Source organism: Engystomops pustulosus, chromosome 5, assembly GCF_040894005.1.
Source record: "Engystomops pustulosus chromosome 5, aEngPut4.maternal, whole genome shotgun sequence".
Lineage (NCBI taxonomy): Eukaryota > Metazoa > Chordata > Amphibia > Anura > Leptodactylidae > Engystomops > Engystomops pustulosus.
In genome coordinates this window covers 208297584-208369672 of record NC_092415.1, presented here as the reverse complement: position 1 = coordinate 208369672, position 72089 = coordinate 208297584, and the positions used below count along the sequence as shown (strand labels likewise).

Here is a 72089-nt window from a genome sequence, read left to right as displayed (position 1 = left end):
TGAACCCCATCAATAACACATCTCAATAGTCCCCCTCCTCCAAATAACTAGACCCCCAGACACACTAATAAAAAAATCTTAACCTCCTACAGTTGGATTACACATCACCTAATAATAGACCCCCAGATATCCTACAAAAACACCCCAAAAACAGACAGAGATGTGTTATCAGAACATTGGGGCAGATTTACTTACCCGGTCCATTCGCGATCCAGAGGCGCGTTCTCTGCACTGGATTCGGGTCCAGCCGGGATTTATTAAGGCAATTCCTCCGACGTCCACCAGGTGGCGCTGCTCCGCTGAAGAGCATCGGAACGCACTGGAATACACCGAGCCGGGCTGAGTGAAGGTAAGTGCAATTTTCGCGAAAGCCTTTTTTTTTTTAAATGCGGCGGTTTTTCCGAATACGTTGGGTTTTCGTTCGGCCACGCCCCCCGATTTCCGTTGCGTGCATGCCGGCGCCGATGCGCCACAATCCGATCGTGTGCTCCAAAATCCCGGGGCAATTCAGGGGAAATCGGCGCAAATTGGAAATATTCGGGTAACAAGTCGGGAAAACGAGAATTGGGCCCTTAGTAAATGACCCCCATTGTGTGTGTTAATAACAGCAGGACTGTGATATATGGATTTATATTCCATAATTGTAATTGGACTCACACTACTGTGCTTTAATCTCTTTGCAATAAGGCGCTCCACAGCCCCTCCCCTGTGGTCCAAGTGGCTGCTGTAGTATCCAACTAGAAGCTACCATGAGGAAAGGCTGTGAAAAAGGTTAGTGCAGAGCTTCAAGCACAGCAGGGTGAGGAAAAACACCGCAGTGCACTTGGATAAGCCACAATCCTTGAATATGAATCCATGTATTAAAGTCCTGCTGCTACTAACAACACATACAAATGTACAATTACACATCTCTCCAGGGACAATACATAACACTGGCTGCAGAGAGCACAGAGCACAGCAGTGTGAGGTCTGATTACACATCTCTCCATGGACAATACATAACACTGGCTGCAGAGAGCACAGAGCACAGCAGTGTGAGGTCTGATTACACATCTCTCCAGGGACAATACATAACACTGGCTGCAGAGAGCACAGAGCACAGCAGTGTGAGGTCTGATTACACATCTCTCCAGGGATAATACATAACACTGACTGCAGAGAGCACAGAGCACAGCAGTGTGAGGTCTGATTACACATCTCTCCAGGGACAATACATAACACTGGCTGCAGAGCACACAGAGCACAGCAGTGTGAGGTCTGATTACACATCTCTCCAGGGACAGTACATAACACTGTCTGCAGAGAGCACAGAGCACAGCAGTGTGAGGTCTGACTACACATCTCTCCAGGGACAATACATAACACTGGCTGCAGAGAGCACAGAGCACAGCAGTGTGAGGTCTGATCACACATCTCTCCAGGGACAATACATAACACTGGCTGCAGACAGCACAGGGCACAGCAATGTGAGGTATGATTACACCTCTCTCCAGGGACAATACATAACACTGGCTGCAGAGAGCACAGAGCACAGCAGGGTGAGGTCTGATTACACATCTCTCCATGGACAATACATAACACTGACTGCAGACAGCACAGAGCACAGCAGTGTGAGGTCTGATTACACATCTCTCCAGGGATAATACATAACACTGGCTGCAGAGAGCACAGAGCACAGCAGTGTGAGGTCTGATTACACATCTCTCCAGGGATAATATATAACACTGACTGCAGAGAGCACAGAGCACAGCATTGTGAGGTCTGATTACACATCTCTCCAGGGACAATACATAACACTGGCTGCAGAGAGCACAGAGCACAGCAGTGTGAGGTCTGATTACACATCTCTCCAGGGACAGTACATAACACTGTCTGCAGAGAGCACAGAGCACAGCAGTGTGAGGTCTGACTACACATCTCTCCAGGGACAATACATAACACTGGCTGCAGAGAGCACAGAGCACAGCAGTGTGAGGTCTGATCACACATCTCTCCAGGGACAATACATAACACTGGCTGCAGACAGCACAGATCACAGCAGTGTGAGGTATGATTACACCTCTCTCCAGGGACAATACATAACACTGGCTGCAGAGAGCACAGAGCACAGCAGTGTGAGGTCTGATTACACATCTCTCCATGGACAATACATAACACTGGCTGCAGAGAGCACAGAGCACAGCAGTGTGAGGTCTGATTACACATCTCTCCAGGGATAATATATAACACTGGCTGCAGACAGCACAGGGCACAGCAGTGTGAGGTCTGATTACACATCTCTCCAGGGACAATACATAACACTGGCTGCAGAGAGCACAGAGCACAGCAGTGTGAGGTCTGATTACACATCTCTCCAGGGACAGTACATAACACTGTCTGCAGAGAGCACAGAGCACAGCAGTGTGAGGTCTGACTACACATCTCTCCAGGGACAATACATAACACTGGCTGCAGAGAGCACAGAGCACAGCAGTGTGAGGTCTGATCACACATCTCTCCAGGGACAATACATAACACTGGCTGCAGACAGCACAGGGCACAGCAGTGTGAGGTATGATTACACCTCTCTCCAGGGACAATACATAACACTGGCTGCAGAGAGCACAGAGCACAGCAGTGTGAGGTCTGATTACACATCTCTCCATGGACAATACATAACACTGACTGCAGACAGCACAGAGCACAGCAGTGTGAGGTCTGATTACACCTCTCTCCAGGGACAATACATAACACTGGCTGCAGAGAGCACAGAGCACAGCAGTGTGAGGTCTGATTACACATCTCTCCAGGGACAATACATAACACTGGCTGCAGACAGCACAGGGCACCGCAGTGTGAGGTATGATTACACCTCTCTCCAGGGATAATACATAACACTGGCTGCAGAGAGCACAGAGCACAGCAGTGTGAGGTCTGATTAAACATCTCTCCATGGACAATACATAACACTGACTGCAGACAGCACAGAGCACAGCAGTGTGAGGTCTGATTACACATCTCTCCAGGAACAATACACAACACTGGCTGCAGAGAGCACAGATCACAGCAGTGTGAGGTCTGATTACACATCTCTCCAGGAACAATACACAACACTGGCTGCAGAGAGCACAGATCACAGCAGTATGAGGTCTGATTACACATCTCTCCAGGGACAATACATAACACTGGCTGCAGAGAGCACAGAGCACAGCAGTGTGAGGTCTGATTACACATCTCTCCAGGGATAATACATAACACTGACTGCAGAGAGCACAGAGCACAGCAGTGTGAGGTCTGATTACACATCTCTCCAGGGACAATACATAACACTGGCTGCAGAGCACACAGAGCACAGCAGTGTGAGGTCTGATTACACATCTCTCCAGGGACAGTACATAACACTGTCTGCAGAGAGCACAGAGCACAGCAGTGTGAGGTCTGACTACACATCTCTCCAGGGACAATACATAACACTGGCTGCAGAGAGCACAGAGCACAGCAGTGTGAGGTCTGATCACACATCTCTCCAGGGACAATACATAACACTGGCTGCAGACAGCACAGGGCACAGCAATGTGAGGTATGATTACACCTCTCTCCAGGGACAATACATAACACTGGCTGCAGAGAGCACAGAGCACAGCAGGGTGAGGTCTGATTACACATCTCTCCATGGACAATACATAACACTGACTGCAGACAGCACAGAGCACAGCAGTGTGAGGTCTGATTACACATCTCTCCAGGGATAATACATAACACTGGCTGCAGAGAGCACAGAGCACAGCAGTGTGAGGTCTGATTACACATCTCTCCAGGGATAATATATAACACTGACTGCAGAGAGCACAGAGCACAGCATTGTGAGGTCTGATTACACATCTCTCCAGGGACAATACATAACACTGGCTGCAGAGAGCACAGAGCACAGCAGTGTGAGGTCTGATTACACATCTCTCCAGGGACAGTACATAACACTGTCTGCAGAGAGCACAGAGCACAGCAGTGTGAGGTCTGACTACACATCTCTCCAGGGACAATACATAACACTGGCTGCAGAGAGCACAGAGCACAGCAGTGTGAGGTCTGATCACACATCTCTCCAGGGACAATACATAACACTGGCTGCAGACAGCACAGGGCACAGCAGTGTGAGGTATGATTACACCTCTCTCCAGGGACAATACATAACACTGGCTGCAGAGAGCACAGAGCACAGCAGTGTGAGGTCTGATTACACATCTCTCCATGGACAATACATAACACTGGCTGCAGAGAGCACAGAGCACAGCAGTGTGAGGTCTGATTACACATCTCTCCAGGTATAATATATAACACTGGCTGCAGACAGCACAGGGCACAGCAGTGTGAGGTCTGATTACACATCTCTCCAGGGACAATACATAACACTGGCTGCAGAGAGCACAGAGCACAGCAGTGTGAGGTCTGATTACACATCTCTCCAGGGACAGTACATAACACTGTCTGCAGAGAGCACAGAGCACAGCAGTGTGAGGTCTGACTACACATCTCTCCAGGGACAATACATAACACTGGCTGCAGAGAGCACAGAGCACAGCAGTGTGAGGTCTGATCACACATCTCTCCAGGGACAATACATAACACTGGCTGCAGACAGCACAGGGCACAGCAGTGTGAGGTATGATTACACCTCTCTCCAGGGACAATACATAACACTGGCTGCAGAGAGCACAGAGCACAGCAGTGTGAGGTCTGATTACACATCTCTCCATGGACAATACATAACACTGACTGCAGACAGCACAGAGCACAGCAGTGTGAGGTCTGATTACACCTCTCTCCAGGGACAATACATAACACTGGCTGCAGAGAGCACAGAGCACAGCAGTGTGAGGTCTGATTACACATCTCTCCAGGGACAATACATAACACTGGCTGCAGACAGCACAGGGCACCGCAGTGTGAGGTATGATTACACCTCTCTCCAGGGATAATACATAACACTGGCTGCAGAGAGCACAGAGCACAGCAGTGTGAGGTCTGATTAAACATCTCTCCATGGACAATACATAACACTGACTGCAGACAGCACAGAGCACAGCAGTGTGAGGTCTGATTACACATCTCTCCAGGAACAATACACAACACTGGCTGCAGAGAGCACAGATCACAGCAGTGTGAGGTCTGATTACACATCTCTCCAGGAACAATACACAACACTGGCTGCAGAGAGCACAGATCACAGCAGTATGAGGTCTGATTACACATCTCTCCAGGGACAATACATAACACTGGCTGCAGAGAGCACAGAGCACAGCAGTGTGAGGTCTGATTACACATCTCTCCAGGGACAAAACATAACACTGCCTGCAGAGAGCACAGAGCACAGCAGTGTGAGGTCTGATTACACATCTCTCCAGGGACAGTACATAACACTGTCTGCAGAGAGCACAGAGCACAGCAGTGTGAGGTCTGACTACACATCTCTCCAGGGACAATACATAACACTGCCTACAGAGAGCACAGAGCACAGCAGCGTGAGGTCTGACTACACATCTCTCAAGGGATAATACATAACACTGACTGCAGAGAGCACAGAGCACAGCAGTGTGAGGTCTGATTACACATATCTCCAGGGACAGTACATAACACTGGCTGCAGAGAGCACAGAGCACAGCAGTGTGAGGTCTGACTACACATCTCTCCAGGGACAATACATAACACTGCCTGCAGAGAGCACAGAGCACAGCAGTGTGAGGTCTGACTACACATCTCTCCAGGGATAATACATAACACTGGCTGCAGAGAGCACAGAGCACAGCAGTGTGAGGTCTGATTACACATCTCTCCAGGGACAATACATAACACTGGCTGCAGAGAGCACAGAGCACAGCAGTGTGAGGTCTGATTACACATCTCTCCAGGGACAATACATAACACTGGCTGCAGAGTGCACAAAGCACAGCAGTGTGAGGTCTGATTACACATCTCTCCAGGGACAATACATAACACTGGCTGCAGAGAGCACAGAGCACAGCAGTGTGAGGTCTGATTACACATCTCTCCAGGGACATTACATAACACTGGCTGCAGAGAACACAGAGCACAGCAGTGTGAGGTCTGACTACACATCTCTCCAGGGATAATACATAACACTGGCTGCAGAGAGCACAGAGCACAGCAGTGTGAGGTCTGATTACACATATCTCCAGGGACAGTACATAACACTGGCTGCAGAGAGCACAGAGCACAGCAGTGTGAGGTCTGACTACACATCTCTCCAGGGACAATACATAACACTGCCTGCAGAGAGCACAGAGCACAGCAGTGTGAGGTCTGACTACACATCTCTCCAGGGATAATACATAACACTGGCTGCAGAGAGCACAGAGCACAGCAGTGTGAGGTCTGATTACACATCTCTCCAGGGACAATACATAACACTGGCTGCAGAGAGCACAGAGCACAGCAGTGTGAGGTCTGATTACACATCTCTCCAGGGACAGTACATAACACTGGCTGCAGAGAGCACAGAGCACAGCAGTGTGAGGTCTGATTACACATCTCTCCAGGGACAATACATAACACTGGCTGCAGAGTGCACAAAGCACAGCAGTGTGAGGTCTGATTACACATCTCTCCAGGGACAATACATAACACTGGCTGCAGAGAGCACAGAGCACAGCAGTGTGAGGTCTGATTACACATCTCTCCAGGGACAATACATAACACTGGCTGCAGAGAGCACAGAGCACAGCAGTGTGAGGTCTGACTACACATCTCTCCAGGGATAATACATAACACTGGCTGCAGAGAGCACAGAGCACAGCAGTGTGAGGTCTGATTACACATCTCTCCAGGGACAGTACATAACACTGGCTGCAGAGAGCACAGAGTACAGCAGTGTGAGGTCTGATTACACATCTCTCCAGGGATAATACATAACACTGGCTGCAGAGAGCACAGAGCACAGCAGTGTGAGGTCTGATTACACATCTCTTCAGGGACAATACATAACACTGGCTGCAGAGACCACAGAGCAAAGCAGTGTGAGGTCTGATTACACATCTCTCCAGGACAATACACAATACTGGCTGCAGAGAGCACAGAGCACAGCAGTGTGAGGTCTGATTACACATCTCTCCAGGGACAATACATAACACTGGCTGCAGTCTAGCTGGCTGCAAGCAAATGAAGCGCTATTCACACAAGATGTGCATAATGGGGGTCATTTACTAAGGGCCCGAATCTCTATTTGTTGTTGCGTTTCCCGAAAACTACCGTTTTGCGCTGAATTGCCCGCACATGATTGGATTGTGGCATGCACACGACGGAAATCGGGGGGCGTGGCCACCGGAAAACCCAATGGATTCGGAGAAAAACGCTGTATTTTTTTTAAAAAATGTGTCGCTTGACACGTGCTTACCTGCAAACAAGATAGGACGGTGAACTCCAGAGAACTCTGGCGGACTTCACCACAGCAGCGACACCTGGTGGACATCGGGCGCACTACCTTAGTGAAAGTGCCGCTGCATCGCGACTGGACCGGGTAAGTAAATCTGCCCCAATGTTTATTTATACAAATCCACATTAGAGAATACCGGCATTTTCAATGGCAAAACAGCCACAAATATTCACCAATTAAAAGTCCATTTCCTCTGATGCTCCATTGACGAGTCACGCAGACTAGAACACACAATGCGGCTACTCCATGGAGCAGAGCGGCGTCATGTAACTTTGCGGGGAGTGGCCCCTTCTTCAGCCAAACCCTCCACCATTATATATACTCAGGTCTATCTGTCAAATTCTAAAAGACATAAATAAAAACATATACAGTCAGTCCCCGGGTTACATACAGGATAGGTTCCATAGGTTTGTTCTTAAGTTGAATTTGTATGCAAGTCAAAACTGTATATTTTATAATTGTAGATCCAGACAAAAAAAAATTATGTCCCAGTGACAATTTGAGTTTCCAAAATTTTTGCTGTAACTGGACCCAGGATTATGAATAAAACTTCATTACAGACACCTTACAGCTCATCATTGCAGCCTGGGACTATGGTAACATCCAGAGAGGTCACCAGAGGTCACAGGCGGCAGAGGGGTCCGTCTGTAACTAGGGGTTATCTGTAAGTCCTTAAGTAGGGGACCGCCTGTATAAGTATATTGTATCTGGTGTATTATAGGGTAAACCTTCTACATTAACGTGTTTTGTTACATTCCTACAAATTTCATTTATTATTGAGCTTATTCAAAAAATGATGGAAGTAAAAAATATACCACAGAGCGTATTTTAACTTCCGTAGTATTTTTTAAATTAGTTAAATAATAAATGAATTGTCATAATAATAAATTCATAAAATGTACATGTAGTAAATGAGATGTTCTAATACCTGTTCCCCGGCCTCCTAGCACCACATACACTGGGGCAGATTGACTCTCAGACTTTTCAGTGTCATTTCCTTGCACATGTATATAAGAAGTTTCCGCACCACATTTGTGTCGTGGCTGCTCTATTCTTCATGTGTCACAAATTTCTGCACTATAGGGGGCGCTCCGGTGCCCAGTTGGACCTTGCGCCACATTTATCATGCCAAGTCCGACAGAATTGTGTCACACGCCCCATGTTAAAGGTGCACAAAAAAGAGGTAAATTTTCATGCAATTTTAGTCAAAAGCGACAATTTGAGGCAAAGTTGCATGAAGGTGCAAGTGTGGAATCGACTCTATACGGATTTATCAAGACTTGCAAGTCAGATTTCTGGCATAAAAACCTTGAAAAAGTCTATAAATAATCTTAGACTATTTACCCCCTTATGCCCGGTGATGATGGGGCCATGCCGGTGGTAAAAGGGGCCATGCCAGTGGTGTTCGGGGCCATGCCGGTGGTGAAGGGGGCCATGCCGGTGGTGATGGGGGCCATGCCGGTGGTAAAAGGGGCCATGCCAGTGGTGTTCGGGGCCATGCCGGTGGTGATGGGGGCCATGCCGTGGTGATGGGGGCCATGCCGGTGATGATGGGGGCCATGCCGGTGGTGATGGGGGCCATGCCGGTGATGATGGGGGCCATGCCGGTGGTGATGGGGGCCATGCCGGTTGTGATGGGGGCCATGCCGGTGATGATGGGGGCCATGCCGGTGATGATGGGGGCCATGCCGGTGGTGATGGGGGCCATGCTGGTGGTGATGAGGGCCATGCCGGTTATGATGGGGGCCATGCCGGTGATGATGGGGGCCATGCCGGTGATGATGGGGGCCATGCTGGTGGTGATGAGGGCCATGCCGGTTATGATGGGGGCCATGCCGGTGATGATGGGGGCCATGCCGGTGATGATGGGGGCCATGCCGGTGATGATGGGGGCCATACCGGTGGTGCTGGGGGCCATGCCGGTGGTGATGGGGGCCCTGCCGGTGGTGATGGGGGCCATGCCGGTGGTGTTGACGGCCATGCCAGTGGTGTTGACGGCCATGCCGGTGGTGATGAGGGCCATGCCGGTGATGATGTGGGCCATGCCGGTGATGATGTGGGCCATTCCGGGGGTGATGGGGGCCAGATCCTGGTGCAAGCTGTAGCACAATTCTAGCCGGTAAAGCATCCAGATAGACCTGCCACAATGGAGGGGGCGGGGCATAATGACTTGTGCAGAGGTCATAGTGCAGGGAGGAGGAGGAGATAAATTGATCCCCATTAACCTTTTGTGAATGGTTCATCCTGTGTTATCTGTAGGTAGGTGTCACTTGCTAATGGGTGGTGCCTGTAATATACTTACCTCATAGTGTCCTAGCCCTGCCTTCAATTATCCCAGAATTGTTTAATTTTAAGATGGATTTTCCTGATTGGTAGAGACAGATCACCTGATCAGCTGTAACGTCTTACACTACATGAAGGCTGAATACACAGGTGTCACTGGACGCCATAAGTAGGTCACACACAGGTCAGGTGGTGGGTGCTGCTCAGAGTCTACAGCAGCGTCTGGACCCACATACAGCGGATGAGTCACCACAGCGCAGCACATTGGGGTTACCACAGAGGTGCGGAAACGCATCAGACCCGGCGCAACCACAGCAGCAACTATTCTAGAACTCACCTTAAAGAACATCTCCGACCAGACAGGAGAACCATGAACACTCACAGTATTATGCAGCAGGGAATGGCGGTATTATGAAAGGGCTGTAGTTGCTGCATTTTCTATTAACTAAATGGCAGCATTATATAGGGATTTATCCATCAGAAAGTATCATTTATCAGAAGACTGCATGGAAATATAATGACTGTAAGCATGATCAAACACTGAAGAATGCAAAGCATCAATTATACTAGGAATAGGAGCAGTATAATACTAGTTATATACTTGTACATAGGGGGCAGTATTATAGTAGTTATATTCCTGTACATAGGGGGCGGTATTATAGTAGTTATATTCTTGTACATAGGGGGCAGTATTATAGTAGTTATATTCCTGTACATAGGGGGCAGTATTATAGTAGTTATATTCCTGTACATAGGAGGCAATATTATAGTAGTTATATTCCTGTACATAGGGGCAGTATTATAGTAGTTATATTCTTGTACATAGGGGGCAGTATTATAGTAGTTATATTCTTGTACATAGGGGACAGTATTATAGTAGTTATATTCTTGTACATAGGGGGCAGTATTATAGTAGTTATATTCCTGTACATAGGGGGCAGTATTATAGTAGTTATATTCCTGTACATAGGAGGCAATATTATAGTAGTTATATTCCTGTACATAGGGGCAGTATTATAGTAGTTATATTCTTGTACATAGGGGGCAGTATTATAGTAGTTATATTCTTGTACATAGGGGACAGTATTATAGTAGTTATATTCTTGTACATAGGGGGCAGTATTATAGTAGTTATATTCCTGTACATAGGGGGCAGTATTATAGTAGTTATATTCTTGTACATAGGGGGCAGTGTTATAGTAGTTATATTCCTGTACATAGGAGGCAGTATTATAGTAGTTATATTCCTGTACATAGGGGGCAGTATTATAGTAGTTATATTCATGTACATAGGGGGCAGTATTATAGTAGTTATATTCCTGTACATAGGGGGCAGTATTATAGTAGTTATATTCCTGTACATAGGGGGCAGTATTATAGTAGTTATATTCTTGTACATAGGGGGCAGTATTATAGTAGTTATATTCTTGTACATAGGGGGCAGTATTATAGTAGTTATATTCCTGTACATAGAGGGCAGTATTATAGTAGTTATATCCTTGTACATAGGGGGCAGTATTATAGTAGTTATATTCCTGTACATAGAGGGCAGTATTATAGTAGTTATATTCCTGTACATAGGGGACAGTATTATAGTAGTTATATTCCTGTACATAGGGGGCAGTATTATAGTAGTTATATTCTTGTACATAGGGGGCAGTATTATAGTAGTTATATTCTTGTACATAGGGGCAGTATTATAGTAGTTATATTCCTGTACATAGGGGACAGTATTATAGTAGTTATATTCCTGTACATAGGGGGCAGTATTATAGTAGTTATATTCCTATACATAGGGGGCAGTATTATAGTAGTTATATTCTTGTACATAGGGGTCAGTATTATAGTAGTTATATTCTTGTACATAGGGGCAGTATTATAGTAGTTATATTCCTGTACATAGGGGACAGTATTATAGTAGTTATATTCCTGTACATAGGGGACAGTATTATAGTAGTTATATTCCTGTACATAGGGGGCAGTATTATAGTAGTTATATTCCTATACATAGGGGGCAGTATTATAGTAGTTATATTCTTGTACATAGGGGTCAGTATTATAGTAGTTATATTCCTGTACATAGGGGGCAGTATTATAGTAGTTATATTCCTGTACATAGGGGGCAGTATTATAGTAGTTATATTCCTGTACATAGGGGGCAGTATTATAGTAGTTATATTCCTGTACATAGGGGGCAGTATTATAGTAGTTATATTCTTGTACATAGGGGGCAGTATTATAGTAGTTATATTCTTGTACATAGGGGGCAGTATTATAGTAGTTATATTCTTGTACATAGGGGGCAGTATTATAATAGTTATATTCCTGTACATAGGGGGCAGTATTATAGTATTTATATTCTTGTACATAGGGGGCAGTATTATAGTAGTTATATTCTTGTACATAGGGGGCAGTATTATAGTATTTATATTCTTGTACATAGGGGGCAGTATTATAGTAGTTATATTCTTGTACACAGGGGGCAGTATTATAGTATTTATATTCTTGTACATAGGGGGCAGTATTATAGTAGTTATATTCCTGTACATAGGGGGCAGTATTATAGTATTTATATTCTTGTACATAGGGGGCAGTATTATAGTAGTTATATTCTTGTACATAGGGGGCAGTATTATAGTAGTTATATTCTTGTACATAGGGGGCAGTATTATAGTATTTATATTCTTGTACATAGGGGGCAGTATTATAGTAGTTATATTCTTGTACATAGGGGGCAGTATTATAGTAGTTATATTCCTGTACATAGGGAGCAGTATTATAGTAGTTATATTCCTGTACATAGGGGGCAGTATTATAGTAGTTATATTCTTGTACATAGGGGGCAGTATTATAGTAGTTATATTCTTGTACATAGGGGGCAGTATTATAGTATTTATATTCTTGTACATAGGGGGCAGTATTATAGTAGTTATATTCTTGTACATAGGGGGCAGTATTATAGTAGTTATATTCTTGTACATAGGGGGCAGTATTATAGTAGTTATATTCCTTTACATAGGGGGCAGTATTATAGTAGTTATATTCTTGTACATAGGGGGCAGTATTATAGTAGTTATATTCCTTTACATAGGGGGCAGTATTATAGCAGTTATATTCCTGTACATAGGGGGCAGTATTATAGTAGATATATTCCTGTACATAGGGAGCAGTATTATAGTAGTTATATTCTTGTACATGGGGGGAAGTATTATAGTAGTTATATTACTGTACAAAGGGGGCAGTATTATAGTAGTTATAATCCTGTACATAGGGGGCAGTATTATAGTAGTTATATTATTGTACATAGGGGGCAGTATTATAGTATTTATATTCTTGTACATAGGGGGCAGTATTATAGTAGTTATATTCTTGTACATAGGGAGCAGTATTATAGTAGTTATATTCCCGTACATAGGGGACAGTATTATAGTAGTTATATTCCTGTACATAGGAGGCAGTATTATAGTAGTTATATTCTTGTACATAGGGAGCAGTATTATAGTAGTTATATTCCCGTACATAGGGGACAGTATTATAGTAGTTATATTCCTGTACATAGGAGGCAGTATTATAGTAGTTATATTATTGTACATAGGGGGCAGTATTATAGTATTTATATTCTTGTACATAGGGGGCAGTATTATAGTAGTTATATTCTTGTACATAGGGAGCAGTATTATAGTAGTTATATTCCCGTACATAGGGGACAGTATTATAGTAGTTATATTCCTGTACATAGGAGGCAGTATTATAGTAGTTATATTCCTGTACATAGAGGGCAGTATTATAGTAGTTATATTCCTGTACATAGGGGACAGTATTATAGTAGTTATATTCTTGTACATAGGGGGCAGTATTATAGTAGTTATATTCTTGTACATAGGAGGCAGTATTATAGTAGTTATATTCCTGTACATAGGGGGGGGGGTATTATAATAGTTGTATCCTGTACATAGGGGGCAGTATTATAGTAGTTATATACCTGTACATTGGGGCAGTATTATAGTAGTTATATTCCTGTACATAGGGGGCAGTATTATAGTAGTTATATTCTTGTACATAGGGGGCAGTATTATAGTAGTTATATTCCTGTGCATAGAGGGCAGTATTATAGTAGTTATATTCTTGTACATAGGGGGCAGTATTATAGTAGTTATATTCTTGTACATAGGGGGCAGTATTATAGTAGTTATATTCTTGTACATAGGAGGCAGTATTATAGTAGTTATATTCCTGTACATAAGGGGGAGTATTATAATAGTTGTATCCTGTACATAGGGGGCAGTATTATAGTAGTTATATACCTGTACATTGGGGGCAGTATTATAGTAGTTATATTCCTGTACATAGGGGGCAGTATTATAGTAGTTATATTCTTGTACATAGGGGGCAGTATTATAGTAGTTATATTCTTGTACATAGGGGGCAGTATTATAGTAGTTATATTCTTGTACATAGGGGGCAGTATTATAGTATTTATATTCTTGTACATAGGGGGCAGTATTATAGTATTTATATTCTTGTACATAGGGGGCAGTATTATAGTAGTTATATTCTTGTACATATGGGGCAGTATTATAGTAGTTATATTCCTGTACATAGGGGGCAGTATTATAGTAGTTATATTCCTGTACATAGGGAGCAGTATTATATTCTTGTACATAGGGGGCAGTATTATAGTAGTTATATTCCTGTACATAGGGGGCAGCATTATAGTAGTTATATTCCTGTACATAGGGGGCAGTATTATAGTAGTTATATTCTTGTACATAGGGGCAGTATTATAGTAGTTATATTCCTGTACATAGGGGGCAGTATTATAGTAGATATATTCTTGTACATAGGGAGCAGTATTATAGTAGTTATATTCTTGTACATAGGGGGCAGTATTATAGTAGTTATATTCTTGTACATAGGGGGCAGTATTATAGTATTTATATTCTTGTACATAGGGGGCAGTATTATAGTATTTATATACTTGTACATAGGGGGCAGTATTATAGTAGTTATATTCCTGTACATAGGGGGCAGTATTATAGTAGTTATATTCCTGTACATAGGGGGCAGTATTATAGTAGTTATATACTTGTACATAGGGGGCAGTATTATAGTAGTTATATTCTTGTACATATGGGGCAATTTTTATTGTAAAAAAACCCAACAAAAATACAATTAAGCAAAATACAAAATCATAAATACATTCTTCTGTACAATTAGTATTCAAACAAATATAAACTTAAAGTAAATGTAACTTAGAGTCTATAGCTGCTGCTGCTGGAAAGGAAAAAGAAAAATGTAAAATCACTATATACAAATTAAACACCAGATACATTCCTCCATAATTTTCTATTTCTCTGGTCTTTTCTGACTTCCAGTGATTTTATCCACCTTATCTCTGATAATATTTGGGATACCACAGCCGTGTAGTTATAGTCCTCACTATGCAGGGACACCCGGGTTCTGGCGTGCCATTGGTAATACTTTATCACTGTTATTATGAGATACATGGTTCCCGGATCTATAATACCATCTGGAGATGGGACGCCATAGATCAGTGATGGCTAACCTATGGCACTGGTGCCAGAGGTGGCACTCTGAGCCCTTTCTGTGGGCACTCAAGCCATCACCAGAGATGACTCCAGGTATCTTCCTGCAGTCCCAGACAGCCCAGGACTTGCTGTGCACAGAGGTATTTTAAGTGACAGTTCTACCTGGGGCTATTTTTTGCTTTATTGGTGTCCTCAGGGGCTGGAATCAATGAAAACTGTGACAGAGAAGGGAGTATAAATCACAAATTAAATTTCTGTGTTGGCACTTTGTGATAAATAAGCGGGTCTTTGTTGAAGTTTGGGCACTCTGTCTCTAAAAGGTTTGCCATCACTGCCATAGATGATGTCCGGGTACTGGAGGAATTGCAGCCTCGGGATGTTCAGCAGGTCAGATACTTCCTTCCAGATCTTCCTCCCTCCCCAGCACTCAGAGATGAAATGCTCCATCGTCTCCTCCTGCCGACACCCCAGGGGACACTTCCTATCTGCCACACTCACAAACTTTAGGTTCCCTCTCACAAATAACTTCCCATGTAGTGACAACCAAGAAATATCAAACAACTTGGGGGGAAGTCGCTTCGCATTGAGGAACCTGAGACTCTTCTGTAAGGTGGTGGTCACACAGTCTCTGAGAGCAAGTGGTGAGTGGTAGAAAGCCCGACATATCCTAGTATAGAGGTCTCTCCTGGTGTTACTGACAATGTAGGACTTCTCCAGCTTCCACATCCTGACACACTTCAGACCATATACCAGATACTGGGGGAGGAAGCCAGGAGTCCATCGGCCCCTCTTGAGACTGCCGCCTCGCACCCAAGACTCTGCAAAAGGCAATATCCAGTCCCTGACACTATTCACCCACAGGAGACCATCATTTGAGTCCAGGCAACCGAAATTGACTTTCAGAAACATGGAGTCAAAGAAAACCCTTGGATTTAACATATCCAGCCCACCCTCTCTCCTCTGCAGGTAGGTGACCCCTCTTTTTACTGGGTTCAACCTGTTCCCCCATAAAAGCTGGAAGAACAGGCTAAAGAGCCTAGCGGAGAAAGATTCTGGCAAAGGAAATACGACAGAGACGTAGAGGAAAACAGGGACCAGGTAAGTCTTCATCAGAGTAACCCTTTCTCTATAGGTCAGCCTCCAGTTCTTCCATCGTTGAACCTTTGCATTTCCGGTTTCCAACTTATCCTCCCAATTTAGTTTGGCATTATCTTCCCTCCCGAATTTAACCCCAAGGATCTTAATATGGGTGGAGGCCTTGGCGAACTGTGGCAGATCAAAGACAGGAGCAATATCCAATGTCCAGAAAGCCTGACTCTTCTCAAGGTTGACCAGAGACCCGGAGGCCTCTGAGTAACTTCTGATGGCTGTGGACAGCATCTCCACCTCATGAGGTTCAGATATCACCACAGTCACATCATCCGCGTAGGCGACTACCTTCAAAGGCAAGCAATGGGGGACCGGCACCCCCTGAAAATCACACCGCTGCAGTGATCGCAGAAACAAGTCTATGGCAAACACATACAGCAGTGGACTCAGAGGACAACCTTGTCGCACCCCGGCCTCTACTCCGAAAGTGTCCCCCTGCCAACCATTGATCAGAGGAAAGCTCTCAGCCTCTTTATACAAAGTTCTTAGCCAATCTATAAATTGTCCCGGAATACCGTACTTTGACAAAGTGGCCCATAGATAATCGTGATCAACCCTGTCAAAGGCTTTAGCCTGGTCCAGACCTACAACATATCTCCCACACCTCAGGGCTTTACATCTCTCAAACATCTCTCTTATCGAGATGACTGCTCCAGAAATGTTCCGCCCTCTTACTGTGCCGTACTGAGAGCCTGCCAACAGTGCCGGGGACAAACAGACTAATCTAGAGAAGAGAATTTTTGCCAGAATCTTCCTGTCGACATTCAAGAGGGCGATCGGCCTCCAGTTCTTGATGTCACTAGGCTCCTTACCTTTGGACAGCAGAATAAGGGAGGACACTCTCATGGATGGAGGCATCAGGTGATTTTCTAGACAATTAGTAAACACATCCACAAGGATCGGGGCTAAGAGGTCTCTGAACTTCTTATAGAATTCAGCTGTTATACCATCAGGACCTGGTGCCTTCTTCAGATGTAGCTTATCAATGGCCTCTTTAACCTCCTCCTCTGTTATTTCTGCTGTCAAAGGAGAAAAATCCAAATCTTTAGTGTCAGGGCCCGGAGTTGCCTCCAAGAATTGAGACATTTTCTCTCTATCCAAAACCTTCTTCTGAAATAACTCAGCATAGTAGGATCTCACCACCCCCAGGATACCCTCCCGAGATTCCTGTAAAATTCCCTGGGAGTCAGTGAGACCCGTGATTGATTTCTTGGCCACACGTTCCCGGCAACTCTCATATGGATCAGGCGTGACTAAGTTTCCATAGTCTCGCTCCACAACCAGGGACATGTAGCGGCTGTACTGATACTGCTTTATTTCAGATTTCAGTCGGTCGATTTTTTGTTTTTCATCCCCACCCGCCGAATACAGTGACTCCAATTCTTTCCGCAGCTTGAGATACTGGCTGTACTTACTCTTCCCCTTCTTCACTGACAGTCTCTTTAAAAGGGACCGGATCTCCTCCTTGACGTCCTCCCACCAGTCAGATATGTGGTTATAGAAATCCACTCTCTCCATTTCACCCTGTAGAAGAGAATGGACATGTTCCTGGACAAAACCTTCTTCCAAGAGACTAGAGTTAAGTCTCCATAAACCTCTTCCCATATCAGGCCGCTCACTAGCACCTAAGCAAAAATATAAGGCAAGGTGATCTGAATAGGGAACACACTTTTCGCTCCTCTCTCCTATGACCTCCATAGGACTCACCAGCGCCAAGTCTATCCGGCTAGTTCTTCCAGCACAGGAGTAGGTAAATTTGGGTTTCCTACCACCCTGCACAAACACATCAGATAGACCCGACTGTGTGATTATAGCATTCAATACCTTGGAGTCCCTGGTGAGAGGTCTACCACTGGATCGATCAGTAGATGCTCTGGTGGCATTAAAGTCACCCGTCATGATTACGGGCACAGATGTAAAGAGATAGGGTTTTACCTCATGAAACAGATTTACCCTTTCAGTCACTGTCTGCGGACCATAGATATTAATAAGTCGGAGCCTCCTACCTCGGATGGTAACCTCCAGCACCAGACATCTTCCCATCAATACCTCGGTAAGTCTATGTATGGTGACATCGTGTGTATTAAATAGTATAGAGACCCCGGCACAAGGCTCCACAGACAGTGACCAGAAGGATGGACCTGAGCGCCATTCCTTCTCTGCTTCTCGTAAGAGACTAAGACTATTGAGATGAGTCTCCTGTAGGAAAAAGACATCAGCGTCCAGATATTGGAGATGTTCATACACCGCGTGTCTTTTCTTCCTTGCCCTAATGCTGTTTACATTAGTCGAGATGACTTTAAGGTGAAAATCCGCCATTAGAGCCATAAGAAGGAGCAGAGAGAGTAACCCCATCATCATAAGTCTGAGTCCGAGCCCTCCTGCTGACCACCTGTCTCCATATCGGATTCAGATTCTGGCCCTACTGCCTGAGGTCTCCGTTTGGAAGGGGGATCTGGCTCATCCTCATATTCTGCCACCATTTTCTCAAGTTCCCTCTCTAGTTCTTCCTCTACATCTGACTCTGACAACACACTAAACCTGTTAACAGTCATTGTCACATCTGCCGTTCTGTCCACCTTCATCCTGGATGATTTTTGGACAGTGGTCCACTCACCCTCTGGCTTACGGGTGGATGTATCTTTCTTCCTTCTCTTTGTAGAAGTTGGTGCTGGAGAAGGAATGGGCACTGAGGGTGGTACAACCTGAGGGACAACCTGCTTGTTCCCCTCAATGCTTTGTGTTCGGGACTGGTCTTGTACTGGTATGGTTTTAATCTGAGGCTGGTCTGGTACCGGCGTTGTGTTTATTTGAGGCTGCTCTAGTACTAGTATGGTGTCACTTTCCATCCGCTGAGGTTCTGGCCCAACCTGAGCTGACCCTGACACCAAAGCCTCCTCCTCCCCCAGGTCATCTGCCCCTGCCAGTACATCTTCATCAGGGAAGGTCTTACAGATGTTATGCCACGCATTAGGACAATCCCTGTGGGCATGCCCCATCTCTCCACACAGATTACAACGGATGTTCTGGCAGTCCGCACTCACATGACCGATGTCCCCACACAGGCTGCACTTTATCATGGTGCAATTACTGGCCACGTGACCGACTCTACCACACTTGAAACATCTGCGGGGCTGACCTGGATAGAAACATACCCCCTTCTCATGGCCTATGAAGAAAGAATTGGGCAGATGTTGGGTTATGTTATGAAACTGGCGTAACCTCACCAGGACCTTCCACCCTCCTGTCCAGATCCCGTCTTCATCCCGGGTCTTAGTGAGCTCTGACATAAGGTCACAGTGCCTCCTGAGCCAGAGCGCAATATCCTGCGAGGGCACAGCTTCATTCCAGAAGATAATGGTGACAGTAACCTGGCCAAGTTTAGAGATGGGGATGAAGCTGAATTTATTCCACCCCTCAGCATCCCTATACCTGGAGAAATTTGCCCAAAACCGGTCCAGGTTGCACATCAACTTAAAACTGACATCATATCCCTGGCGATCGGGGAGGTTTATCACTGCCAGGATGTCACTTGGCGAGAAACCCATCTGGTCACATAGCAGAGATCTCACAACAAATCTACGGTCAGGTAGGTCTTCCTTGGCCCCTCTGTGCTTAAATCTTACCACATTCCTCCTCTTAAACGCCTGACCGGTGTAATGTGAGCCGGACGTAAAGGATGGTGCACCCCGGCTCCAGGCATTGCCAGAGGAGGTCTGGTCAGAACCTGTACCACGGTGTGACTGGGGGCGCTGTGGAGGCTGCTGAGCACCTGAACTAGGAGGGTCCACACTAACATCAGGGACTAAAGGGGGGAAGTCCTGAGCATTGGACTGCGCTAAGTCCTCCTCACCATTAGCCTCTATGACTCCAGGCTCCATACACTGCTCTGACTGCTCTACAACAGCATCCCAGACAGATGGTGAAGCCCCTTCTACTGGAAAATTATTACACACTGAAATATCAACATTAGAATCAGCAATAACCACAGACATAGCAGTATCAGAGACAGATATATCAGCAGTATCAGTCACAGAGATATCAGCAGAGTCAGTAACTGGCACAGCAGAGTCCTGATTGTTCTGCTCAGGGGTCACCTGGGAGCTCTGCTGTGCTGCTGCAGTGTTACCTCCTGGATTGTGTCCACAGTCCTTCTGCAAGGAGATGTCATCTGCACCACTAACATCAGGCAAGTGTCCTTGTCCTTGTTGCATGCTGTATGCTGGGACTTGTGGTGCTTGCACTGCACCATTACCATCAAGGAGATGTTCCTGTCCTTGCTGCATGCTGGGTGCTGGAACTTGTGGTGTCACGGATTCACCATTTACATCAACGGGATGGCTGCAATCGTTCTGCAGTTTGCAGGATGCTGGGACTTGTGGTACTTCTGTAAGTGGCTGCTGATTCCTGGCAATGTCTTTCCTGTAGAGATCTCCTTCCTGATAGGGGAAAGTCGCCGGCTGCAGTACCGGTTTTGCATGCTGGACGCCATTAGCGCAGGTCTCCGGTACAGGATATGATGATCCTCTATCATGTCTTTGAGCCTGGAATCGCTCCTGGTTCCTGTACGTCTCAGCGAGGGGTCCCATCTGCTCCAGTACGGCCTCCGTCTTGGTGATGTTGTCAGCAAGTTCTTTGGCCAATGAAGCCAGTTTTTTGTCAAGCAGCTCGTGTCTTTCGGGGTTCGCGGTTTTCATTTTATATGCGCAGTCTATTTTTTTCTGTAGCAGCAGTTTCTGGTCTTTTAGCTTTTCCAGTGTTTTTACGAGTGCTGGGATCTTATCAGCCAACTGGAGCTCAGGTGCACGCTCAGCCACAGGACTGGGAGAGACTGCAGGTGCATGCTCAGCCACAGGACTGGGAGAGACTGCAGGTGCATGCTCAGCCACAGGACTGGGAGAGACTGCAGGTGCATGCTCAGCCACAGGACTGGGAGAGACTGCAGGTGCATGCTCAGCCACAGGACTGGGAGAGACTGCAGGTGCATGCTCAGCCGCAGGACTGGGAGAGGCTGCATGTTGTACTCTGCTGGGTCCGGGCCTCTGTGCCGCTGGCGGGCTCTGGCGCGCTGCGGCTGTCACTACTGGGGGGTGACAATGTCCATCATGGGGACTGGGTCCCACTTTCCTGCCAGTGACAGAGCTGGTAGCAGCTTGAGGCCTCCCTGCTGGTCTCACCTCGGCCTCCACAGATCTTACAGTCCTGTTTCCTCCACTCCCAGACCTGGTTCTCTCAGTCCGGATCAGGACAGGCTTCTGCAGGTTCTCCAGGATGGTCTGGCGCTCCAGGGATGTCCTCCTGTGCCTGGATGATGGAGGTGTAGAGGGCACAGCTGAGGCCTGTAATGGAGGCTGCCTCTGCTCCTGCACACCTTTCCCCAGCGGATTTCCCAACACTCTGCTCTCACTCACAGGTTCCTGCTTCACATTCACACTGGCAGATGGATTCACCATAGAGGTACTTACTGCTGCTACTGCTGCTTTCTTCACCGCATTCATGTTCTTCTCTTCACAAACTCTGACAACACCGGTACTGCTGACACTCTGCACAGAACTCACTGCACTGCTCACTTTAGGATTTTCATCCATGGGATTTGGTGGCTGAGAATTATTTCCCAGAGAAGGCCTGGAAGCCTGGGCCTTGCATGGGAAACTTCCCCGCCCAGGGTGGCCCCGCCCTGGGCTAGCTCCAGACATGAGGAGACCTCAGGAGCTCACACTGCACACAACCTCTCAGCAAGGGGGCAGTATTATAGTAGTTATATTCCTGTACATAGGGAGCAGTATTATAGTAGTTATATTCTTGTACATAGGGGGCAGTATTATAGTAGTTATATTCCAGTACATAGGGAGCAGTATTATAGTAGTTATATTCTTGTACATAGGGGGCAGTATTATAGTAGTTATATTCCTGTACATAGAGGGCAGTATTATAGTAGTTATATTCCTGTACATAGGGGCAGTATTATAGTAGTTATATTCCTGTACATAGGGAGCAGTATTATAGTAGTTATATTCTTGTACATAGGGGGCAGTATTATAGTAGTTATATCCCTGTACATAGGGGGCAGTATTATAGTAGTTATATTCCTGTACATAGGGGGCAGTATTATAGTAGTTATATCCCTGTACATAGGGGGCAGTATTATAGTAGTTATATTCCTGTACATAGGGAGCAGTATTATAGTAGTTATATTCCTGTACATAGGGGGCAGTATTATAGTAGTTATATTCTTGTACATAGGGAGCAGTATTATAGTAGTTATATTCCTGTATATAGGGGGCAGTATTATAGTAATTATATTCCTGTACATAGGGGGCAGTATTATAGTAGTTATATTCCTGTACATAGGGGGCAGTATTATAGTAGTTATATTCTTGTACATAGGGGGCAGTATTATAGTATTTATATTCTTGTACATAGGGGGCAGTATTATAGTAGTTATATTCTTGTACATAGGGGGCAGTATTATAGTATTTATATTCTTGTACATAGGGGGCAGTATTATAGTAGTTATATTCTTGTACATAGGGAGCAGTATTATAGTAGTTATATTCCTGTACATAGGAGGCAGTATTATAGTAGTTATATTCTTGTACATAGGGGGCAGTATTATAGTGGTTATATTCCTGTACATAGGGGACAGTATTATAGTAGTTATATTCTTGTACATAGGGGGAAGTATTATAGTAGTTATATTCCTGTACATAGGGGGCAGTATTATAGTAGTTATATTCCTGTACATAGGGGGCAGTATTATAGTAGTTATATTCCTGTACATAGGGGGCAGTATTATAGTAGTTATATTCCTGTACATAGGGGGCAGTATTATAGTAGTTATATTCTTGTACATAGGGGGTAGTATTATAGTAGTTATATTCTTGTACATAGGGGGGGCAGTATTATAGTAGTTATATTCTTGTACATAGGGGGCAGTATTATAGTAGTTATATTCTTGTACATAGGGGGCAATATTATAGTAGTTATATTCCTGTACATAGGGGGCAGTATTATAGTAGATATATTCCTGTACATAGGGAGCAGTATTATAGTAGTTATATTCTTGTACATAGGGGGCAGTATTATAGTAGATATATTCCTGTACATAGGGAGCAGTATTATAGTAGTTATATTCTTGTACATAGGGGGAAGTATTATAGTAGTTATATTACTGTACAAAGGGGGCAGTATTATAGTAGTTATATTCCTGTACATAGGGGGCAGTATTATAGTAGTTATATTCTTGTACATAGGGGGAAGTATTATAGTAGTTATATTCCTGTACATAGGGGGCAGTATTATAGTAGTTATATTCCTGTACATAGGGGGCAGTATTATAGTAGTTATATTCCTGTACATAGGGGGCAGTATTATAGTAGTTATATTCTTGTACATAGGGGGTAGTATTATAGTAGTTATATTCTTGTACATAGGGGGGGCAGTATTATAGTAGTTATATTCTTGTACATAGGGGGCAGTATTATAGTAGTTATATTCTTGTACATAGGGGGCAATATTATAGTAGTTATATTCCTGTACATAGGGGGCAGTATTATAGTAGATATATTCCTGTACATAGGGAGCAGTATTATAGTAGTTATATTCTTGTACATAGGGGGCAGTATTATAGTAGATATATTCCTGTACATAGGGAGCAGTATTATAGTAGTTATATTCTTGTACATAGGGGGAAGTATTATAGTAGTTATATTACTGTACAAAGGGGGCAGTATTATAGTAGTTATAATCCTGTACAAAGGGGGCAGTATTATAGTAGTTATATTCTTGTACATAGGGGGCAGTATTATAGTATTTATATTCTTGTACATAGGGGGCAGTATTATAGTATTTATATTCTTGTACATAGGGGGCAGTATTATAGTAGTTATATTCTTGTACATGGGGGCAGTATTATAGTAGTTATATTTTTGTACATAGGGAGCAGTATTATAGTAGTTATATTCCTGTACATAGGGGACAGTATTATAGTAGTTATATTCCTGTACATAGGAGGCAGTATTATAGTAGTTATATTCTTGTACATAGGGGGCAGTATTATAGTGGTTATATTCCTGTACATAGGGGACAGTATTATAGTAGTTATATTCTTGTACATAGGGGGCAGTATTATAGAAGTTATATTCCTGTACATAGGGGGCAGTATTATAGCAGTTATATTCCTGTACATAGGGGGCAGTATTATAGTAGATATATTCCTGTACATAGGGAGCAGTATTATAGTAGTTATATTCTTGTACATAGGGGGAAGTATTATAGTAGTTATATTACTGTACATAGGGGGCAGTATTATAGTGGTTATATTCCTGTACATAGAGGGCAGTATTATAGTAGTTATATTCTTGTACATAGGGGGCAGTATTATAGTAGTTATATTCCTGTACATAGGGGGAGTATTATAGTAGTTATTTTCCTGTACATATGGGGCAGTATTATAGTAGTTATATTCCTGTACATAGGGGGCAGTATTATAGTAGTTATATTCTTGTACATAGGGGGCAGTATTATAGTAGTTATATTCTTGTACATAGGGGGAAGTATTATAGTAGTTATATTCTTGTACATAGGGGGCAGTATTATAGTAGTTATATTCTTGTACATAGGGGGCAGCATTATAGTAGTTATATTCCTGTACATAGGGGGCAGTATTATAGTAGTTATATTCCTGTACATAGGGGGCAGTATTATAGTAGTTATATTCCTGTACATAGGGGGCAGTATTATAGTAGTTATATTCCTGTACATAGGGGGCAGTATTATAGTAGTTATATTCCTGTACATAGGGGGCAGTATTATAGTAGTTATATTCCTGTACATAGGGGGCAGTATTATAGTAGTTATATTCTTGTACATAGGGGGCAGTATTATAGTAGTTATATTCTTGTACATAGTGGGCAGTATTATAGTAGTTATATTCTTGTACATAGGGAGCAGTATTATAGTAGTTATATTCCTGTACATAGGGGGCAGTATTATAGTAGTTATATTCCTGTACATAGGGGGCAGTATTATAGTAGTTATATTCTTGTACATAGGGGGCAGTATTATAGTAGTTATATTCTTGTACATAGTGGGCAGTATTATAATAGTTATATTCCTGTACATAGGGTGCAGTATTATAGTAGTTATATTCCTGTACATAGGGTGCAGTATTATAGTAGTTATATTCTTGTACATAGGGGGAAGTATTATGGTAGTTATATTACTGTACAAAGGGGGCAGTATTATAGTAGTTATATTCCTGTACATAGGGGACAGTATTATAGTAGTTATATTACTGTACAAAGGGGGCAGTATTATAGTAGTTATATTCCTGTACATAGGGGGCAGTATTATAGTAGTTATATTCCTGTACATAGAGAGCAGTATTATAGTAGTTATATTCCTGTACATAAGGGGCAGTATTATAGTGGTTATATTCCTGTACATAGGGGGCAGTATTATAGTAGTTATATTCCTGTACATAGGGGGCAGTATTATAGTGGTTATATTCCTGTACATAGAGAGCAGTATTATAGTAGTTATATTCCTGTACATAAGGGGCAGTATTATAGTGGTTATATTCCTGTACATAGAGAGCAGTATTATAGTAGTTATATTCCTGTACATAGGGGGCAGTATTATAGTAGTTATATTCCTGTACATAGGGGGCAGTATTATAGTAGTTATATTCTTGTACATAGGGGCAGTATTATAGTAGTTATATTCTTGTACATAGGGGGCAGTATTATAGTAGTTATATTCCTGTACATAGGGGAGAGTATTATAGTAGTTATATTCTTGTACATAGGGGCAGTATTATAGTAGTTATATTCCTGTACATAGGGGGCAGTATTATAGTAGTTATATTCCTGTACATAGGGGGCAGTATTATAGTAGTTATATTCCTGTACATAGGGGGCAGTATTATAGTAGTTATATTCCTGTACATAGGGGGCAGTATTATAGTAGTTATATTCCTGTACATAGGGGGCAGTATTATAGTAGTTATATTCCTGTACATAGGGGGCAGTATTATAGTAGTTATATTCTTGTACATAGGGGGCAGTATTATAGTAGTTATATTCCTGTACATAGGGTGCAGTATTATAGTAGTTATATTCTTGTACATAGGGGGAAGTATTATGGTAGTTATATTACTGTACAAAGGGGGCAGTATTATAGTAGTTATATTCCTGTACATAGGGGACAGTATTATAGTAGTTATATTACTGTACAAAGGGGGCAGTATTATAGTAGTTATATTCCTGTACATAGGGGGCAGTATTATAGTAGTTATATTCCTGTACATAGAGAGCAGTATTATAGTAGTTATATTCCTGTACATAAGGGGCAGTATTATAGTGGTTATATTCCTGTACATAGGGGGCAGTATTATAGTAGTTATATTCCTGTACATAGGGGGCAGTATTATAGTGGTTATATTCCTGTACATAGAGAGCAGTATTATAGTAGTTATATTCCTGTACATAAGGGGCAGTATTATAGTGGTTATATTCCTGTACATAGAGAGCAGTATTATAGTAGTTATATTCCTGTACATAGGGGGCAGTATTATAGTAGTTATATTCCTGTACATAGGGGGCAGTATTATAGTAGTTATATTCTTGTACATAGGGGCAGTATTATAGTAGTTATATTCTTGTACATAGGGGGCAGTATTATAGTAGTTATATTCCTGTACATAGGGGAGAGTATTATAGTAGTTATATTCTTGTACATAGGGGCAGTATTATAGTAGTTATATCCCTGTACATAGGGGGCAGTATTATAGTAGTTATATTCCTGTACATAGGGGGCAGTATTATAGTAGTTATATTCCTGTACATAGGGGGCAGTATTATAGTAGTTATATTCCTGTACATAGGGGGCAGTATTATAGTAGTTATATTCCTGTACATAGGGGGCAGTATTATAGTAGTTATATTCCTGTACATAGGGGGCAGTATTATAGTAGTTATATTCTTGTACATAGGGGGCAGTATTATAGTAGTTATATTCTTGTACATAGTGGGCAGTATTATAATAGTTATATTCCTGTACATAGGGTGCAGTATTATAGTAGTTATATTCTTGTACATAGGGGGAAGTATTATGGTAGTTATATTACTGTACAAAGGGGGCAGTATTATAGTAGTTATATTCCTGTACATAGGGGACAGTATTATAGTAGTTATATTACTGTACAAAGGGGGCAGTATTATAGTAGTTATATTCCTGTACATAGGGGGCAGTATTATAGTAGTTATATTCCTGTACATAGAGAGCAGTATTATAGTAGTTATATTCCTGTACATAAGGGGCAGTATTATAGTGGTTATATTCCTGTACATAGGGGGCAGTATTATAGTAGTTATATTCCTGTACATAGGGGGCAGTATTATAGTGGTTATATTCCTGTACATAGAGAGCAGTATTATAGTAGTTATATTCCTGTACATAAGGGGCAGTATTATAGTGGTTATATTCCTGTACATAGAGAGCAGTATTATAGTAGTTATATTCCTGTACATAGGGGGCAGTATTATAGTAGTTATATTCCTGTACATAGGGGGCAGTATTATAGTAGTTATATTCTTGTACATAGGGGCAGTATTATAGTAGTTATATTCTTGTACATAGGGGGCAGTATTATAGTAGTTATATTCCTGTACATAGGGGAGAGTATTATAGTAGTTATATTCTTGTACATAGGGGCAGTATTATAGTAGTTATATTCCTGTACATAGGGGGCAGTATTATAGTAGTTATATTCCTGTACATAGGGGGCAGTATTATAGTAGTTATATTCCTGTACATAGGGGGCAGTATTATAGTAGTTATATTCCTGTACATAGGGGGCAGTATTATAGTAGTTATATTCCTGTACATAGGGGGCAGTATTATAGTAGTTATATTCCTGTACATAGGGGGCAGTATTATAGTAGTTATATTCCTGTACATAAGGGGCAGTATTATAGTAGTTATAAACAAAAGGGATAAATGGTAAAAAACAGCTCACCCCACAGCAGACCTGCAGAACCTCAAGGCGACAGTGTGCATGGAGTCCAAGGGTCCGATCCGGTATCAGTCCCGCCAAGAAAGGCTATGATCCAAGAACAAGAGAAAGCGGTAGTAGGGCTCCAGCAGGGAAAAAAATGATGCAGTGTATTCCAGGTGGCTTAAAAAGTATATCAAAAAGCATTTATTGGTTCCACGTTAAAAAATTCTTGTGCAAAAGGAATAAGCATGGATACATTCAAGACATGACACAAAGACAGACGACAGAGCTTGCGGTAACGCGTTTCGGACTATCAGATCCTAGTCCTTACTCATACCTGGCTCAAATGGCCTGAGACAGGGTTTTAAGTATAACCAAATGGTAACCCCGGTCAGGTTTCCGGTGAGGTCATGGGTCCCACCCCCTAAACCAGCTGGACAAAGATAATTACATACAGAGAAAAAGGCCAAATGGGAAAATACATGCAAAGAAATATGCAAGAAAAAATAATATAATGCATGGACATGAATAACCTAGTAGACTAATAAAAATACATGAGATCCTGTTTGAAGTTTAACCCTTTTGGCGAGCGTGTTTCTAGGTTAAGTATCCAGAAGGCTTCCCTGGAGAACATTGCCTTCTTCCAATCACCGCCTCTCTCAGGTCTAGGAACCTGTTCAATGGTTATTACTCGCATACCTGTCATGGATCCAGAATGGACCTCTTTATAATGTTTAGAAATACCGGACAGGTTTCGGGTGCTAGCTATGGTGCGGGGATTGGCCCCTGTAATATGCTCGCTAATACGTTCTTTGAGTTTGCGGGCAGTACAGCCCACATATTGTAGTGAGCAGGTAGTACAATGTATAAGATAAATTACATGGGTAGTTTCACAGTTTATGTATGAGTGTATATTGTAACTTAACCCTGTACTGACCGCAGAGAAAGATGTAGTTTTTAACATGAACTTGCATAAGTTACATCGGCTGCCCCCGCAACAATAGCTACCTTTGGTTTGGAGCCAGTGTTTTTTGGGGGGTATATCTACAAAAGTATTGGGGGATAGTAGATTGCCCAAAGTGGGAGCTTTGGTAGATACATACGATATTCCCTCACTGAGAATTTGTTTTAAAATGGGTTCGTGTTCCAATATCGGGAGATGTTTTTTAATAATGCCAATTATTTTGGGGAATTGTTCACTGAATTGTGTGCTGAACGTAACACGGGAATGTGTGGATACAGTAGTCTTGTGTTTTGGTTCTAAGTACGTTAGGCGATGTTTCCTGTCTACAATATTTTTGGCTCTTTTGCAAAGTTTGCGAGTGTAACCTCTCTGAGTGAGTCTTCGCTCAATATTGTAGCTTTCATTGGCGTAGTCAATGTCAGTTGTACAGGAGCGTTTTGCTCTGATGTATTCACCTATGGGGAGGTTTTTTACCGTATGTGGGGGATGGCAGCTAGCAGCGTGTAGCAAGGTGTTACCTGCGGTGGGTTTTCAGAATAGCTTAGTGTTAACCATTGAGGTTTGAGTGTTGACAGATAACATGATATCTAAAAAGGGCATTTCGTGTGGATGGTGGGAAAAAGTGAAGCTGAGATTGAGAGAATTGGAATTGAGGTTAGTGAGAAAGTCGGCGACTGCCTCCTGGTCCGAATTCCAGACCAGGAGACAGTCGTCTATGTACCGTCCATACCAAGCAATGCAGGTCAAGAAGGGGTTGTCGAAAGTAAATAGATAATGTTCTTCCCAGTATGCCATGTATAAATTGGCTAGTGATGGTGAAAAGATGGCACCCATTGGACAACCAAGTTTTTGGATGTAAAAGGTGTTATTGAAAATGAAAAAGTTGTTGGATAGTAAAAAAGGAAGCACTGAGATAATGTAATCCTGTAGTGTGATATTGTAATTACTATATTTCTGTAAGTGATATCTGAGTGCTATTATTGCTTTGTTGTGAGGAATTGATGTATACAGTGCACTCACGTCACATGTAAGCCAACTATATGTTGTTTCCCAGGGAAAATTATCCATGATATTGAGAACACTTTTGGAGTCTTGTAAAAAGCCTGGAAGACGAGACACCAAGGGTTGGAGTAGTTTATCTAACCAAGCACTTAATCTCTCGGTGAGAGAATTAATGCTGGACACGATAGGTCTGAATGGTGGGGGAAAAATTTGTTTATGTGTTTTGGGCAATGCATAAAACGATGGTATGACTGGATTTTGTGGAAGTAAATAGTCAGCCATGTGTTTGTCAAAGATCCCCAAAAAAGGTTCCTTCTTGAAGTAAAGATTTGAGATTATCAGTGATGGAAGCTGAGGGATCTTGTGAAAGTTTAATATATACATTGGGATCGTGTAACATGGTTTCAATTTCACGTTTATATAAAGCCTTATCAAGTATAACGATGGACCCCCCTTTATCTGAGGGTCGGATATAGATATTGGGGTTATTCTTAAGTGTGGTAATGGCCCTATGTTCCCTACTGGTAAGATTAGAAGGGCATGATGTTATACAAGAGGAGTCCCGTAAAAGTTTAAGTTCTGATTCAACCATTTCTTGGAACATGTCCATTTCTGTGGATCTAGCGTTGATGGGGTAGAACATGGGATTCTTGGTTGATATAAATTTAGAAGTGTCCAGAATTTCAGTGGATGGAACTCTTTCAGTCTCTTCAGATATAAGGTTAAGTAACAGGACCTGTTCTCCAAAACTGGATTTTTGTTCAAAGTTTTCCCTTCCAATGTTGTTGGTCATGTGTAGTGGTTCCTTGATAGAGAGACGTTGTAAGTCTTGGGAGTCTTGATGGTTGTAAAAATGTTTCTTGACAGTGAGTAATCTGATAAATTTATTGACATCCTTTATGGTGTGATAGAGGTCCATATTTTTAGTCGGAGCGAAACTGAGACCTTTTTTGAGGACCTTGACTTGGTCTTGAGATAGAATAGTCGCAGATAAATTCAAAATGCTGGTATTATCCGTAATATTCTGGGTGGAGTTGTGTTGGGACTCCATGAGAGGCGTTTGACATGATACGTTTGTATTTATTTCTTGGTCTGTCTCGTGGTGTAGATACGTTTTGTTGTATCGTCTCTTATGTTTCCTGCCCCCTCTACGGTATTTTTTGTGACCCTTTTGGCCACAATTTTGTCGTTTTTTGAATATTGTGTCTGGGGGATAGATTGGCTTTCAGCATCTGATACGTCAGTATTCACATCTGAGTCACACTCCGAGGATGAAAAAGTTACTTTGCTTTTTGTTTTGTTGCGTCTATGTCTTTTGCGTAATATAGATTTGTATTGAGACTGAGATGACTTAAAATAAACATTATTAGTGGTATAGTCATCTAAATCTCTTTTAAATTTCTCCTTCTTGACCTGCATGATGTTAGTTTCAAGCACATTAAGACGCTCCTGCGTTTTATTCAGTAGTTCGGAATATCCACTTGTGGACTCGAATTCTTGGAACTGTGTTTGTACAGTGGTAATTTCTTTTTCAAGTGTTATTAGCCGCTGTTGTTCATCTTTAATGATCAGTGTCATAAGTTGGAGAGAACAATTGGATAGTATTTCGTTCCATTTTGATTCGATATCCGAGCTTTGCTCAGTCGAGGGGAACTTTTTTATTCGCAGACCTCTGGGGATCATCTGTTTGTCATAATAAGTTTGGAGTGTGGTGGAATCCCACCAGAGTTTCATTTGGTTGATTAACAGATCCTCCAGTTTGTGGGATAAATCCCATGACCTCACCGGAAACCTGACCGGGGTTACCATTTGGTTATACTTAAAACCCTGTCTCAGGCCATTTGAGCCAGGTATGAGTAAGGACTAGGATCTGATAGTCCGAAACGCGTTACCGCAAGCTCTGTCGTCTGTCTTTGTGTCATGTCTTGAATGTATCCATGCTTATTCCTTTTGCACAAGAATTTTTTAACGTGGAACCAATAAATGCTTTTTGATATACTTTTTAAGCTACCTGGAATACACTGCATCACTTTTTTCCCTGCTGGAGCCCTACTACCGCTTTCTCTTGTTCTTGGATTATAGTGGTTATATTCCTGTACATAGGGGGCAGTATTATAGTAGTTATATTCCTGTACATAGGGGGCAGTATTATAGTAGTTATATTCCTGTACATAGGGGGCAGTATTATAGTAGTTATATTCCTGTACATAGGGGGCAATATTATAGTAGTTATATTCTTGTACATAGGGGGCAGTATTATAGTAGTTATATTCTTGTACATAGGGGGCAGTATTATAGTAGTTATATTCCTGTACATAGGGGACAGTATTATAGTAGTTATATTCCTGTACATAGGGGACAGTATTATAGTAGTTATATTCTTGTACATAGGGGGCAGTATTATAGTAGTTATATTCTTGTACATAGGGTGCAGTATTATAGTAGTTATATTCCTGTACATAGGGGACAGTATTATAGTAGTTATATTCCTGTACATAGGGGACAGTATTATAGAAGTTATATTCCTGTACGTAGGGGCAGTATTATAGTAGTTATATTCTTGTACATAGGGGGCAGTATTATAGTAGTTATATTCCTGTACATAGGGGGCAGTATTATAGTAGTTATATTCTTGTACATAGGGGGCAGTATTATAGTAGTTATATTCTTGTACATAGGGGGCAGTATTATAGTAGTTATATTCTTGTACATAGGGGGCAGTATTATAGTAGTTATATTCCTGTACATAGGGGGCAGTATTATAGTAGTTATATTCTTGTACATAGGAGGCAGTATTATAGTAGTTATATTCCTGTACATAGGGGGCAGTATTATAGTAGTTATATTCCTGTACATAGGGGGCAGTATTATAGTAGTTATATTCTTGTACATAGGGGGCAGTATTATAGTAGTTATATTCCTGTACATAGGGGGCAGTATTATAGTAGTTATATTCCTGTACATAGGGGACAGTATTATAGTAGTTATATTCCTGTACATAGGGGACAGTATTATAGTAGTTATATTCTTGTACATAGGGGGCAGTATTATAGTAGTTATATTCTTGTACATAGGGTGCAGTATTATAGTAGTTATATTCCTGTACATAGGGGACAGTATTATAGTAGTTATATTCCTGTACATAGGGGACAGTATTATAGTAGTTATATTCCTGTACATAGGGGCAGTATTATAGTAGTTATATTCTTGTACATAGGGGGCAGTATTATAGTAGTTATATTCCTGTACATAGGGGGCAGTATTATAGTAGTTATATTCTTGTACATAGGGGGCAGTATTATAGTAGTTATATTCTTGTACATAGGGGGCAGTATTATAGTAGTTATATTCTTGTACATAGGGGGCAGTATTATAGTAGTTATATTCCTGTACATAGGGGGCAGTATTATAGTAGTTATATTCTTGTACATAGGAGGCAGTATTATAGTAGTTATATTCCTGTACATAGGGGGCAGTATTATAGTAGTTATATTCCTGTACATAGGGGGCAGTATTATAGTAGTTATATTCTTGTACATAGGGGGCAGTATTATAGTAGTTATATTCCTGTACATAGGGGGCAGTATTATAGTAGTTATATTCTTGTACATAGGGGGCAGTATTATAGTAGTTATATTCTTGTACATAGGGGGCAGTATTATAGTAGTTATATTCCTGTACATAGGGGGAGTATTATAGTAGTTATTTTCCTGTACATATGGGGCAGTATTATAGTAGTTATATTCCTGTACATAGGGGGCAGTATTATAGTAGTTATATTCTTGTACATAGGGGGCAGTATTATAGTAGTTATATTCTTGTACATAGGGGGAAGTATTATAGTAGTTATATTCTTGTACATAGGGGGCAGTATTATAGTAGTTATATTCTTGTACATAGGGGGCAGTATTATAGTAGTTATATTCCTGTACATAGGGGGCAGTATTATAGTAGTTATATTCCTGTACATAGGGGGCAGTATTATAGTAGTTATATTCCTGTACATAGGGGCAGTATTATAGTAGTTATATTCCTGTACATAGGGGGCAGTATTATAGTAGTTATATTCTTGTACATAGGGGGCAGTATTATAGTAGTTATATTCCTGTACACAGGGGGCAGTATTATAGTAGTTATATTCTTGTATATAGGGGGCAGTGTTATAGTAGTTATATTCCTGTACATAGGGGGCAGTATTATAGTAGTTATATTCCTGTACATAGGGGGCAGTATTATAGTAGTTATATCCTTGTACATAGGGGGCAGTATTATAGTAGTTATATTCTTGTACATAGGGAGCAGTATTATAGTAGTTATATTCCTGTACACAGGGAGCAGTATTATAGTAGTTATATTCTTGTACATAGGGGGCAGTATTATAGTAGTTATATTCCTGTACATAGGAGACAGTATTATAGTAGTTATATTCCTGTACATAGGGGGCAGTATTATAGTAGTTATATTCCTGTACATAGGGAGCAGTATTATAGTAGTTATATTCCTGTACATAGGGAGCAGTATTATAGTAGTTATATTCCTGTACATAGGGGGCAGTATTATAGTAGTTATATTCCTGTACATAGGGGGCAGTATTATAGTAGTTATATTCTTGTACATAGGGAGCAGTATTATAGTAGTTATATTCCTGTACATAGGGGGCAGTATTATAGTAGTTATAGTCTTGTACATAGGAGGCAGTATTATAGTAGTTATATTCTTGTACATAGGGGGCAGTATTATAGTAGTTATATTCTTGTACATAGGGGCAGTATTATAGTAGTTATATTCTTGTACATAGGGGGCAGTATTATAGTAGTTATATTCCTGTACATAGGGGGCAGTATTATAGTAGTTATATTCCTGTACATAGGGGGCAGTATTATAGTAGTTATATTCCTGTACATAGGGGGCAGTATTATAGTAGTTATATTCTTGTACATAGGGGTACAGTATTATAGTAGTTATATTCCTGTACATAGGGGGCAGTATTATAGTAGTTATATTCCTGTACATAGGGGGCAGTATTATAGTAGTTATATTCTTGTACATAGGGGGCAGTATTATAGTAGTTATATTCTTGTACATAGGGGGCAGTATTATAGTAGTTATATTCTTGTACATAGGGGGCAGTATTATAGTAGTTATATTCCTGTACATAGGGGGCAGTATTATAGTAGTTATATCCCTGTACATAGGGGGCAGTATTATAGTAGTTATATTCCTGTACATAGGGGGCAGTATTATAGTAGTTATATACCTGTACATAGGGGGCAGTATTATAGTAGTTATATTCTTGTACATAGGGGGCAGTATTATAGTAGTTATATTCTTGAACATAGGGGGCAATTTTTATTAGTATAAAACAAACAAATACAGAAATACTTTTTCCATCAAAATAAATCATATATCATTCAGTATAAATCATTCATGTTCATACAAATAAAATGTATATTAAATGTAACTTAAGAGTCAATTTTGGCTGAAAGGGAAAGAAACAAAAACATAAGAAAACAAATGCATCATACCTGTATTACACATAGCAAAATTGAACAGCCAAATAGAGAACTGCCTGTAATAGGGAACATTAAAATATCTCTTTATTAGTTATCATTAAAAGTACGGCTCATAACCAAAAGGAGCCTATAGACAAATACAGGCTTAGGTACCTCCTAATAATCCAGCAATGTATCAGCCCCCCTAGAAATATATAATGGGGTGGGATGATATGAGGGGGTAAGGTTCTATAGCCCCGCTGGTTAGGATTGTTTAGGATACCCCCCCCCCCCCCAAATTAGGAGGAGCTACTGAAGGTGCAGACAAAATGGAACTATAAATGAGGGTATGAACCTCTGAGAATTTCCATTGGTGTGTGTTTACTCTTATTTTCAGTGCCGTATGTAGTAACAACCAACAATACGGCATATAGGTACACCTGCAAAGCACCTGACGCGTTTCACTGCTATTAATCAGTGTAGCAGATCATCAGAGGTGCATGGTGACTCAAATTAGAGTATAGCACAATAGGAGCGAGCTAAATGGTGTCAACATACATTGGTACTAAAGACACTACTGTTCCTAGGTTCCATGTGCTAATATGTCAGAGTCAGCGACATATATAAAACTCTGTGCTCAGATTTCAAGTCAGGACATTTGCTGTATTATCCTATCTAGCTGACTACTGCATACATGGCACAATAATATCGCTGACTAGCTTGACAAGACGCCGGCACTAGTTTGGCCGCGCGTCCCACGTGCACGCGCGGCTATATGAAGCCTAAGCGCCGCCCCCTGTGCAGTGGCCTTAGCCAATAGGGTTACACCTGCTCCACCCTTCAAGCTCTGTCATTCATGACGGATCCAGCACGTCACCAAAAGAGGTGCGCCCCGATCCACCAATCCGGTGAGCCGTGGAGGCGTGGCCACCCACCTCAATCCAGGCTATTGCCACAAGATAGTACAGTCAGGCGGAAAGATCAAATATAATCTGGGATGTTAAATTGCGGATCTGCAAGGTAAGTATACTTCATACACCAACGAATATTTGAGGCTATTATATTAGAGAGGTAAACATAAGATGGGAGCCCGTCCAAGTCCCAAGGAACAACACATCAGCATAAAAACAAATACAGAGAGACGAGCCCAAAGAGACTAGCGACACTGAGAGAGATCAGCATCAATAATGTTTCAGAGGAGCCCGGTTGGGAGAGTCAGGGGAGAGCTATGCATCTGGTCTTGTGAGGAAGTATCTGCACGGCCAGTGCACAGTACAGAAACCATGGATCAAATGAACGGATTTTAGTGATGAATGCAGTTTTTGTATCTATGGAGGATGACCAATCCGGTGAGACAAAGTATTCACATCAGAGAAAACAGGTATATGTAATATACTCATTTAAGCCCTCCGGCTGTACCGTTCTCATATTAAAAATCCACCTGGATTCCCGCTGCAAGATTTTACGTCTATAGTCACCTCCCCTCGGGGAGGGCGCCACTAATTCAATGACTTGGAAATGTAGCACTTTTCTTGCAGCGGGAATCCAGGTGGATTATATATTATTACACCTCTGCAGTATTATATATTATTACACATGCAACACCCTCGCCGATGCAAGGCGAAGGAGTGCTTGCGAATACGTCCCACAGCATGTCATTGCATTACACAGGGGACATTGCAGTGGTAGATCCTGCCTGGTAAGGCAGGAGTTAAGTGTGTTATGTGATGTCATATGTGTTAGCCAATCACATGTATTACACTCTATCTCTGTGAGCTGAGAGGTAATTGGAGGAGCAGCCACCACCTGACCAGTGGGAGTAATAAAAACCCCTGGCCAGGAATGTTCTAGAGAACACTCTGAGTAGTAGTCAGTCAGACCAGGGAGTCTGAACAAGTTAGACAGAGAGAGAGAGGAAAGGGGTATCATCCTACCTTCAAGGGTGATACCTGAAGCAATCCAGGATAAAGCTGAAGCATCCTTCCAGGACACAGCTGCCTCCCAGCCTGCCCTCTGCATCCAGGCTGGTGATCTACATCCTGTGGCTCCCTCCAAATACCTCTCCAGCATCCCCACCAGTCTGTTAAAGGCACGTTGCTGATGTTCCTGTCGGTTCCAATAAAGAACTGTAAGTTGTTTTTGTTCAACCTCTGCCTCCGTCTGGTCCCTGCTACTACAGCTGTCACCACCACGGCACCCTGTCCACCACACAGGGACTCATACTCTAGACACCAAAGGGGTTGCCCCAGGGAGATCCGCTATAGCAGCCTCATCCTCCACCCTGCTGGAGACCTGCCAGGCTGTAGGACAGCCCTCCGGTCCCCATACCAAGCACCGTGACACTAGCGTGCCTAGGCCGCAACCACCAGCCACTCAGGTACTGCGGGCCCCGGCTGACTCCAGGCCCCGAGAAAAGGCTAGGCCCCGGTGGGGGATGTTGCACACATCTGCGGTATTATATATTATTATACACATCTGCAGTATTATACCTGTATTAAACCTCTGCAGTATTATATATTATTACACCTCTGCAGTATTATACATGTATTACACCTCTGCAGTATTATATATTATTACACATCTGCAGTATTATATATTATTATACCTCTGCAGTATTATATATTATACCTCTGCAGTATTATATATTATTACACATCTGCAGTATTATATATTATTATACCTCTGCAGTATTATATATTATTACACCTCTGCAGTATTATATATTATTACACATCTGCAGTATTATATATTATTACACCTCTGCAGTATTATATATTATACACATCTGCAGTATTATATATTATTACACCTCTGCAGTATTATATATTATACACATCTGCAGTATTATATATTATTATACCTCTGCAGTATTATATATTATTACACCTCTGCAGTATTATATATTATTATACACATCTGCAGTATTATATATTATTATACCTCTGCAGTATTATATATTATTACACCTCTGCAGTATTATATATTATTACACCTCTGCAGTATTATATATTATTATACACATCTGCAGTATTATATATTATTATACCTCTGCAGTATTATATATTATTACACCTCTGCAGTATTATATATTATTATACACATCTGCAGTATTATATATTATTATACCTCTGCAGTATTATATATTATTACACCTCTGCAGTATTATATATTATTATACACATCTGCAGTATTATATATTATTATACCTCTGCAGTATTATATATTATTACACCTCTGCAGTATTATATATTATTATACACATCTGCAGTATTATATATTATTATACCTCTGCAGTATTATATATTATACACATCTGCAGTATTATATATTATTACACCTCTGCAGTATTATATATTATACACATCTGCAGTATTATATATTATTACACCTCTGCAGTATTATATATTATACACATCTGCAGTATTATATATTATTATACCTCTGCAGTATTATATATTATTACACCTCTGCAGTATTATATATTATTATACACATCTGCAGTATTATATATTATTATACACATCTGCAGTATTATATATTATTACACCTCTGCAGTATTATATATTATACACATCTGCAGTATTATATATTATTATACCTCTGCAGTATTATATATTATTACACCTCTGCAGTATTATATATTATTATACACATCTGCAGTATTATATATTATTATACCTCTGCAGTATTATATATTATTACACCTCTGCAGTATTATATATTATTATACACATCTGCAGTATTATATATTATTATACCTCTGCAGTATTATATATTATTACACCTCTGCAGTATTATATATTATTATACACATCTGCAGTATTATATATTATTATACCTCTGCAGTATTATATATTATACCTCTGCAGTATTATACCTGTATTACACCTCTGCAGTATTATATATTATTATACACATCTGCAGTATTATATATTATTACACCTCTGCAGTATTATTCCTGTGTTATATAGTATTACACCTCTGTAGTATTATATATTGTACATTTCTCTTGTTTGTGATGTGTCACGTGATGAGGATCGCATGACAAAGCATACGGGGATTTCTAGTCATTTCGTCGGCTCCTCCCATTGTTTATTGTGATTATAGACTCCGCCCTTGTTTCCGTCCAATCCCACGCGTCCTGCCCTTCCCCCCGTTTTTCACACTGCCCGCCTTTTCCTGTGGAAACATTGTGACTCCGCCTCTTAGCCACAGCCAATCGCTAGGGACCTCACGCTTCTCCGATTTGTCCACACCCTCTGACTCCGCCTTCCATGTTCACCCAATCCCGTGAATTCATCTATTCTACCGCCTCAATCTAGCCCCGCCTTTCTCCTAAAGCCAATCATATTCTGTCCGTTTTCTCCTCCCCGTGTTTGCTCCGCCTCCTCGTGGCTCCGCCCCCGGCACGATTCGCCCCTCCTCCGGTTCTCGCCCAGGTTTCGGGCTGTAGTCGGTGACCGGGAGCCGCGGAGCATGGAGCGGCCGCTGCTGTCCGAGAGCCTGGCGCAGGTAGGAGGCTGCCGGGAGCGCTGCGCGTCGCCGCTTTGTCCTGTGTGCGGGGCGCCGGCACTGACCCCCACATCTATAGGCGCCCCGGATCCTATAGGTGCTGTCACTGCCTGGGAGAGAGTGATGTATGGCAGCCGCCTATAGGAGCATCCTCTATGTTCTATGGAATCTGTAGGGTCCCCACACTCCTATATATTATCCATAGGTGCCTGGTCTATATCCCGGCTCTATCCTGTAATATATGGTGTGTGATATAGGGTCCTCTCACTATTCTGTGTGATCTATAGGTGCAGACTCCATAGTGTTACCATAATCCTATGTATAGGTGCCTGATCTATATCCTGTGTGGGAGCTCCAGCTCTTGTCATGTATAGGGGCATCATTAATATATGATGTGTAATATACAGTATTCTATGTGATCTATAGGTTTGGACTATATAGGTTATTGTTTAGGTCCCTCATCTATATCCTGTGTGTGATGTATGGGAGTCCGGAGCTCTGGCTCTTTCATGTATAGGAGCATCATCTATATATGTTTAGTAACATGGGGCCTTCACACTATTCTATATAATATATAGGTGCAGACTCTGTAGGGTCCCCATACTCCTGGATCCTATATCCCCCTGGATTGTGGATTGTGCTGAATAAATAACATGAATACTGATCTGTACGAGACCAGAATGGACTTTGATCAGTTATTAATATTCTTAATGATGGAACGAGCTGCACCTGGACCGTATGGAAAAACCAATGAGCTAATTATTAAATAGAGCGTTGCTATGAAATGATACAATGTTTCCATGACGCTGTCCAATGGCTGTAAGGGAGGGGTCACACGTGGTGTTTTGAACCCGTTTTTAGTCCGTCAGTTTTTGTCCAGTTTTCCCAATTATCTTAATTAAAAGAAACCTACCACCACCGATCTGCCTATAAAGATAGATGGGGGAGGGGGGAGGTAGGTGCCTCTATAGGACGTGAGGATAGGCCTTTTACTGGCTAATCCTCACGTCCCCACAATCTTTCTATAACTTTTCATTCCCTAATATGTAAATTTTCTAACGAGGCTACTGGGGCGTGGAGTAGGCGGAGCTGAGGCTACTGGGGCGTGGAGTAGGCGGAGCTGAGGCTACTGGGGCGTGGAGTAGGCGGAGCTGAGGCTACTGGGGCGTGGAGTAGGCGGAGCTGAGGCTACACGGTGCGGCTACTCCACGCCCCAGTAGCCCTCCTTGTAGCTGCGCGCCCTTGTCTGCGAAGCCTGCGCATGCGCTGAACAGAAGGCCCGTGTCTGCACGGTCACTGCTCCAAAGCCCGCTGATCTGCGCTGACTGCAGGCCTTGTGGATGAGGTCGGGCACCTACGAGGAGATGCGCACCGAGGATCAAAGAGGCTACTGGGGGGTGGTCTGGTTGAATACTTAATAAAGTTTGAGTTTTTATCCTGAGAACAGCCCCGTGCTCCGGTATAATTACCCTCCGGCTCGTTATCATCCTCCGGCTCGTTATCATCCTCCGGCTCGTTATCATCCTCCGGCTCGTTATCATCCTCCGGCTCGTTATCATCCTCCGGCTCGTTATCATCCTCCGGCTCGTTATCATCCTGAATTTGTCTCCTCCCCAATGTACTGACTGGTCCCCTTAGAGGACGAACCTAACACTATAGATCTCCTATATATGTTATAGTTCCAACCACTATGTGCAGATTGTGATGTATAAGTGTGATATGTATACGGGGGTGTACAGGTGTATACGGGGGTGTGCGGGTGTATATGGGTGTGTGGTACAGGAGCTTCTCACGCCTCTATATAATCTATTATTTTAGTATCTCTGTACTTTGTGTTCTATAGGGGCCTCACAATCTCCACTTTGATCTATAGGTCCATGTACTGCGTGTCGTATCATCTTTAGGTCTCCATACTGTGCATTATATGGGGGAGCACAATTACCTTTGTAGTGTATATTTCAAGTCTTACAAAACTATTTTTATAGGTAATTTTTTTAAAATCTTTTCTTTCTCTTTTTTTTTCAATTTTGTACCTGGATGACCAAGGGGGTGTGGCTTAAAATGACCCCTGGTTCATACATTTATTTATTTAATTTTTTTTGTCCCCACAATTCTATAGTTCAGGTGAATAAGATGTTTGCAGTTTTATTAGAGAAGACAATTGATTTTCCAGGGGAGGCTCCGCCCCTTCCTCAGGTGATTACACGTTGGAGGGGGAGGAGCTCAGCGAGAGATCCAGGTCCTGATAACGTTCTCTCTCATTAGAACTGTATTCACATGGGTTCTGCTTAGAACTGTCTAGAAACGCAATGTAAGTGGGCGGGGCTGAGCCGCAATGAATTTGCATTTCCATCTTAGCGCATGCGATCGGTGTTTACGTGTCCACATGCGTTTCTATTGAACACATCCCATGGGGCCGCGCTGCTCCCCGTTCCGTCTGTTGTGCAGCAGATGTGTCCCCCCATAGATCTGAAGCCCTGGTGGTCTTGTGGTTTCTAATCTTCTGACATTACAGGAATATAATTATGTGTCTTTATTTCCTGCTGAGTGGGCGCTTCCTCCAGTGTGAGCAGGACCAGCGCTGCAGTGTAAATCATGGGGGATGGGAGGGGGCGCGCTGTTATCATTGTTATCTATTAGAGGAGTCGTTTTCCTGACGTGTAACCAGATCGCTGCAGATTGTGTGACTGATACATTGTAACCTGCCGCTGCAACATGTGACTGAAAGGAACTGAAACTCCAAATGTTTCAATGGTCCGAAGATTTCTTCTCCAGTTACACCCAGTGCTGTAGTCACAATTCTGCTGGATTTCTGTTCCCTCTCACCAAATACCCGAAATATATACCCTAAATACCCCAGACCCATCCCCCTCCCCCACACCCCCCAGACTGGTAGAGACACTTCAGACACTGCTTGGTGGACAATCACCGCTCCACCTCTCTGTAACACATCTTGCTGCTAGTTCTGGTTCTGTTGGCTGACCACGCGCCTGTAATAGAGAACTTTGTGTTGGTTATTGTCATTTTTGTGCTCCATCTGTTTGATCTTGTTTGCATCTGTAGATGCCATAATACTGTGGGATGGTAAAAGTTGGGGAACTTTGATGAATGGATTGGACTTTGGAGATGAGACTTCATGCATTGATGATAATGTAAGTCAGAAGCAGTGGCTATAAACCGTATACAGCGAGAGGTTCTGGCCCATTAATTACAAGACTTATAGAGCTCATGTCTCCAGCATCTCCCTCATTCCCCCTCCCCTCGGCTCACATCATTTTGTCCTCTGCTGAAGGGAGGGGGGAATGAAGGAGATGCAGTTTCTGGCATGACTAATACAGGCCACTTGTCACTCGCTGCTCCTTCTGGCAGGGTGCCCGGCAGACTTACAAAGTTCATTTTCTAGGGATAGCAAGTTTGCATTTTTGGTTAAAAATTATGTCGCCAATAGTTAGCATAGTGCTGTGGGAACTGGTCATTAGGGAAAAAAGTGACAGGTTCCCTTTCGACTTTATACAATGAGCGTTCCTGGCCCCGTAACTCCAGCACTTAAAGGCCTCACGCACCAGAAAATGGGATTTCCTTCCTGATTATTCTGGGAGGATGTGGCCATGAACAAGGTTTCCTCTAGAGCAGGAAATGTCAAGTAATGGGATTTTTGGGATGAGCTATGCAAACAGGATATCCAATCACGGTTATAGGCAACCCTTGTTATTGGTAAAGCCCTAAGAGAACCGTAACAACCTGCGAGCCGAGAAGAACATAACAGCCAAACCTTCCACTTGGGGTCTGCGTCACTAGACCAAATTTATTTGGCACAAATTACAGGACCCTAACTCACCTCTATGGAGACTGGAAGGGAGCAGAACCGGCGCAAAATGCAAGAAGACACAACTCCAGGGAAAACTACTAAGGTGAAAAGACTCGAAAAACAAAAAGAACACAAAAAGACAAAACTTTGTGAAGTCGCCCATAATGACCACAAGACTAGATGGGAGAAATGAGGACATTGTAGAGTCTCATTGCCCACCACAAGTTACCGACTTTGAGTCCAAATCTTGTTTGACCAAACTCTGTGGTGACGACCATTATGGTCACCAGACGTAAAAGTAAGACCAGAACAGTCATAAAGCTTGTTGACCGCAGCAAATAATGAGAAGACAAACATGATGATAATATTACTAGGGACAAGATCAACGCCATAATCAATAAAGACAACTTCAGAAATCATGAAGACCCATCAGAATGCGAGATATGTACAAATACTACGGAACGGAAAACCATTCATTGCCATCTATAACCTGGGAGAAGACTCAAGAAGTTCATGGACCTCACCAAGCTGAGCCTCCTACTTTGGGTCCACGTGTCTCTACCAAATCTTGATTGGCACAATTCACAGGACCGGATAAATAGCTAAGCTCTTGGACCACTCGGTCACAAGAAGATCCTATCCTGAGGAGAGCATTGTGGTCATGGGACTGTAACAGAAAATACTCACAAGTCTGATGGACCACTTAAAACCGAAACGTAGAATAAAGGAAGATACAAAAAGGAGCTCATGGATGACACTGAAATGCAAAAGCACACAACTCTAGAAAAACCATTATGATCCGAAGACTAGAATGGACAAGTCCATCCCCATAATCCACAGACACCCGTGGATCTCCACCAAACAGGGAATTTGGGAGGAATAGAATTCTCGGAGCGAAAACAACTTGGTGCCATGGATAAATGTTACACTTGGTTATTTTTCTTTTATTCTTTGATACTGATATGTTTCTTACTCAAAATGGGACCTGCCACCCCAGATCTCCCCCACAAACCCCTTCGTGGAGGTGAATAGTGCTCCATTGATGCCTTAGTGAGAGTCATGGTAAGAACTTGTATTTGAGGTGTATGTTCATATATATTTGAAGTATTCGGACCCCTATACACATATTATAGAAATGTATTTGCATCTGTTCCACTCTTACATACAAGGTTCCCTCACGCGTTGGCTCTAGGACGCGTTCCGAAGGTCATCTGTAATTGTGTGGAAAGAAGCGTGCTAGGCCAGGACTCAGAATCCCATATTGATGTCGGGTGAAATGGAGAGCGAGCTGACGAGAACCAATGCTTATAGGGTTTCTAGGAGATGTCTGAAATCTCCAGATCTGTATTTCTATCCAATTTGGGTCCAGTTCTCGCCAAATTTCCAGATTTCTGAACCACAAGATATCACATACAATTGTGTTCCACCCATTAACACTCAGAATTCCTTTTTGTTTCTACCCAGTTCCAACCCGTATTTCTGAACCTATAAAATGGATATTTGGGTGACGTCTTTAAGATCTTCGTGGATCCTACAAACGACGTCTGTGTCTTTATCGGTCGTTACATAACGGTGGCAGCAATAATGGAAAAACCATCAATGCGAGAATATTACACTGCGCTAAGAGGTCGTATTTGGGGTTTGTGGGAGAGATTTGGGGTGACCGGTTCCCTTTACAAAGACCAACCAGGACCCTAATTAGACCTTCTCATGTATAAATGAAGATACAACCCAGGGTTTATGTAAGAGTTGATACATTGGACTGTAGAGGTGATTTATGTTGTATACGGATGTTCAGAACTACCACCACATAGAAGTGCCCCTATGTATTGACCCCACCACCGGGCACCAGAAGATGAGGTCATGCTCTGCAGCAGCTCCTGGAGTGGAATATGCTGCAGCCTTGGCCCTTTATATGGAGATGGTTAGTGACTGCCTCGGCATTGGGTGTGACTGCACTGATGTCATCCGTCTGATAAAGTCATTAAGTTTCACACGTTGCCGACCCTGGTGCTCCGCCCTTCCCATAAACCAAATGTTTTACATTAAGGATGGCCCGAATCCTCGGATACTGAGGCCTAATGCAAGTTTCTGTTAAACTTTGTTATCCCTTACATCACAGTTTGGTGGCCAAAAAAATTATCAACCAAATACCCAATAGAAGAGAAGCTGCTAATACAGGCAGTCCCCGGGTCACATACAAGAATAGGTTACATAGGTCAGAACTGTATTTTTTTTAATCTCTGTGACAATTGGAATTTAAAAATGTTGGATTGTCATGAGAATCAGAATTAACACTAAATCTTAAATGCAGACGTCTGTGATAACTGTTACAGCTGATTATTGTAGCCTGGAGCTATAGTAACTTGCCAACATCCAGAAGTCCTTTTATAACTAGGGGGCGTCTGTAAGTCGGGTGTTCTTAAGTAGGGGACCGCCTGTAGGATCTGGGATAAGAGATATTTGGATAGATTTTATCATGGCTCTCATTGACGCTGCGATCATTAACTACGACTCTTTGGATCTTTGTGTAGGTTATGGTCACTGATTGGGAAGTATTTCCTTATTTTACCATTCCCATGAATGGCTTTAGTTTTGGCACCCAGTTTACTCATTGGGGCGGATTTACTTATCCAGCGGCGCGTTCTGTGTGGAGGATTCGGGTCTTCCGGCGATTCACTAAGGCAGTTCCTCCGACGTCCACCAGGTGGAGCTGAGGTCCGCCGGAGTGCATGATCCTACTCCTGGTGCAGGTAAGCGCGAGTCCAGCAACACTTTTTTTTTCTTTTTTTTTATGCAAGGGTTTCTCCGAATCCTTCGGGTTTTTGTTAGGCCACACCCCGATTTCCATTGCATGCATGCCGGCGCCGATGCGCCACAATCCATTCGCGTGCGCCAAAATACAATACAGGGAAAATCGGCGCAAATCGGAAATATTCGGGTAACACGTCAGGAAACCGCGAATCGGGCCCTTAGTAAATGACCCCCATTGGGTCAGGTAGGTCCTCCTTGGTGTGAGACGACGGGCTGAGATGGGAACACTGCATGCACATTATTTATATGCAGGATGTTCTAAGCGCATGCGCTGTGTGACTCCATACACCTGTATGTTATCATTTAGACCGGGACTAAGAACGTCCTATGGAAGATCGAAATGTGGAATTCTCTACCGGGCATCAGTTTAATGGAGATGGAATAAATATGAAGTTTGTACCTAGTCCACAACTCCAGACAAGTTTTCTGTAGATTGTGTTCTCGCTGCTCGGAGCAGAATTCCTCTATGGATGAGGAGGAACCTCGTGATCTGCTCGGCAGCTCCCACCACTTACCTCTGCTACATTGTCCGCCTTCCAGAAGGTGGGGAATCCTGGAGATGTATCTTCTAGTGTGTGATTAACGCTCTTTATACATTGGATACGATATTTTTAAATGGACTAAAATACCAAAAAAATGTAAAAGATGCAAAAATCTCTTATAGATGTAATGTTAGGGGTTACAGGCGTCTGGATAAGGCAGGAGCGCCATTACACAGATAAGACCCTGCATACGGCTCCTTAGTTCCTGGGATCTTGTCCTCGAGCCCTCAAGGCTACACATGCCGATTACAGTCTATTCTCATAAACATTGGCAGCAATCGGGGAAAGTCCTGCAGATCTGACTGAAGAATAATGAAGTTCTGCTGAACCTCCCACCGGATGCCATGGCTGTAGATCATTTATGGTTTATGTTCATATTTGCAGGTATAATGGCACCAGAGCGCAGGTGTAATGTGATGGACACCAGGAGAATGTGGAATAGACTGATATCTTGTGTGACTGTTGCGATCAATTCGTTTTGCAGAGGACGTGTAGTCACATTTTGGCTTTGGGCGCGTTCCTTCATCTGCCCCGAGTGTCCTCAGCCGCTGCAAGGGGAGTTTTTCATAAACTTTCCCAAATTGTAGTTAAGATTTGTGCAATCCTTGAGTAATGCATCAATCTGGGAGGACTGAGAGCGATGTACGATGTGTAGGAGCTGAACCCACTCCTCTCCACAAGCTGGACTGCTCATCTGATGTACATGGGGGTCTCCCGTCAGTAGATAAGTGGTGAGCCGTGGGGCGCCTGGTGCTTTCGTGTTTGGGGAGATAAGACAAAGCCAGAGGAATTTTAAGGGGGAGACTGAGGAGTCTGAAGGTGAAGGCTCTGGAGGAAGCCTTGTGTATGGGAGAGTCAGCGAGATGCTGTAGCTGTCCTGACTGATGTATAAAGCATATGGCTGCCTTATAGAAGGTGTTCCTATGGCTCGCTTCTATACGGTGTCCCTATGTGGCTGCTTTGTATACAGTGTCCCTATGTGGCTGCTTTGTATACCGTGTCCCTATGTGGCTGCTTTGTATACCGTGTCCCTATGTGGCTGCTTTGTATACGGGGTCCCTATGTGGCTGCTTTGTATACAGTGTCCCTATGTGGCTGCTTTGTATACAGTGTCCCTATGTGGCTGGCTCCTATACGGTGTCCCTATGTGGCTGACTGCCTTGTATACGGTGTCCCTATGTGGCTGACTGCCTTGTATACGGTGTCCCTATGTGGCTGACTGCCTTGTATACGGTGTCCCTATGTGGCTGACTGCCTTGTATACGGTGTCCCTATGTGGCTGACTGCCTTGTATACGGTGTCCCTATGTGGCTGACTGCCTCCTATACGGTGTCCCTATGTGGCTGGCTGCCTCCTATACGGTGTCCCTATGTGGCTGGCTGCCTCCTATACGGTGTCCCTATGTGGCTGCCTCCTATACGGTGTCCCTATGTGGCTGGCTCCTATACGGTGTCCCTATGTGGCCGGCTCCTATACGGTGTCCCTATGTGGCTGGCTCCTATACGGTGTCCCTATGTGACCGGCTCCTATACGGTGTCCCTATGTGACCGGCTCCTATACGGTGTCCCTATGTGGCCGGCTCCTATACGGTGTCCCTATGTGGCTGGCTCCTATACGGTGTCCCTATGTGGCTGGCTGCCTTGTATACGCTGTCCCTATGTGGCTGTCTGCCTCCTATACGCTGTCCCTATGTGGCTGGCTGCCTCCTATACGCTGTCCCTGTGGGGCTGGCTGCCTCCTATACGCTGTCCCTGTGGGGCTGCCTTGTATACGGTGTCCCTGTGGGGCTGCCTTGTATACGGTGTCCCTGTGTGGCTGCCTTGTATACGGTGTCCCTGTGGGGCTGCCTTGTATACGGTGTCCCTGTGGGGCTGCCTTGTATGCGGTGTCCCTGTGGGGCTGCCTTGTATGCGGTGTCCCTATGGGGCTGCCTTGTATACGGTGTCCCTGTGGGGCTGCCTTGTATACGGTGTCCCTGTGGGGCTGCCTTGTATACGGTGTCCCTGTGGGGCTGCCTTGTATACGGTGTCCCTGTGGGGCTGCCTTGTATACGGTGTCCCTGTGGGGCTGCCTTGTATACGGTGTCCCTGTGTGGCTGCCTTGTATACGGTGTCCCTGTGGGGCTGCCTTGTATACGGTGTCCCTGTGGGGCTGCCTTGTATACGGTGTCCCTGTGGGGCTGCCTTGTATACGGTGTCCCTGTGTGGCTGCCTTGTATACGGTGTCCCTGTGGGGCTGCCTTGTATACGGTGTCCCTGTGGGGCTGCCTTGTATACGGTGTCCCTATGGCTAGCTTCTATGCGGTGTCCCTATAACATGTCACATTGTAGCCCCATGCACTGATTATTTCATGAGAATATTGGTTATTGAGAGGATGTTGGGAGTTGCGGTGATTCGGCTGCGTTGCGCTCCTCTTACCTGGTGAGTCTCCGGGGTAATTGGCTTTTGTGGTGAGAATCATTTATGCTCCTGACATTAAATATTTCTCTTTTATTTGCTAATTATTTTGCACTAATTGCTTCACGGAGAGGTTAATAGCCGCATGTGAAAGACTCGCTAATTGCCGTGTAATTATTCACTGTGAGCGCGTGTATGCAGATGACGGGGAATTTACCAAGCGACGGGGAGAGAAGATGTAATAATGGTGTATTAGCACCCGCCACTGCCTGGAGGAACTACAAGGCCCAGGCTAGGCTTCATAGGACGGGGCCCCTTCCAGTGCGCGACTGAGCCTTGTGCACCACAACTTATTACTATATGTTCTATGTGGTGGTCATTGTACTGAAGGCACCCGGCTGGGGGTCTCATTGCCAATTCAGCTCCATCATCTAATAATTGCATATTCTATTATTAGGTTATGAGTAGTTGCAGGACCTTTGTTGGACCGTCACTTGACTTGCTGGCGATGCTGGACTCCAGGCAGAATACATCGGCACCCTCTGGCCATGTGCTTGGGGTTTTAGTGCAGAAAACTGATTTTGTTGCCTATTTCCACCCTCCAAAAAAATATTACAAAATAAGTGGCACCTATGTGCACCCGTGACTTGTGCAGTGTCTGCACCGAGCTCTTCCCCTTCTGCTGCGGAGGGGCCTGGTGACAGATTTCCGGGGGTCGGGGAGACTTCACCACAAGTGACTGATGGGGGAAGTGAAAGTGGTGAGATTTTTTGTTTTTCTTTTGGAGGGGGTGTAATCATTTGTTCTAATAGTCCATCAGGTAATAGATGATTTTAACAATAAATCGGTAAATAGCTGTAGCCAAAAAGTCCCCTATGGTGGGATCCAAGAGATCAGAACACGAACCTAACCTGATCTTATAGCGGCTTGTGATGGGGCAAGGTGAACCCCCCTCCCCTACAGATTAGAGAAAAGTTGTCCAGCTATTTAATAACAAGTGTGGTTGAGGGTATGGAGGATTGTGAGATGAGCTACTGATGGATCCTACAGGATGAAGGAGGCATCTGCCGAGAGATGGAGGTTACAGAGGAGCTTCTGCTGAGGGACAGATGAATCTGCGGATGGATGGAAGAACCTACAAGACTAAGGGGGATGGAAAAGTCCATAGGATGATATAGGGTATGGTGGAGCCTACGAGACTGAGGGGGCTGCCAGGGGATGGAGAAGTCTACAGTGTGATATAGGGTAGGGAGGGGGCTGCCGGGGATGGAGAAGTCTATAGGATGACATAGGGTATGGAGGAGCCTGTAGGACAGAGGGATCTACCAATGGAATGGAGTTAGAGGAGCCTCTGCTGAGGGACAGATGAGTCTGGATGGAAGAGCCTACAACACCGAGGGGGCTGCTGGGGATGGAGAAGTCTACAGGATGATAGAGGGGTGACCAAGGGTCCTACAGGATGAGGGGTCTGCTGAAGGACTTTGGAGCCTACATGATGATGGAGTCTGTGTATTGTGTCCTGTCAGTATGAAGCCTAATTAGGAAACTTAATTACAAGTACATGGAATGATGTAATTCGCAGCAGCCAATGTGGTCACGTCCTGGTTCTCGCGAGCGCCGGTTATGTTGTTGTTGCAGTCACAGCGATAAAGTGTAACATCCAGAGTTTAATCGCTTGTATTATCCAGTAGCAGGTCCATAAGAACCGGACCCTTTCTGTAGCTCCTCCACCATATGTGTGTGATTACTAACCTACACGTGGTCTCTCTCACAGGTCACCTTTGACGATGCTGCGATTTACTTCTCGGAGGAACAATGGCAGAACCTGGAAGATGTTCAGAAGAAGATCTACAAGGACCTTATCAAAGAAATCTACGAGACCATGCTGGCGCTGGGTAAGGGTGACGCGGGGATCCATCTCCATAACTGGAACCATCTTCTCCATCAAGGCCCCTAGCTTGGTGCACAATGAATCCTGCCTTTACGCAGTCGGTGGGATTCCAAAATATTGCAGCCAGTTGTCCTATTGATGAAGAGGCATCGATGGTCAGAAGGTCAATGACTTCCCTGCCTGGTGGCTTTGCTCTTCTTCTTTGTCCTCTCCTCCTCCAAGCCTGGGGCCTCCCATGTTCTTCATATCATGGCCAAGCCCATATGACAGTGGCGGCGAACCTATGGCACTCGGAGACCTCTCTGTGGGCACACGGGCTGTCTCCCAGGCACAGAGTTTGCCAGACATGGCACCTTCCTGCAGTCTGCAGTAGTGCCCTGCTATTTTAAAGTGACCCATCCGGTGCTGCTTGGTCCTGTCTGAGTGAAAAGTTATGGACAGGGTCAGATTTGAGCTCAAAAATTCTAGTAACAATAAGTTTGTTACTGCCTAAATTGCCGTGTTGGGAAAAGCTGGTGTGTTTTGGGTCCCTTTTTGGGCACTCGATCTCTAAAAGGTTCGCCATCACTGCCATATGACATCCGCTTTTAATGCCCCAGGACATATTCATTATTTTATACCCAACCAATAATTCAATGCATGGTTCCTGATCTCCTGCCCCGAGCTATGGCTGAACCCCAGACCAGTCCTGATCTCGGCTGTTGTGACAACTCTTCCCCTCCGCTGCTGGTTCTTTGCTCCTACATTGGATCCACATGAAGAGGAAGCAACCTGGTGATCTCGGTATACTTCACATCTGTGCACAAGGGTCAAAGGGTGACAGCCAGGGATTGTCCCCAATAAACCTGTGACACGGTGGGTTCTCACAGATATGGAGAATATATATCCGTTATATTTGGATGACGCCATGTCTGCCCCCGGCGTCAGATCTCCCCTTGGCTTCAGCTTTCTTCTCTCTTCCTTGATCTCGGCTCCTTAAACCTGATTTGCCTCTAGGCTATTGCATTGCAAGGAAATTTAATACGAACCTAAAGTTGATCTATATTTCCATCCAACCACATCTGTGTCTGGTTCTCGGCATTGACCCGTCTTCTGAATTTTCATATAACCAAAGTGCCACCTGGTTTGCCAGCAGACGGATAGTAAGGAAGTGGTGAACGTCTTACTAGAAACCCCAAGACCTTAGTAACGTAACGTGACAATCTCCACGTCCTAGGACAGTCATAGGGGAGTGGCCCTCCTCTGCAGAAATTTGGGGCACTTATTTGATGTACCTAAGGGAGGAGCATAATATATGGACAGAGATGATTGATGTCTGGAACACCTCAGCACTGCTACATGTGTCTATTTCCTAATATCCGCATCACTTTTCTGGTTTTAATTCAAGTGTTGGTAAATGCGATTTGTAGCCAAGTGATGTGAAATTCTACATGATTCATTCACAGGATACCGCATCCCCAAACCAGAAATTGTGTCCCGAATTGAGAGAGGAGAAGAACCATGTGTGGACCCATGCAAAAAGCCTAAATTGCAAGAATCGCAGCCAGAAGGCGCTCCAGATGGAAGTAAAGGTGACGGCACGTTGTATTTTATCTGACATCTACTAATGTCTAATTACATATGTTATTTAAAATATTATTATGATATAGATACTGCCCCCTATGTACAAGAATATAACTACTATAATACTGCCCCCTATGTACAAGAATATAACTACTATAATACTGCCCCCTATGTACAAGAATATAACTACTATAATACTGCCCCCTATGTACAAGAATATAACTACTATAATACTGCCCCCTATGTACAAGAATATAACTACTATAATACTGCCCCTATGTACAGGAATATAACTACTATAATACTGCCCCCTATGTACAGGAATATAACTACTATAATACTGCCCCCTATGTGCAGGAATATAACTACTATAATACTGCCCCCTATGTACAAGAATATAACTACTATAATACTGCCCCCTATGTACAGGAATATAACTACTATAATACTGCCCCCTATGTACAGGAATATAACTACTATAATACTGCCCCTATGTACAGGAATATAACTACTATAATACTGCCCCTATGTACAAGAATATAACTACTATAATACTGCCCCCTATGTACAAGAATATAACTACTATAATACTGCCCCCTATGTACAAGAATATAACTACTATAATACTGCCCCCTATGTACAAGAATATAACTACTATAATACTGCCCCCTATGTACAAGAATATAACTACTATAATACTGCCCCCTATGTACAAGAGTATAACTACTATAATACTACCCCCTATGTACAAGAATATAAATACTATAATACTACCCCCTATGTACAAGAATATAACTACTATAATACTACCCCCTATGTACAAGAATATAACTACTATAATACTGCCCCCTATGTACAGGAATATAACTACTATAATACTGCCCCCTATGTACAGGAATATAACTACTATAATACTGCCCCCTATGTACAGGAATATAACTACTATAATACTGCCCCCTATGTACAAGAATATAACTACTATAATACTGCCCCCTATGTACAAGAATATAACTACTATAATACTGCCCCCTATGTACAAGAATATAACTACTATAATACTGCCCCCTATGTACAAGAATATAACTACTATAATACTGCCCCCTATGTACAAGAATATAACTACTATAATACTGCCCCCTATGTACAAGAGTATAACTACTATAATACTACCCCCTATGTACAAGAATATAAATACTATAATACTACCCCCTATGTACAAGAATATAACTACTATAATACTACCCCCTATGTACAAGAATATAACTACTATAATACTGCCCCCTATGTACAGGAATATAACTACTATAATACTGCCCCCTATGTACAGGAATATAACTACTATAATACTGCCCCCTATGTACAGGAATATAACTACTATAATACTGCCCCCTATGTACAAGAATATAACTACTATACTACTGCCCCCTATGTACAAGGATATAACTACTATAATACTGCCCCCTATGTACAGGAATATAACTACTATAATACTGCCTCCTATGTACAGGAATATAACTACTATAATACTGCTCCCTATGTACAAGAATATAACTACTATAATACTGCCCCCTATGTACATGTATATAACTACTATAATACTGCCCCCTATGTACAGGAATATTACTACTATAATACTGCCCCCTATGTACAGGAATATAACTACTATAATACTGCCCCCTATGTACAAGAATATAACTACTATAATACTGCCCCCTATGTACAGGAATATAACTACTATAATACTGCCCCCTATGTACAGGAATATAACTACTATAATACTGCCCCCTATGTACAGGAATATAACTACTATAATACTGCCCCCTATGTACAGGAATATAACTACTATAATACTGCCCCCTATGTACAGGATTATGTAGTGTATCTTACCGCAGTCCTGTTTCCTTCTCTACAGACTCTCGGCCAGAGATTAAGGCTGAGCGCGAGTCTCCTAAAGCCTCCACTCCGGTTGCACCCGGTGAGATTTCCTCCTCCCAGGAGCGCGGTGGAGCTCTGTGCGCTCGGTGCGGGACCTGCTGTAATAACCAGTGCCGGATGGGATATCAGTGGAACACACAGGGAATGTATCCAGGATCTCCTATGGATGTAAATCCCGGGAAGCCGTACATGACCCCTCCATCTAATTACTTCAATGGAAGCCCTATATCTCCCGGCTATGCGGGTAGAGGGGAAGGGATGTCGCACCCCACCTCCCCTATAGCCACGTATGGAAATTCCGGAATGGTTCCATTGTCTCCGCACTATCTTAGTCAAGGTTACAGAAATGCCGCAGACCCCACCTCGCCATTCCAAGTGCCGGAGCGGCCAGGAAATCCAGCGTTTGGATATGAGCAGATGCCCATGGGCCCACCGGGTAGTCATGTAGGTAAGTGTCCTGCTAGAAAGAAGGGATTGATGGCCACATGGGAATGTTAATTCTGCATCAACTCGCACGTACATGGATGTACACAAAAAGCCCCACAGCCCCGAACATAGAAGAATTTATATGACAAGTGCATTTGAAAAGAGCCGTGTGTACCGTACCGTAGCACAGTGGGCACACGGCAGTGCCGGGGAGAGCGCCGCTCACCCCCGCCCCTCTACATAGGAATATATGGCGCACGGCACCCTATGCCGTAGAAAGATGGGACATGTCCGCACGTGTGCTGCACCTACCGCTCCCGTACGGCGCCATGTGGCCGTTGCCATCTATGGGGGACGTATATTGGCCATATATACATTTTCCATACGTTCGTCTGAATGTAGCCTAAGAGTCAGGGTTGACATTTTGTCCTAAGGATAGTCGCCTGTGTTAAATATTTTCTGTAACTCTTTCATGGCTTCTATCGGTTAAAGGGCTTTCTAGTTGTCCAGGTCAAACATAAGGAAAAATTCCAGCATTGCGGCTGCAGTTTGGAGCTCGTGGGACACGTCATTAGGCGGCCTAAGTTGTATTCCCAGCCAGGGGAAGTCTGTGAGCAGCCTGTAGCCGCAACACTCACAGCGGTAGCCAGAGTCTCTGAGGGGAGTCGGAAATTCCCAGAACACCCCTTTAACACCCCTTTCCCAGTAGTGAATAGTAAGGGCCTGGCTCTCTGTATCTCTGTACATGCAGAACACTTGTATGTAAGGCAGGATCTACAGACACAAGTCTAACCCAATTACAGGTGACGATCATTTGATCTCTCACATTTTTTTTAATTTTGTATCGTTCCAGATCTCGAAAACCGGAACAGAAACCTTCATATGGTCCACCACGACCGAAGAAATCCCTTACCGCCTTGTCCCGGCTGTGGAACATATTGTAATAATCAGTGTGGGATGAACGTTCACTGGGATCAGAGGAGGTTGCACCATCCTATTCCTGGCCCGGTGGACATGGCCCCAGCGCATCGATACACATCTCCTCCCAACCCGTACTTTAGTGGTGGAGGAAATCCTGCTGCTTACTCCAATATACGCCCTCCAGTCAGACACGGGACCCCTCCGGTAAATGTGCAAGGGAATCCCGGGATGATCCAGATATCTGCCCCTTATCCAGGATATCGCAGACCCGGAGATGCTAAATCTCCAAATGTTTTCCCCAACAAGCCGGATCACTCTGCCGGCAATGTCATGCCTGGAAATAGCGCAGCAGCTTCTTCACCTCATGGGTCTAATCAAAGTGTCAAGTACGGAACCGTACCTGCCAACAATGGCGGGAATCACCGCAAGTCGCAGTCTATGTCTCCATTGGCAGCTATTGAAACAATGCCATTGTTTGCTGCCGGTAACAGCCCCGGCGCTGACCAGAGAGGCAGACCTTTACCCCAAATCGTGACCAGCAGTGATAATAGCAGAAACATGCCTACCTATAACAATGGGCGGCAACAACCACAACAACAGAATTACACAGTTCATGGTAACAAAATGACCAGAGTACAACCAGCGACGTCTGCCACTGGCAACTCGGGGCAGATGAAAAGCGGAGAAGCAGCCGCAAATAAAAAATCTTTGCAAACAGATCGAGGGGACATCCCTTCCAAACACAATCTTCCGTCATCTTCTACCTTTCTCGGTCAAGATGTAGAGCAAGTTATAGTAAATGAGAGCCATGCCGCAAAAAGGTCGGCTCCGCAGATGCCTTCTGAAAGTGGGATCCCTACAAAAAGAGTCAGTCCAACAGTGATCATCGTAGACTGCGATGACGAAAAAAGCTCCCCAGCTCCAAGAACCCCTGGAAATCACCAAGGTTCATACATCACACTTACAACTCCCAAATCTGGTCTTCCTTCATCTCGAGCTATGGTTGGTGGGCGCCAAGATTCAAAGAAAACTCCTCCACCAGAAGTGAAAGAAACGAGGCCACAAACGCCACCAATCACCATCAGTAACATTCGGAGTGTGGCCCCAACCGAAATGAAAGAAAGTAAGCGCCGAACGCCTCCAATTACTATTAGTAACGTACGAAGCACTGCTGCACCGGAAATGAATGAACATAAGCGCCAGACGCCACCAATTACCATCAGCGACGTCCGGAGTGGTGGAGTTTTTATGCCTCCACCTTCCAGAGGACCAAGAGAGGCAAAGAAGGACTCGAATACAATTATAATTATTGATGACAAAGATGGAGATGCGTTATCTGCTAGGCCACGCAGTTCTCCTGCCAGTAGCTCAAATATGGAGGTTAAAACTTCTAAACCCATGACACCCCCAATTACCAACCCAAAAAGTAATCGGGAGCCTCCTCCTCCAGCCCCCCCTCCTTCATCCATAAACAAAACTGTCCAACTTCAAGGGGGCAAACAGGGTTCTGCGGTTTTGGTTAATAAAGTTCAGATGCAGCAGCAGCCTTCGCCGATCATCGTCACTGGAGGCAATCAACCATTGTCGGTTCCTGTAAATGGCAACCAAAGTATCATGCTGACATTCCCCGTCACCATGGGAAGTTCAGGGATCATGCTGGCGACACCTGTGAATATTGCAGATAACCAGATTTCGGGCATAAACCAGAACAGCAGAGTGTCAATCGGTAAGAACACTAGACTGGTAACAAACACCGCGACCACTCCCAGGGCTGTCAACCCGAACTTCAGCTCTGTAGCCATGACCCCAGTACTTGGTCAAACCAATAGACTTCCAGTTACTGCGCCTCCTCGGGTCTCAAATCCGGTGGCCATCAATGTTAACCAATCCAGCAACATCAACAGTGCCCTCAAGAACTCCACCCTTCCGAAGGTTAATGGTGGCACCCTCAAGGCGGTGCCGGTAACGGCTCCAGGAAATCAGCCTATTCCACTTTTTGTAGATGCCAATTCTGGTCTAATTCTGACTGGTTCTGCTGTTCCTTCCAAGGACAATGTCTCTTCCGGTATTGGCAATGCCACAGTGGTCACAGTCAATGGGAATGTTATGACTGGGAACGTCGCTCCTGTAGCCCTGGGTGGAAAGTTGGCTTTTGGCAATATCGCCCCCGTAAATGGACTTTACATTGGAAATAATTCCCCTGTTGCGCTTGCAGGTAATGCCAATAACTTCAATAGTAACGGAACATTAAATCTCAATAACTCCACGATCCTTACCTTAAATGGTGGCTTGGGCATCGGCAATTCAGGATCCGTCACGGCACCAATAACCAACATTGCTTCAGTCAATGCCAATAGGACTTTGCAGGTGGCAACTTCTTCAGCCTCTACCATAGTGGTTGGTGCTAATCAACAGAATAGCAGCATTATTGCAAAAAAGGTTGGAGAGCAGAGTGGGCCACCCAACCAGCCGGGGCCTGAGCAGCCGCCGGCCGTTGTATTGGAAAGACTCTTCAAATGCAGCGATTGTGATGAGAAGTTTAATTCCCTTGAGAACTTGACGACCCATCGAGCAGTTCACAGGCCACTAGACCGGCCGGCCGGAGCCCGTGCTGATGAACTGGCCTCTAAAAACACTAGTGGGAATGGAGGTCTTCCAGGAACGGACGACGATGCCCCGACTATATTGTACACTACGCAGGGGGATGACGGGAGCACGGTGTATGTCGTGACCGTGTAGAGACAGAACCTTCAATGTTACACATTGTCCTTTTAATTTTTGTAGCGCCCGTACGTATTTTGTTAATTTTTTTTGTGGGGTGGGTTTTAAAAGGGGGTTGTCAAATCTTTCTATATGTCTAAAAGTTTTAAGACCTATTAGAAAATTTAGATTCTAAATGTGTTGTCTCGGATTTCTTGCTGCCCGTCTGGGACTTGTCTAGAGCATCGCATGTTAGTTGTAGGTAACCTGACTTTTCACCATTGGCCGTTTTATCCAGAAAGAGATAAAGTGGATCATAGTCTAGAAATGTAAAAATTGTACATAACGCAGCATAGACTTAGCACATTCTGCACCGTCCTGACGCCTATTCCCACTCTCTTCTGGACTCTGAATCGGGCCGTGGGGAGGTCTGGTAGGTAGACGTTACGTATAATGGATTCCAGTCACATTGTATGCTATAATATGATGGCTGCCTACACTTGGCTGGTATGGTGGCATCTCCATGGACCTCCTCTATGCATGCCGGGCTCGATGAAAGCTTCCTCCAGTCCAAGGTGGGTTATCTCTTGGAGGAAATGTTGCTCTTCAATCCTCTCCTTCTCTCGGGATCTGCTTAAAGGAAATCTGCCACCAGGGTGAAGGATTGTAAACCAAGCACACTGACATACTAGTAGGCGCCCCATCTGGCAGGATCCACGCTTCTTTAAGCTTCCTTTGCCCTTGTTTTTAGGAAAAAAGGCTTCAGGAATTATGCTAATGAGCCTGAGGGGCTCAAGGCTCCTCAACTTCTATGAAGCCTGGAGCCCTTTGGTTTCATTTGCATAATTTTAAAAGCCTTTTTTTGTTTAAAACCTGGGCATAAGAAACTAAGAGAAGAGCAGATTCTGTCAGAGGAGGGGTCACACGCCAGTATGTCAGTGTGCTTGGTTTACAATCCTTCATCCTGGTGGTAGATGTCCTTTTTAAGGCTGTATTCACACCAGTTCTCCCTGTTCCTTGTACGTACAGTTTTCTAGGCCGGCATATCCAGTACCTCTATTTCACTATGATAGGTTTGACTTTTTCAGCTGTTACTTTACATGGTCTTTGCGTCTTTTGGTGCTGTAAATGTTAGTCCAACAAGACCTCAACGACATAAGACCTTGGGGGGGTCTCACTTTATAACCACCGAGGACACATAACCCTCTATCATCCGTTTACTATTAGTGGAAGGGAGTGAGATTTAGTCTCTTATTGATACCAGTCATCACCAGGTTCCTCCATGACTCTGGCAAACATCAATGTATCTTCACTTTCATGAATTTTATCATTTCTTCTTTTCCCCCAAATCCACTTTGTCCATTATACATAACCCAAGACTCTTGAGACAACCCACGCTGGTTACTACACCAGATATCCATCAATACAATGTCACAATTTGCTTGTGATACTTTGAATTTAGGGCTACATGTCCCTGAACTGGCGTTGGATTAGGTTTGTCCTCCCATATTACTGTAGGTAATTACCAGCTATAGATTAAATGTATGGATATATTGTTTGTTTTTTAAAGGGAATCTACCAATTTTGTTTTCATGCAATATGAAGCAAACATACCTTGAGACCGCTGTAGCTACACTGATGTAGAAACATATCTTGTTTAATCCCTGTTCTGAGTCATATTGCGCAAAAAAAAAAAAAAACAATAATTAACTTCAGGACCTTGGGAAAGCTGGGTGCAGTCTGGCTGCCGTTCATAAACACATTACACTGAACTTCCTGAACTGTCCAGACAGGATTAATCAACCTGAGCTGGATGACTCATACACAGCAGCTGGGGGATGGTGCAGCAATTGATTACTTCTGCCTGTAATGGACAACACTATGGAGCAGTGACAGAGCCTCATTATCATAATTTTAGAAATTTTAGCACAGGGATTAAGCAAGATATGATCCTGCATCAGTGTAGCTACAGCAGCCTCAAGGTATGTTTGCTTCATTATACATAGAATCACATGATAGATTTCCTTTAATCCAAAATACAATATAACACTCTTCATACAAAGTAAAAAAAAAAAAATGTCAGAGGGGAAGCCACAGGGCGAGGACCATGTAGTCTGGCACTATATCACAGGTCAAACAATTATTTGGTCAGCAGTTACTCTGGATCCCAACATCTACAGTAGGACCAATATGGACGGAGTTCACCGGTTCCATGAAGCTTTTAGTGATGGTGCAAGTTCAGCTTCGTGGTCCTGATCTTCCATTGGATGGAGAATCAAATCGTCCCTGGTGAAGGTATTTGCACGTCTACAGGATTATCCTAATGGATGTGGGTCCGACCTCTGAGATGCTGTGGGACAAAGTTACTGATGGTCTCTGCCTGGAATCGGACAATATTCTGGTGTCCGCTGAGTACAAGCCTGGGGCATTGGGTGATACTTCACAACTAGATGCACTTCTGGTCATTCCCCTATAGATATCACTCCAATGACTTGGGACGCGTTGGTGTTGGGGCCAGGACTTCCTATTGTGTATCTATATGACTATATATGACTATAGACCGAGACGTCATCCTCTGGTGCTGCCGACGTGTGAACCTGTAAATATTTTCTATCAGTGTTTTACTACCCGATGTAGTGTTATGTACCCGACCTGTCACTTCTACCTCAACCTATGGTCCTGGGGTACACGGCCTTCTGGTTTTTTCGATTTTTCACATAATTTGTACTCAATAAATATTTTAAGGTCAGAACTTGGCTTTGTTCTCTTGTCTGCTTATGATTTGTATAGAAGACGGTCAGTTACTATTTGAACTAATCAAGATAACCCAATGGCGCAAATCAGTAGTAATCGGGAAACCCCAAGAAAAATAGTGATTCGGGCCTTTAGTAAATGACCCCCAATGTGTCATATCGGAGGAACATTCTCTCTGCATAATGGCCCGACTGCCTGACTCGCACATGCCTGCGCGTGTCTCCGGCTCATGCCGTCATCGGTGTCTGAGTAACCTCGGATACCGATGACATTGAATGCAACAGCAGAAGAACTATGGGGGACATTTATCATACGCGGGTGCAGAAGCTCTATACAAAGCCCACCCGTCCGGATACATCAGGAGGGCAGCTGCGCTGGTGTACAAGTCTTAGGCCATGCCGGGTGTAGAATTGTGCTACCACCTGCGACCATATAGGGTACAAGCTATATCAAGACGCTCTAAGACACAGACTGCGCCCCTTGCACCCTCCGGATATGGAGGTGGCATAAAGGGAAAATAATTGCAATCCCTGGTGGTTTGTTAAACATTGCAATAATTTCACAGTTTAATGGGAACCTGTCAGCAGAAATTGACCTAATAAACCTCTACCAGTATGTTGTCCAGCAGCTGAACACCTTCCAGATTGTGTTTCATGGTCCAGTGCGGTGGCATCATTTAGAAAATGAACTTTTGAGTTGTAAATCGGTTGTACAAAGTCAAGGAGGCGGAGAGTTTTACACTAAAGTCAAGCTCTCTCTTCCTCAGAGAGCCCCTTTACTATAACTGATGCTTCTACATCAGAGACATCACTAAGCAGATCTCCTGAAGTCCGATGCATGATGTCAATCACAGAGGAGGAGGCGTTCACAGCTCCCAATCTTGACTTCAGTGTTAAACTCTCCGCCTCCTTGACTTTATACAATTAATTTACACCTGAGTTCAAAGTTGATTTTCTGGTTGATGTCATCACACTATGAAAGAAACAAAACCTAGAAAGTGTTACGTGGGGAGAGCTTGACTTCTGTGTTAAACTCTCCGCCTCCTTGACTTTATACAACCAATTTACATCTCGCTTCAAAGTTGATTTTGTGGCTGATGGAACCATGCAAGGCCATGAAAGACCCATCATCTGGAAGGTGGAAAGCTGTGAGACAACATACTGGTAATAATAGTTTTTTTTTACATTAATCTATTAAAACAAAATTTCCAAAATGTTTCCATTGCTAAAGAAGAACAGGATCCTCTAACAATAAGGAACATTTCCCAAACTCAACCACAAAACCTTCCCTCCCTGTGTGCATTCTGGGAGAAATAAGAAGCATTTATAGGAGAATTACTGATTCTGCATCACGTTGGCTTTATAGGGTCCAGACCCGACAACATTTCTCATAAACACCAGTGAGAATAATCAAACTGAACTTCAATATCAAAGATCGCTGCTGAATATAAGGCGCTCAGCTCCTCCTTCCTGGTCAGTCAAGACATTTAACATTCCATTATGAAGAAACATTTTACCTTTCATTGTATCAAAATAATAGGTTGTAGCCAATGCTATGAGATACTATTTCTATAGCAACAGGCTAATAAATCCCAGTCTGAATCCAAAGGAAGAGGCAGACTATATGTAGTACGTATATATCACCCTGTGTGTACTGCCAGACACACCCTTACAGGGGCGTTATTGTTGTTGGAGCAGGCGCCGGGTGCTGCTGCTGCTAAGAAAATGTATTTACAGTAATATTGCAGTATATGGTAGGAACGATCAGACCTTGTAGGGTTAATGTACCCCACAGGGTCTAATAAATAGTAAAAACAAGCTAAGAAAATAAAAATATTAAACATTCAAATCACCCCCCGCCCTTTTCTCTAGAACTGATATGTAAAAAAAACGAATATAAAACAAAATAAACAGTAAAAAATCACAAACATATTATGTATCGCCACGTCCCAAAATGCTGATCTATCAAAACATAAAAATGGTTATTCCTGGCAGTGAACCCCATAATGGAAGATAGCGACCAAATGTCCGAAACGCAACTTTTACAACATAAAAAAGTTAATAAAAAGTTATCAAAAGGTTGCACAGTCCTCAAAATGGCAGCAATGAAAACGGCAGCTCCTGTAACAAAAAAAATAACCATTCCCCAGCACCGGAGAATGAAAAAGTTATTAATGGCAAAACTATTCATTTTTTTGTACACATCGTTTTCTTTTTTTAAAATGTATTAGCCGGTTCACACTCTGTGTGCGATATATTGGATACAGAGCTGATCCAGCATCAGAATACACCCGGTGTTGGCTGTAACCAACAGCTGACACCCCAGTGAGCTCTGATCGCGGGTGTTTAACACGTTAAATGCTGATGTCAGTGCAACTGCAGCATTTAAACTGCCTGCCAGGGGTCTTTCCCCCACGATCGCCCCCGGGGTATTGCAGGGTATAATCATGGACAAGCAATTAGATGTTATAAGATAAGATAAGATAATCCTTTATTAGTCCCACAGTGGGGAAATTCACAGTAAATAAACAATAAATTAATAAAAATGCCCATAAGCTCTATAACTTAGAAAGAGACATATAATGCAAAAAAAAGTCTAAATCATAACACAAAACATATATAGTATCACCGCATCCGTAACAACCCGAAGAATAAAAGTAAATAATTATTGAACCCGCACAATGAACACCGTTAAAAAAACTGATTATGATTTTTACCTATTCAATCCAACAAAAAATGCAATAAAAAGTGATAAAAAAAATAACATACAGTTCGGCCAAACTGACGCCTCATGGAGTGTCTCTAGTCTATGGGATGTTGTCGGGTTGCGGGGGGAGGACCTACCACTGCCATATATGAGGGCATGGGAAACGAAGCTGTGTAAAACCTTCACCAAAGAACAATGGGAAAAGTCCCTCCTTCTAACCCATAAGATGTCGGTGTCCAACAAAATCCAGGAGACTAACTTTAAAATCCTTACCAGATGGTATAGAACCCCCACTCGCCTACATAGCATGTTCCCTTCAGTTTCTCCTATTTGCTGGCGATGTCACAAGGAAAGGGGCACCATGCTTCACGTGTGGTGGGACTGTGGAGTGGTGGCAGCAGTGTGGAACGCCATTTGGGATCTCTACAAGCAGCTATACGGCTCCACAGGGAGCATTTCTCCTGATATTGCTCTGTTATCAATGCTCCCAGGGCGGCTTAGAGACATCAAAAAAGGCCTCCTGCGACACTGCATAGTGGCAATGAGACAGGTAATCCCTAGATTGTGGAAATCCACTTCTCCACCTACCAGACTATTGTGGGTGGAGGAGATGGACAGACTGAGACGAATGGAGGAACTGAGAGCATTAGATAACAATCAATATGATGTTTTTCATAAAACCTGTTATAGATGGGACACGTTCAGGAACTCACCTGCTCTAACCTCTTGGATATAGATGCCGTAATTGTGGGCACCGCTGTTTCAGCAACATGGGGTACCCCCCAACCTTGATGTGTAGTGATTGATTTCTTGTCTCCCCCCTTCCCCTTTTTCCTCCCCCCCCCCTTTTTTTTTTTTTTTTCTTTTTTTCTTCCCTACCCCCCTTATTTTTCCACTTCTAGATGTTTAGTTAATGTTAGATACGTTCATATTTGCTTGGTTGAGCTTGAGTCCTACTTGATTATGATTCCTTGTCATAGCTAAATATGGGGCTGCGACCCGAACATGTGCCTGACTTGTAGGCTTCTCGCTCGCTTGCAATAAAGTTTATTGAACCATAAAAAAAATAACATATGTACTCCAGAATGTTACTGGTGCAAAGTGCAACATGTCCCGCAAAACAATCCATCAACCACCTCCGTAGCCAAAAAAGTAAAAATGTTCTGCCACTTGGAAGGCGGCGATGCACAAATGAGAGATTTTTTTCCCCAAATTTTGTAAAACATAAGAAAAAATATTGAAGTCTGGTGTCCCCGTAATCATATCGACCCATAGAATAAAGATAACATGATTATTAGGCTATAGGGTGAACACCAAAAAGTAAAAAATCCAGTACAGAACTGATGCTTTTCTACTCCTGACCTCAAAAAAAGGTCATAAATTTTCAAAAATAGGGGATAGCAACCCCAAAATGGTAACACTGGAAAAAGCATCTCATCCCGCAAAAAAAATGCCGTCACATGGCCCCAATAACAAAAAAAAGCTAAAATTTTATAGCCTACAAAAAGGGCCAATGAGGAAACTAAAATCCTGGCAGCTACAGGGCGCTCCTTCCCTTCTGTGCCTCACTGTGCACCCATAAAACAATATTACAATATTATCGTTGTCTCTCCCATTTTATCTGCCCTTGCCCCCCCCCCCCCCATATTATAGTGGTCTCCTTCATGTAATCTGCCCTTGCCCCCCCCCCCCCATATTATAGTGGTCTCCTTCATGTAATCTGCCCTTGCCCCCCACATATTATAGTGGTCTCCTTCATGTTATCTGCCCCCCCCCCCATATTATAGTGATCTCCTTCATGTTATCTGCCCTTGCCCCCCCCCCACATATTATAGTGGTCTCCTTCATGTTATCTGCCCCCCACCCATATTATAGTGGTCTCTCCAATGTTATCTGCCCTTGTCACCCCCATATTATAGTGGTCTCCTTCATGTTATCTGCCCTTGTCACCCCCATATTATAGTGGTCTCCTTCATGTTATCTGCCCTCCCCATATTATAGTGGTCTCACCAATGTTATCTGCCCTTGTCACCCCCATATTATAGTGGTCTCCTTCATGTTATCTGCCCTCCCCATATTATAGTGGTCTCACCAATGTTATCTGCCCTTGTCACCCCCATATTATAGTGGTCTCCTTCAAGTTATCTGCCCCCCCCATATTATAGTGGTCTCTCCTATGTTATTTGCCCTTGTCACCCCCATATTATAGTGGTCTCTCCCATTATATCTGCCCTTGCACCCCCCCCCATATTATAGTGGTCTCTCCCATGTTATCTGCCCTTGTCACCCCCATATTATAGTGGTCTCCTTCATGTTATCTGCCCCCCCCCCATATTATAGTGGTCTCTCCTATGTTATTTGCCCTTGTCACCCCCATATTATAGTGGTCTCTCCCATTATATCTGCCCTTGCACCCCCCCATATTATAGTGGTCTCTCCCATGTTATCTGCCCTTGCCCCCCATATTATCGTGGTCTCTCCTATGTTATTTGCCCTTGTCACCCCCATATTACAGTGGTCTCTCCCATGTTATCTGTCCTTGTCTCCCCCGCCCTCTGTGATTGTGGTCTCTCCTCAGTTGGCGCTTCCTCTAGAGGGCGGGGTTGCGTGCTCGCCGCGTTCGGTAGCAGAGTTCCCTGCACATGCGCACTGGGTGTGTTACGTGCCAGTAACGCGCTTTACGGCTAGTGTGGTGGTGCGGGGGCGCGCACGGTGCGCCCGCGGTTTGCGGGTTTGTAGTTGTGCCTCATGATTTCCTCCTGAGTTGTGTCGCCGGGTCACAGACACCATTGTCCCGCTGGCCACAGAGCCATGGCCAGGAGCCCACGTGTGCAGGTGAGTGCGGAGGCAGAGCTCCACTCCAGTCATCTGCTGATAGTACAGTGTGATACATCAATAATATACATTGTATCATGTCACAGCCACAGTATAGAATGTATCCATCATGTACAGAACTAATAGTAATGTCATATCCCTGACTGCACCAGCAGCAGAATAGTGAGTGCAGCTCTGGGCTATAATACAGGATGTAACTCAGGATCAGTACAGGATAAGTAATGTCATGTATGTACACAGTGACTGCACCAGCAGCAGAATAGTGAGTGCAGCTCTGGGGTATAATACAGGATGTAACTCAGGATCAGTACAGGATAAGTAATGTCATGTATGTACACAGTGACTGCACCAGCAGCAGAATAGTGAGTGCAGCTCTGGAGTATAATACAGGATGTAACTCAGGATCAGTACAGGATAAGTAATGTCATGTATGTACACAGTGACTGCACCAGCAGCAGAATAGTGAGTGCAGCTCTGGGGTATAATACAGGATGTAACTCAGGATCAGTACAGGATAAGTAATGTCATGTATGTACACAGTGACTGCACCAGCAGCAGAATAGTGAGTGCAGCTCTGGGGTATAATACAGGATGTAACTCAGGATCAGTACAGGATAAGTAATGTCATGTATGTACACAGTGACTGCACCAGCAGCAGAATAGTGAGTGCAGCTCTGGAGTATAATACAGGATGTAACTCAGGATCAGTACAGGATAAGTAATGTCATGTATGTACACAGTGACTGCACCAGCAGCAGAATAGTGAGTGCAGCTCTGGAGTATAATACAGGATGTAACTCAGGATCAGTACAGGATAAGTAATGTCATGTATGTACAGTGACTGCACCAGCAGCAGAATAGTGAGTGCAGCTCTGGAGTATAATACAGGATGTAACTCAGGATCAGTACTTGGTAAGTAATGTCATGTATGTACAGTGACTGCACCAGCAGCAGAATAGTGAGTGCAGCTCTGGGGTATAATACAGGATGTAACTCAGGATCAGTACAGGATAAGTAATGTCATGTGTGTACACAGTGACTGCACCAGCAGCAGAATAATGAGTGCAGCTCTGGGGTATAATACAGGATGTAACTCAGGATCAGTACAGGATAAGTAATGTCATGTATGTACACAGTGACTGCACCAGCAGCAGAATAGTGAGTGCAGCTCTGGAGTATAATACAGGATGTAACTCAGGATCAGTACAGGATAAGTAATGTCATGTATGTACACAGTGACTGCACCAGCAGCAGAATAGTGAGTGCAGCTCTGGGGTATAATACATGATGTAACTCAGGATCAGTACAGGATAAGTAATGTCATGTATGTACACAGTGACTGCACCAGCAGCAGAATAGTGAGTGCAGCTCTGGGGTATAATACAGGATGTAACTCAGGATCAGTACAGGATAAGTAATGTCATGTATGTACACAGTGACTGCACCAGCAGCAGAGTAGTGAGTGCAGCTCTGGGGTATAATACAGGATGTAACTCAGGATCAGTACAGGATAAGTAATGTCATGTATGTACACAGTGACTGCACCAGCAGCAGAATAGTGAGTGCAGCTCTGGGGTATAATACAGGATGTAACTCAGGATCAGTACAGGATAAGTAATGTCATGTATGTACACAGTGACTGCACCAGCAGCAGAATAGTGAGTGCAGCTCTGGGGTATAATACAGGATGTAACTCAGGATCAGTACAGGATAAGTAATGTCATGTATGTACACAGTGACTGCACCAGCAGCAGAATAGTGAGTGCAGCTCTGGGGTATAATACAGGATGTAACTCAGGATCAGTACAGGATAAGTAATGTCATGTATGTACAGTGACTGCCCCAGCAGCAGAATAGTGAGTGCAGCTCTGGGGTATAATACAGGATGTAACTCAGGATCAGTACAGGATAAGTAATGTCATGTATGTACACAGTGACTGCACCAGCAGCAGAATAGTGAGTGCAGCTCTGGGGTATAATACAGGATGTAACTCGGGATCAGTACAGGATAAGTAATGTCATGTATGTACACAGTGACTGCACCAGCAGCAGAATAGTGAGTGCAGCTCTGGGGTATAATACAGGATGTAACTCAGGATCAGTACAGGATAAGTAATGTCATGTATGTACAGTGACTGCACCAGCAGCAGAATAGTGAGTGCAGCTCTGGAGTATAATACAGGATGTAACTCAGGATCAGTACAGGATAAGTAATGTCATGTATGTACACAGTGACTGCACCAGCAGCAGCATAGTGAGTGCAGCTCTGGGGTATAATACAGAATGTAACTCAGGATCAGTACAGGATAAGTAATGTCATGTATGTACACAGTGACTGCACCAGCAGCAGAATAGTGAGTGCAGCTCTGGGGTATAATACAGGATGTAACTCAGGATCAGTACAGGATAAGTAATGTCATGTATGTACAGTGACTGCCCCAGCAGCAGAATAGTGAGTGCAGCTCTGGGGTTTAATACAGGATGTAACTCAGGATCAGTACAGGATAAGTAATGTCATGTATGTACACAGTGACTGCACCAGCAGCAGAATAGTGAGTGCAGCTCTGGGGTATAATACAGGATGTAACTCGGGATCAGTACAGGATAAGTAATGTCATGTATGTACACAGTGACTGCACCAGCAGCAGAATAGTGAGTGCAGCTCTGGGGTATAATACAGGATGTAACTCAGGATCAGTACAGGATAAGTAATGTCATGTATGTACAGTGACTGCACCAGCAGCAGAATAGTGAGTGCAGCTCTGGAGTATAATACAGGATGTAACTCAGGATCAGTACAGGATAAGTAATGTCATGTATGTACACAGTGACTGCACCAGCAGCAGCATAGTGAGTGCAGCTCTGGGGTATAATACAGAATGTAACTCAGGATCAGTACAGGATAAGTAATGTCATGTATGTACACAGTGACTGCACCAGCAGCAGAATAGTGAGTGCAGCTCTGGGGTATAATACAGAATGTAACTCAGGATCAGTACAGGATAAGTAATGTCATGTATGTACACAGTGACTGCACCAGCAGCAGAATAGTGAGTGCAGCTCTGGAGTATAATACAGGGTGTACTCGGTGACTGCACTGTTATTCCTATTCCTCTGTTGTTTTGTAGGATTCGGTCACTTTTGATGACGTTGCTGTTGTCTTCTCTGGGGAGGAGTGGGAGATGCTGGATAATGAGCAGCGGGAGCTTTATATGGAAGTCATGAGAGAAAATTATGAACATTTCATCTTTCTCAGTAAGTTCTCTCTTCTCTAGTTTCTGCCTCGGGATCAGAGCACCCTCCCCCTCCCCCCCTCCTCTCCTGCACTGGGTGTTCTGGGTGACGGCTGCTCCTGGGTTTGGACCTTTGTGGGACCAGTATTAGTTTTGTCTGACAATCTCTTGCTGCACGGTGCTAATAGTTTTGTAGTTGTTGCTTTTCTTCGGTGTTCTTCGGGTCCCGCTTTCTCCTTCTTGGGTTCTGGTTACAGATGCAAATGAAAAGTGTTAATAGTTGCCGATGTTTTACTGGTTCTGACTGCGCCTGCAGGTCCAGTAATGACTTTTCTCTGTATTTCAGATTATAAGGTCCCTATTATATTATCCTGGCAGCAGAACCGAACCCAAGCCGCCCGAGCACCGGCGCGCCCCGCCTCCGCCTCCTCCTCCTCCGCTCGCTCACAAAGTAACAAACCATTTCAAGGTATTTTTTGTTAATTCTTCCTTCCTGTCTTTAACCCCTTAGTGACCACCCATACAGATTTCTTCATAGACCAACAGGTTTCACACTCGGCCGAGCTTAAGTTCTGCACGGGTCACCGGTACCGGGAAGAGTAGTGATCCGAATGTCATATGACAGCCGCACCCCTGCTCTAATGGTCCGAATCAGAATGAGTTACAATCCAGATTGTTTAACCGTTAGATCCAGCGGTCGCAGCATTGAATGCAGGCTCTACATACCCGGTGAGGCAGGGGGCTCTGCTGCGGGCTGCCGCCTTCTCTCCAGACAGCCGGGGACCTAATGAAAGTCCCTGGGTTCTGTCTGAGGCGTGTCCTGGATGGACCTAGCAGTCTGCATGTCAGCCTATCCAAGTGCATAGACGGTTATTGCAGTGCGTTAGTATCAACAAGTGATCAGACGATAGTAGAACTATAGTAGAAATTTAAAAAAAAACCTACAAAAATAAAATTCATTAAAATGTCCAAGAAGACTCCAACACGCGTAAAACAAAACATCATTGAAAAAGTAAAAAAACAAAACGCAGCCCATTAGTTATAACCGTGTCACAAAATTGACGCACCCAGTTGTCCGAATCGCCACTTTTTATCCCTTTTGCAACAGATACAAGTTGAATACAAAGTGCCCAAACGGCCGCACTGTCCCCAAAATGTTATCAATTAAAGTCACTTCATCCCGGAATAA

General features: G+C 43.5%; 2 protein-coding genes across 2 annotated transcripts in view; both read left to right on the top strand.

Moving 5' to 3' along the window:
* The first annotated feature begins 40203 nt into the window (after positions 1-40203).
* LOC140133843 (uncharacterized) lies at positions 40204-62124 on the top strand. The gene is made up of 5 exons (XM_072154484.1): positions 40204-40375; positions 51711-51831; positions 53273-53398; positions 55303-55773; positions 56605-62124. Exons 1-5 carry the CDS (start codon positions 40340-40342, stop codon positions 59409-59411), a joined length of 3561 nt encoding a protein of 1186 aa, XP_072010585.1. The 5' UTR covers positions 40204-40339; the 3' UTR covers positions 59412-62124.
* Positions 62125-67436: 5312 nt separating this feature from the next.
* Positions 67437-72089, top strand: part of LOC140133846 (uncharacterized) — a 7010-nt gene continuing 2357 nt past the window's right edge. Inside the window, exons 1-3 of the mRNA XM_072154488.1 lie at positions 67437-67667; positions 70796-70922; positions 71247-71369. Coding sequence (XP_072010589.1) covers positions 67644-67667; positions 70796-70922; positions 71247-71369 — 274 coding nt within the window. The 5' untranslated portion in view covers positions 67437-67643. The remainder of the gene's footprint in view (positions 67668-70795; positions 70923-71246; positions 71370-72089) is intronic.

Excerpts from the sequence above, each read along its gene's own strand:
- LOC140133843 (XM_072154484.1), top strand. The coding sequence starts at position 40,340 with ATGGAGCGGCCGCTGCTGTCCGAGAGCCTGGCGCAG. Across the intron at positions 51,832-53,272 it reads CGAGACCATGCTGGCGCTGG|GATACCGCATCCCCAAACCA; the intron begins GTAAGGGTGACG and ends ATTCATTCACAG. Across the intron at positions 55,774-56,604 it reads CCCACCGGGTAGTCATGTAG|ATCTCGAAAACCGGAACAGA; the intron begins GTAAGTGTCCTG and ends GTATCGTTCCAG.